Genomic DNA, 72,089 nt, shown 5'->3' with positions numbered 1-72,089 from the left:
CCGCCCTCCTTTCTACTCTAGGCATCACGGTTGCCTAGGGCACCAACTTCACTCCCCCAAGTTCCCTCATGGGCTGCTTGGTCGACATGGCTCAAAGAAAAGGCGGCGTTGACTTTTGTATTGACCTCGCCACTTTCCCTAGGCAAATCAAAATCTTCAAATGTGGGGAATTCGAAGGTCGGGCTAAATGTTAAATCAAGATGTTGAGAAGGAAGATCAAAATCAAAGGTAGTTGCCAGGTCAGAAAGGGCTTGGCCCATCAAGTCCTCGACAACATCTAGACCTGGCTAAGGCACGAGCATTAGCAAGCGATTGGGGTTAGAAGGCAGGGTACCTTGAGGTTGGTTAGCCACGAGGGCAGAGCCAACGCCTGTGCCCAAATCCCTTTTCTTTTCTCTAGGAGAAGGCATATCTGTATTACTAGGCAAAAGTGGAGTAGATTCAGAGGAAGGCTTCAGTGGGGATAGGGCGCCACAACCTTAGTTAGGAAGAGATGACCCTTGACCTTCAAACGGTTAGGCATTACCAAGAAGCGGTCAATATTGGTAGGAGTCAAAAGGGCCTCGGTCCAAAGGGCGTCCTCATAATCAGTCGCCCAAGCATAAACCAGGTTGATAAAGGCATTGCTCCCGTTTGGACAGAGGTTCCAAGGCTGCCGCCTAGGCCTTTGTCGTCAGAAACCTTACTCGAGGAGGCTCTAATTGGGAATTCCTAGCACATAGCCTTTGAATTGGGAAATTTCCAACCTACGCCATACACCAAGAAAAACTTCCTCGACCATTGCTTGGTGTTTGAATGGTGACCCTCAAAGCGGGCCAACCACTGATTCTTAATCTAAAAGCTAAGAATGTTGCCTAGAGATCTCCTCAAAGAGAAAATGCCAAGAACTCTCGGGTGGTTGAGTTTGGGTATTCTTCCTTAGCAGACTCCAAGACCATACAGAACACGATGCAAGAATAAAGAAGAACCCACCACGCATGAGAATGAAAATGCGTAGGGGCTAGCCAAGAAGATCAAGAATGTCACGTACTAGGCCAAAAAAAGGAAATCGTAAACTGTGGGTTAGGGCACAGATAGGAAAGGCAACTTTTTCAGCGAACCCTTGTTCATCAATGCAACCATGATGAGGGAGTTTTAGAAATATTGATTCTGGGATCCAGTAGGTGTTGCACAGATTTGCAAAGTCCCTGGCAGTGAGGGTGGAATGCCACCCATAACCTTTGAAGGTTGGGATGTCTTTAGTAGAGGAAGACTTTGGGGAGGCAAAGGTTTGAGATGTGTTTCACTGGGCCACGATAGAGTGAAAAAGTAGAGGGAAAGAAAGAGAAAGGGGAGATTAGGGTTGTAGATAAAGAAGTCGAGATAGTGGGGTTTCAAGAATGTAAAAAAGATAGCAAGAAATCGGAAAGGAGATGAAAAATGAGTGAAATGCAACAAGAAATCAGGACGAAGATGGAAAAATGGGGGAAATGAAGAGTAAATGTGCTCAACATTACTTGACTAAATGACGCGTCTGCAAGAGAACATGGCGACGGTTACTGGGTAACGTATGCATGTTTCTCAAAGTTTGAAATTCCCACCTCTTGGTAAGTGAAAACGACAAAGCAAAGCAATAAATGAGCTAGTGGGCTAGGCCATAGGTCTAAAACTCCTAGCGGGGTGTTCTAGAGTTTCAAATGTCCTTGGTAAAGTAAATCAAGATATTTACGGATTCTGCTGTGGTGAATTCCCCACGCTTGCATGCGAGAGGAATTAGTGAAGTTAATATTGGTCTGGCCTAGATCAGAGCTCAAGGCCCGTCATCCTTAAAGGATAACTACTTAAATGAGTCGTGTAGTCTAACACAGACCCTAGTTGCCGTGATTATTAGGGGGGGTAAACCCTCAGCTTATGAATATGAATGAAGTGGTGATTAGATAATCCCGATATGTCAGGGGTAAGCCTTCTAATGGCTAAGCATTGTACGGAATTGATATGTTTATTGCACTCATTCAATGTTCTCTACGCCTATGTATAATGACGACATATAACTCTCAAATCATCTGATTATGCATTCTTGAATTATTATTCCTCACTTATTAATGACTTAGGCATCAGAGTTGTCACAAGCACACAGTGCTATCTGTGTAATGACTTGCAGGTTAACGATCATGATCTGTGGTGGGACACGTCCTTTACACACCATATATATTAGTTAACATTTTGACTACTCTACTGTTATTTAAAGTAAATAATGGTATTTAAAGTAAAGTAAAGTAAAGACATTTAAAATATAATTTTTACAATGCATTAGCAAGTCATTTGAAGTGTCAAATATGGACAACAACTATAGCTAGAAGTCATATGGCTAATGTTAAGCTAATCCAATATAGAAGCTTAGATTATTGTTGTTAATTAGTACTCCAAATTTCTTGTCTCTCTTCAGATGTTTTTGTGAGATCTATATACACATATTTTTGGTTAAGAGACAATATTTAATATTTAATAATTATTTTTTTATTTTCAGAAATAATTATCATATCGTCCTAACTTTGGATATATATAATATCTACGATATTCAAACTAACTTGCTTAAAACTTCTCTTAGTAGTAATATTTTCAAGATCTCCCCTATTAAAGTTTCAAACAAAGAAATTAACAAAAAAAAAAAAAAAAGCCTAAATCTAAAACAACACCACCCATCCTTTCATATAAATTCTTGACTTTTTCTATCACAAGCATTAATGGATAGGGCTATATATGGGCCTCCGAGGATTGATTTCATTCGTGGGCTGACCAAAACTTGACGACTACGTACATATCTACTTGATTTAAAAGTAAAAGCTTGGATATTGAATAATTATTTGTAATAGTGTTTTAATATATCTTTTACTTATTTCATTTAGAATAAGATTTATTCAATTTTCCATTTTCTTCTTTTATTTGTTTGGTAGTGAAAGAGAGCAAGATGTTATTGATTATGATTATATTACCATATTTATAAGAATTATCAACAAGCTGCTAGTTGATGTGCTGCTTAACCTTATACAAGTGATGTACTCATTTGATTCTTCATTGGACATGGATGTTATAATTGTGATGGTTTTCATTCCAATATTATTCCTTTACATGGCTGTAGGGAAGGTGATAACCCATATTCCAAACACGAGCTACCGTCATGTCATTGGACCCATTATTTACATTTCCGGGGTCCTAACTTGTGCCTTATTACTATTGATCCTCTTTCCAACCTTGTGGTTGATCATTTTTCTTCCATGTTGTGCATTCCTATTCATAATATTCAAGTGGGTATTATAGCACTCATGTCAACAGATTTTTGAGTTCCTTCATGATGGAATATACATCTGATTACATAACACATTTCAACGGATCTTCAATCTATTTCATAGCGGAGAAGCAAACCCTTGAGCATTTAATGGAAACACAAGGAGCATTGCTCCTGCATTAGCAATATGAAACGTCTGATCAACACAAAGCATTTCCATAAATTGTTGTATGTGAAAGTGATGAATCACCTCTCCTTGACTAGCATCTTGAGTTTGTACCCATCCATTTCCATTGCCTAAGTGAAAAAGAAATCGCCTTTGCTTGGACGTAGAAATGTTGTATTTCTCTTTTTAAATTGCTCAAATGAATATAGTCTTTCTTATTGCTTGCTTGTCATGCTGCAGCATACATGCACTAAATAAACTGGACTTGAAAAAACAAAAACAAGTATTTCTTATTACAACAAAGGTATTGAAGAAAAGGAAGTTGAGCATTATAATAAGGGAAATATTTTGTACAATAAGTCTCACGTGCTCCTTTAAAAAGGTGGCAAATTTGGAATTCACGTAAAAAATTTATTTTTAAATAGTGAATTCCATTTTTTAAAAATAATGCGAAAAACTTACATATTCTAAAATTACAGCTAACATTAATCTTATGATAAAAAACAACTTCATTAGATGCACTCATTGGCGGTATATTATTGAAAATTAAGTATAAGGAAGGAACAAGATCACGTCGATAGTGGATGACAATCTTTACCTTAATTTGGCCCCATAGATACATCAGAAAAAATGCCTAATAAAAGATGTAATCATGACCACTAAAAAAATATGGCCGTTTATAACGGTTGAGAAAGTATTTCACTATCAGAAAAAACGTGATAAAAAAACAATTATTGTAAAAAAATAACCAAATAGTAGGAAACAATACTAAGAAATTAAGATGACCATGCAGATATATAAATAAAGAGTCAATTTGAAATCTGAATATAATAATAGCCAATAATTAAAATAAAGAATGCAACTGTATAATATTTAATCAAAATTAATTTAGTTAAAAAAAAAAAGAGTATCTATAACGAGTATCATAGTCAATAGTCATTATGTCAAACATCGTGTCAAAGTCATCCAACCATGAAAGACTCGGATCATGTATCACACAATCCTGATAAAAAACAGATGAAGTATTCTTCATGATCTAGCTCCGTCACATCTTTAAAAGCATCGTGGTCTTCACCAAAGGTCCCACCATATTCCTACACAATCCTTGCGGTGATCATGGCTTGAGTGGTGAATAACTTTGGCAATTCCTTGCGGTATTGGTATAGTTCCTTCGTGAAGGCTTCATTTTCATCTGAATCAACCATGTTTTTGAACATATAGTTTATACCATCTATCATTTCAACATTTTCTTCAAAATTTTTAGTACACATATAAGCTAGATAAGAAAAGGCTGTACCTGCATGTCTTGGATGAATAATCTCCCTTCTCGAAGGCTTCCTTTTCATATGAAATGTTTTGCTGCCTCTTGCTCCATCAAGCAACTTCACTCAATCACTTGACAATATTATACTAGAAAATGGAACGACTTGTAGTTTATCTAAAACTGATTTGAGCATAAAAAATGAATTCATAATCTTTTTTCGATCTTTTCGTCCCTCTTCTAGATAACACATTGTAATGATGATAAGTAAAAAATATAAATTTCACAAGTTTGATTACAGAACCCTATTCCTCTTCCATTTAAGAAAAGAAGTTATCAATCTTTTCAGCAGCACAATGACTTACGCAAATCTGAGGATGGTAATTCTTAATTCTCAAGAATTCGCAGTCCATATCAATAAAAAAAAAGCCACAATAATTACCTTGGGGCCAAGTAACTCAATTGTAGAAGATATGAATTCTTGAATACCGTTTGATCTTGGCTCATATTTAAATGATTCAAGCATGCCGCACCTCTTTGCGAATAAGCAAAGATATCCACGCGTTGGAAAATATCTCTTTCGAAAACACTTGCATTGAATTAGACAAATTTAAATAAATTTGATGTTGAGCTACAGTGATTTGGCTTCTTTGGTCATATTAGTTACTATAGCTTGGCCATATATATTTTTTATATTCTTTTGTTAGACACTACAACGGTGAGAAATCTCTTCCCTATAGTTTTTCTCCTTCCCCCTTCCCTTCCCAATGAGACTTTATCTTTTCTCTCTGTTTCTCTCTTACATAGTTTCCTAGTTTTGCCCCTCGGTTCCCGTCTTTTGGAGATTTGACGCCAATTAATGGGTACACGTATTGGCTCGATTTGAGGTTTATTTTAATTTTGATTTTTGCTTTTTTTGCATTGACTGGATTTGTCGGTTTGACCTTGTGTTTGTGTGAGGAAAATTTGTGGTTTTTTTTTTCCTGCAAGTGTCTCTATTTGTTAGGAGGCGGGACTTTCAGTTTATTTTATGTTTTTGTATAGAATCCTTATATGGTTTTTGTTATAAATCTGGAAAATGGCATTCGGATCTCTCTATTTTTTCATGAGTTTTCTCGTATCTATTTCTTCCTATCTTCCACCCTTTTTTTGGCTTCACAAGTTTTTGGTAGAAGATATATTGATTTGGGAAGAGGTGATGCTAAGTTTTATATAATGTAGTATATGTTGGCTAGGGTATTTTTTGGTATTGGAAGCTTTTTTAGGGCTATAATATTATTAATTAACATATAATTGGTAGAATGGTAAAATATAATAAAATTAAATAAATTAAAAATTAAAAATTAAATTAAATTAATATTATATTATTATTATATAAATAATAAATAGATAATCCAATGTTGGAATTGGATGTGAATGGAATAGGCAAATACAAATTCATATCATATTAGTTAAAACTTGAGTTTAGCTTTGACTACTCCAATGAGAGTGCCCTCGTTTATTATTATATAGAGTTTTGATGGATAATAATATGTGATTAGATTTCGACAAGGATAGACAAAAGGGCAGAAGTGTGATTTAGGCAAATTTTAACTAATGGAATAGCCAAGCTGATCGCAGTGCTCTAAGAAGCCGGAAATCCATGGAGGAGAAATGGCTCGATAAAGCCCATGATGCGTCTCAATTTGGAGTTGTAGTGGGTATACTACCATCTATAATAAGTTGATGCTTATGGCTTTGGAAATGTAAAGATCGAATGGAGGATAAATTGGAGATTGGAGTGTATATTTACGAGTTAAAAGCTTACTTGCAGATCAAATGTTGAAGTTGTTCTTATTTAAAAGAATAAGGAGCGTGGATACACACATATTTACAACAACTTGGCATGGCTCCTATTCCCATTAAACCCCCAAATGTTATGGTTTTACAATGGCTAAGGCCAGCTTTGGGATGTGTCAAATTAGGTGATATTCAAATTTTGCTTGGGCAACCTAGGTGAGTATGATGGTGGAGGTGTGATTAGGAATGGAGCAGAAGATTTGGATAGTGAGATGAGATGAGATGAGATGATTTGTGAATAGTAGTGAAATTGTTTGAGTTGAGATATTTTTTGAGATTTTGGAAAATGAGAGACAAAAGGTTGAATAAAAATAATATAAAATTTAATATTTTTAGAATATAAATTTTTAATATTATTTTTGTTTTAGGATTTCAAAAAGTTGAATTTTTTTTTTTGTTTAAAAATTTGAAAAAGTTGTAATGATTAGATGAAAAAGTTGAAAATTTAAAATTGAAAAGTGTTTATATTTGCGGTGTTTGTATATTGAGCTAAGATGGGATAAGATGAAATCATATGAGAGGCTTTTGCTATCTAAACCGGGCCTAAGATTTTGGACAAGATTGTGAAAGTTGAAGCTGATTCCAAAATAGTGGCAACTGGAGGAATGAACATGGGGAGGTTCACTAGAAAGTGAAGGATGGCTAATGGAATGGTGGTTTATGTGTGCCTGGGCTAGGCCTGCCTTGCCTAGAAAAACACAGGGAGAAGGGCCCGGGCTGCCAGGAAGTGCAGGTGGGGCTTGTCCCTGTCTCCTATCCCGATGCATTAATAGGACCAGGATCCTGTCCCCCAGAGGATCAAACACATTAAATTCGTTTGAGAGTGGCCTGCACTGAGGTTGGATCTCAGTACCTGACATAGGTAGCCACATGAAATGTTTTATTCTGTCGGCTTGTCAAGGAGATTGACGACCATGATTGGTGTGCTTCATGTGGAATAAGGCACAAATAAAAGAAACGGGTAAAACTCATTCTCTCCGTCTTCAAAAATTAAACTCCCACGATAACTAATTTGGGCATTGGAGGCTACATGACCCCAACCACTCTTTCCTTCCTTCTACAGACGTTAAACAGTGATCCCAAACGATGGTTACAAAACACGCCTCAGTAGTTGGCACCGTCTGTGAGATCCATGTTTATTTGGTCTAAAGATGATACCTTGCTTTTTGTATATCAACCATTACATGCTCACACGCAAATGCTCGAACAACAATCCTTGTCAGCAAGCATGGAAGGGAGAATGGCAAAATGGAGGAACTGGTTAAAAAGTTAACGTCTAACGCCAAAGCCCTCAGGTAGGAGAACAAAGCTTTGGGGGATAAAGAATGTGGAGTTCGAAGAAGGCACAAACTTGAGCAATGCCAAACAGACCGAAGGGGAGTTGTAGACAGCTAGCGAAACTCTCCTTGAAGATGAGGAGCTAAGGTGAATGGGTAACAAGCTGCGAGACCTCATGGACAAATATGAGGAGATGACGAAGAAGATGAGGGGGTCCTCGTCTGTGGACCAGATGCTAAGCAGCACAGGCCTGCCTTATAACGTGGAAGTAATGATGATTCCACTCTTGCACAAAATCAAGGCCCCCCAGATGGAGATGTATGATGGGTCAAAGGACCCGGTTAAGCATTCAGAGACTTTCAAGACCCACATGACGCTGCACGACTTCTCTTGGGAGATAACGTGTCGGGCATTCCCCCTCACTTTGAAGGGATCCACTCGAGCATGGTTTGGACCCTTCGATCTTGCAAGATCCACAACTTCGAGAGTTGGGTAGGCAGCTCCTAACCTAGTTCATGGCCAACTGGAAAATGAGGCAGCTGACAGCTTACCTCCATACCGTGAAGCAAAAGGAAGAAGAGAGTCTGAAGGCGTACATGTATCGCTTTAACAAGGAGCGACTGGCCACCAAAAATCAGGACGAGAAAATCACGCTTGCAGCGCTCCTAGGAGGTATTTGGCCCCTTAGCCCGTTCATGTTTGAGATCGTGACGAGGACCCTAGTGACTTTGCAGCAATTCTTGGACCAGGCAGACGACTTTTTTAACACCTAAGACAACCTTTAGGCCTTGACTATGCCTTGTACGGCAACCCTGATTGAGTAGCTGGAGCCCCCCAAAAGGCCACTGGGGCAAAGGCCCCTGACAAGGAGACCTAGGCAAGACGGGAATAGGAAGACCAGAAAGGTGACTACAGAAGCTCCACGAGGAGAGCGTAGACAAACATGAACGTGCAAGCGAGGAAGGATGAGTGGTCAAGGGAAGGGGTCGACCGTAACATGGGGACTCGCCCGTATTGTGCCTACCATGATGAGGAAGACCATTGAATGAAGGATTGCCAATTGTTGAGGCGGAAGGTCATGGACGAAATCCGCGATGATGTCTGGTGAGAGGTCCAGGGAGAAGCCCAAAGATGCCCAAACATCCATTGCCTATCGCCCCAAGGCAGGTGAGACCTAGGCAAGACTGGAATAGGAAGACCAGAAAGGTGACTACAGAAGCTCCACGAGGAGAGCGCAGACAAACATGAACGTGCAAGTGAGGAAGGATGAGCGGTCAAGGGAAGGGGTCAACGGTAACATGGGGACTCGCCCATATTGTGCCTACCATGATGAGGAAGACCATTGAATGAAGGATTGCCAATTGTTGAGGCGGAAGGTCATGCATGAAATCCGCGATGATGTCTGGCAAGAGGTCCAGGTAGATGCCCAAACATCCATTGCCTATCACCCCAAGGCAGGCGAGCCAAGATAGACGAGAGCCAATGAGGAAGGAAGCGAGAGCCTAAGAAGGAAGCCCATGAGGAGAATGGAAGCGAGGCCGTTGGAGCCGAACAACAAAAATGAAACCTTGGGGGAAATCCACACAATTTCTTGGGGACATATAGGTGGAGGAAGTTTTTAGTGTTGGAAGAATCCCAGACCAAGAAGACCCCCTCTATAACCTTCAATGACGCAAACCACGAAGAGGTCATCTATCCCCAAGATAATGTCTTAGTGGTGACTATATTGGTGGCCAACTACACAACTCGGAGGATATTGGTTGACAAAGACAACTTGACCGACATCCTCATGGGAGGCCTTCACCTTGACGGGAATCAGCCAAGACAGGTTGTGCTCCTTCCACACCACGCTGAGGGGGTTCTCCGATGAGGTTATGCAGCTCGTGCCAGCCATAACACTCCTTGTCATTGTGGGGGAGAGCAGACTCCCGTCGACGACGATGAAGGACTTCTTCGTAGTCAAGGCCCACTCCCCATATAACATCATAATTAGACAGCCGACCATAAATAACCTGAAGTTGGTAACCTCAACCTACCACTTGAAGATGAAATTCCCGATAAAAGATGGTGTTGGGGTCGTGTGTGGTGAACAAGTCTTGGCAAGGGAATGCTACATGCAGATTTCTCAGGGGAAAGTGCGAGTCGAAGTTGGGACCAATTATCAAACCAGTGGGGGACCTCCCTAACACCGCCCAAACATTTTCTCCTGCTCCATCAATACCGTATGTTTACATTAATTTCCCCTTTATACGAAAATGAACCTGGTGTAAAGAATTACTAATACCAAAGGAGAAGTTTCTGAGCCCTTATGTGCCTCACGACTCGCACACAATTAATAACGCACATGTGCCTAGAGCGGTCGATCTAGATCCTGCCTGATCCTTAAGGTCGATGCTCGCGCTCCCTCCTTGAAGACCGAATAAGGGAACACCTCTCTCAAGTGTCACACTCCCCATCACCTTCCAGAGTAGTCGATCTTGATCCTGCCTGGTCTTTAAGGTTGATGCCCCGCGATCATGCCTTGGCGATTGAAGGGGGGACACCTTTCCCAAGTATCCCACTCCCCCCTCGCCCTTCAGAGAGGTCGATCCTGATCACTCCTAGTCCTTAAGGTCGATGCCCCGTGCTCATGGCTCAGTGATCGAAAGGAGGGAACACCTCTTCCAAGTGGCTCACTCCTCATCACCATCCAGAGCGATCAATCCTGATCCTTCTGGTCCTTCAAGCCGCTGCCTCATCGACCGAAGGAAGGAACACCTTTCCCAAGTGCCCCACTCTCCCTTTGCCCTCTAGAGCTGTCGATCCTGATCCCCTTAGCCCTTAAGGTTAATGCCTCGCATTGGCACCTCAGCGACTGAAGGGGGGAAGACCTCTCCCATGTGTTCCAGTCCCCTATTTCCCTCCATAGCGATTGATCCATATCCTGCCATGTTCTTAAGGCTGATGCCTCATGCTCGCACCTCGGTGACAGAAGGGGGGAACACCTTCCCAAGTGTCCCATTCCCCCCTCGTCTTCCAAAGCGGTCAATCCAGATACTGCCTAGTCCTCCAGGCCGATGCATCGCGCTCGTGCATTAACGACCAAAGGAGGGAACATCTCTCTTAAGTGCCCCATTGTGACAACCCCTCTCTAGAGATGGAATGAGCTGCTACAATTTGTCCTCTTTTTTTTTTTTTTTTTTTTTTTTTTTTTTTTTTTATACGTAAATAATATATTAACAATTTACAAAATGGACTTCTCATTTTTCTTTTATAACTTCAAAACTCAAAATAACATGTTTATCAAAATATAAGACTGTCCTATTAATTACATATTAAAAACCATAACTACTTTCATTGTAGGAACATCTACCCCATTTACAAAATGGTTTCTTTCTCAAAATACAGTCCAAACAATTTCACAAAATCAACAAAAAACTAAACTTCATTCAGAGACCCAATCCAAGGCTACTACTAAGCATCTGCCTCTCATTCCTAAGTATTGTCTTGCTCTGCAGCTTCATCTTGTTGGCTGGGACCCCATGTTAGTCTCTCTTGTGGGGGAGGTGTTGTGGCCCGATGAATCCCTTGACGAAGACGAAGAAACTCCCTTGTTGAGCATGATGGGGTTGCTATGAGAAAGACCTTTGGGGTACCTGACATTCACGGGAGGGGAGAGCAGGCCTCCCCTCAAGGCCCGATAGTACTATTGGGATCTTCGAGCCAAATCGCCTGCTAGCCCTTGAGAGGTCGGGCACCTCTGGACACTTAGCATGGGTAACTTCGGTGGCTTCAAGGAAGGCACCCTACAGTGCCTTGTTGTTAGAGTTCCAAGAAGAGGCCCCAAGGCAACTGGATGGAGTGGAAGAGGCGTTCCGATTAGAGGAAGATGCGGAGGGTGACCTTGAGGAGGACAAGCCAGAAAGACTCGGCCCACTACCCGTCCCCGCCAGGTTCACGAATGAGGAGGCTTCCTCTATGTGGGTTCTCTTCACCGTTGTTGAGAAGGTGCCCTCCAAAGGGTGCTTGCGAGGTAAGGAGCGCTCTCAGGAATTCTCGACCCCTCAGGTGTGATTGATTGGGCATTACCAAGTACCAGGCTATGTTTTCCAAAGACAGAAGGATGTCAGTCCAAACCTTCTTCTCATGTTCCCAAACCCATGTGTACACCAGCTGAATGCGAGCCCTCTCCTAGTCGTACAAGTCATACTCGATCCTTTTCTCATTGGGAAAAATACCCCAATCGGAGTTGTCCACTAAGTCGACAGCAGCGCGGCCAGTCTTAGGAAGTTCTAGAACCACTGACTCTGAGATCGAGTACGTTTCCTGCAGGGCACCAAGAGCTGTGGCACTGAGGGTCAAAGCCCAAGAAGACCCATCGAAGGAGAGAGGCCTATCCTGAGAGACATTTCTTAGAGCCATGGGAGGTACTTAGGAAGAAGGAAGCAAATAGTGGGTAGCGAAGTAAGAGGAAAAAGAAGTTACCAAAGGGAGTACGCAAATTTCAAGCAGTTGTTGCAATGAGAACTAGAGAGAGGAGTATATAGGATAAGGGCGACGATTGGAAACCCAAGTTGGAAGGGTGATGGGACACGATGAGGTGACAATTGTGCACATTCCCAAGGTAGGAAGACGTAAAGATGTGTGGGTAAATTATGGACGGGAAAGATTTAAATTTCCTCTTTGCCGCCGTGTATGGAATATGCAGGATAACTGGAATGGTAATTTATGTGTGCCTGGGTTAGGCCTGCCTTGCCTAGTAAATCCCACGGGCTACAAGGGGAATGAGCTGAAAGGACCCAGGGAAAAGGGCCTGTAGCCAGAAATTTGGGTAGCGGCTTGCCCCTGTCTCGGTTCATTAATGGGACCAGTATCATGTCCCCCAGAGGATCAGATGCATTAAATGCATTTGAGAGTGACCTCTCTCAAGGTCGGACCCTAGTACCTGGCACGAGTGGCCTCATTAAATGACATGTCCGCCGGCTCGGCAAGGAGATTGATGGCCATGATGGGCGAGTTTCACAAGGAATGGGGCACATATAAAAGGTAGGTCCATGACACGAACAAGTAAGACTGTCTTCAGAAATTAAGCTCCCACGATAACTAATTTGGGCATCAAAGGCCACATGACGCCAACCACCCTTTCCTTCCTCCTTTTGCCTGTGTTAAACAGTGATCTTGGCAACGGCTACAAAACACACCTCAATTGATGGAATAGGATTCAGTTGCTACCAAGGGACCTAGTATCCTCATTGCGTCATGTTTATAGGGAGGTTAACCAAGTGGCTAATGCACTCACAAAAAAGGGTGCCACAGGTGACCATGAAGAATTTGTTACAACACCAAAGGAATGTAGGGGTACTTTCCGTATTGATAAACTAGGATTCACAGTTTTACTTTGTAAATGATATGGTTTGTGATTGATTTTTATTTTTGGTTTGTAAGTAGGTCGATTGTTTTTACTCCTTGGTTTTGGATTTCTATAATGTAACTCCAAGGTGTTGGAATGTAGCTATAATCTCCCTCTACTGAAGCATTTCCTTAATAAAATTGGAGTACCGCCCTCTAGAAAAGAGAGAGACTACCTACGTGAGAGGGCAAACCGATCGAAAGGGACTATAGATCATAAAGGGAAGAAAGTCCTAAAGGATGAGGGAATCACTTTATGTAGCCTTAGATTTCTTTTTCTTTATTACTTATTAGTCACATAGTTTGGTAGCAGTGGGTTGGGAGGATTAAAGATTTCACTTTGGCATTCTTTCAAAACATCCAAACATGATAGATTCCTTGTATCATACTCTCCATTTCATTAATTTCATTTACAGTCTTTTATATTACATCTCGGTCTATTATGTTAAAAGAATCCTAATTTTGTCATGCTTCAATAATTATTTGACTCCAAATTTTATTTCTAAACATTGACCTAACCCAACCAAAGGCAATACTATACCAAATTATAATGTAAAAAGTGGCACATGAAAAGTAAACAATGCTACAATATCCTCATAGGGTTGGTGAAGTGCGGCTTCTACTAGAGCTTTTTGCAAAATGACTCTCTCTCTCTCTAAAGTGCTTAAAAGTAGGAAGAGTACGTGGTAATCAAACCACATTTGAAATGGAAACAATGTATATCTCTCGCATGAAGGCTCTCAAATTCTGTTGCCTTCTTGCCCTGCACCTCCTTCATCTCATCGACGGTGTAGCTTCACTGGTGAGCGGCTATGCTTATACACCATGCAATAGTTCGATTGCAGAGTACAACAAAGAAGAAGATCATGAGCTATTGATGGAGTTAGAGACAAGTCCAAGGTTTCTTGCAGAACAGAAAATGATATCATATGGGGTTCTAAACCCTAACCAGCCGGCCTGCAATGGCGGAGGTAGAGGTCAAGCGTATAGTAAAAATGTAGGCTGTCTACCTCCCCCATCTGATCCTCCTAGTAGAGGTTGCTCTAAATATTATCATTGTAGGCTTGGCTCCTGATTGAAACCTCATTGATTGTTGGCTCTATGACACTATCATCGTACGTTAATAATTGTTGGAACCAATTTTTAAATCTCTGTGATTTGTAAATAAATTATTTATTGTGAAACCCTTTACTATTTAGGTAAAAAGTTACAACACAAATATTTTTATTTTTATTTTTATTTTTTATCCTAGCCAATATTGTTAGTAGTGTTTTTCAGGTGTCAATGAGCGAAATTATAAATATATTTTTTCTTTAATTTAAGACTGTGTAGTTGGCAACCCCTCCTTCTGGCTTTGTTAAACTAAATGTTGATGGAACTTCGTTTTCAAATCAACAAAAGGCAGGGGTGGGAGCAATTCTAAGAGACCAAAAGTGTGAGGTTCTGCTTGCTGTTAGTAAAAAAGAATAAGATGTTGCAGATCCTAAGGCAATGAAGCTTCTTGCAATGCTCAGAGGACTACAATTTTGCTTGCAACGTGGTATTACTCAACTTATTTTGGAGAGTGACTATTTGATGATGATCAAGGCTATTCAAGATGAAACATGAGCATCTTTTTCAATTTTATTTCATCTACTGCAGGACATTAAGAGTTTAATGAGAAGGTTTAATTCATGCATTGTCCAACATGTCCATAGATTAGGTAATGAGGCTGCTCATGGGTTGGTTCGTTATGCTTGGCATGTAGATGATATAGTCATGTGGGAGGATGTTACTCCTATGCCTATCTCCCAAGTTGTTTGGGTGGATAAAAATTCATTGTAATTCTCAGTTTGATAATGAATTTTTTCTACCAAAAAAAAAAAAAAAAAAAAAAGACAGACCATGAAGTGATTTTTTCCACTTCTTGGTTTCAAACACCAAACTATATAAACTATTGCTAGAAGTTACTCTTCTTTTATTTTTTAGGTTAGATCTTAGTAGGGGATACATTGCAACTTCTATTCCAAAAACATAGGACTACATAACTTTAATAACTTGTTGGTTATATGGCAAAAGAAGGGATAGTTTGAGAGAATAAATTTATGTTTTCACCTTAAATTTGCAAATCCATGAGTGAAGTGATGTATTCTAATGGTGACATAATGTTAACAGACGTAACCATGGATTGGCATGTATTTCAAAAAGAATAATAGTATTAAATTATTGGAGACTACATGTTATATCTACCTTGAGAGCCAATCATTTGATGCCACATCATAGAATACTAAGAGGAAGATGGTGAAATGGATGATAAATAGAATTTTTCTTTCAAAAACCTTGCCTTGAACGTCAATTTAAACAAAAAAAAAAAAAAAAAATTGCAGACTAGCAAATAGACGTTCTCATTTATGCAATTGGGGCATATCACATCATATCAATAATATAATATATAATAGAGAAATTGTAATGCACACCAAGATTTAAAACATAATAATAGAGAAACACCAGCTTACTAGACTGACATTAATGATAACAGTAATAACAATTTAATAAAAACAAAAACCCAACTATAAAAAATTAGAAAAGCCTATGCGTTCATATATGCAGGCTCGGGAAAGAAATATACGAAACTTGTCAAATGCTAGTTGGACAATGATTGCTTCCAGCCACAACTCAAAATCCAGATCTACATAAACGAAAGCTTCCATACCTCTCGAACATTGGACGAACCATCTGCGACTTCGGCAACCAGGCTAGCTGCCATAATACCTGAAGAGAGGAAAAAGGGGATCATTTAACAGGTATTCTGTACCATGTGAGTACATTTCACCAAAATTCAACCATGAAAGGAACCACACGTCAAGCATGGATGCATAACTCCTGAACTATATCTTCTTGAAATTAGATATAGTGTGTATATGGGAATATTAACTATGGATCTATGAGTTCAAAGCTGCAAGGTACATGACCAACATAAAGACTACATAATAAACAAATTGTCCGAGTCTTCATGCTCTTGGGCTGTATAGGTTTTTTGTCCAAGAAATCAATTTTTAATAAAGTAATTGAAAGTGTACAAGACTTATCACTAAGGCAAAGGCTGGTCATGCATTACAGTGGCATGCTGTAAATGTTTTTGCTTCCCTTACCATCGACACGTAGGAGCCCAAGGTAAGGGAGGGAAACAAATGTGAAAATTTTATGTCATTTTTCCTTCGGAATTTTCTGTGAAAAAACTTTAAGCAGATCTGACTCACCATCTTTCTCCACCAGAGACAGGAACCGCCGTGTTCCCCCACCCACTCCAAAATAATACTTCTTTGCCGCCATATAAACAACTCCATGGGGACAGCTTGTGCACTGTGAATTACAAGTTTTAGAGCTCAAGCAACTACTAAATTTCAAAATGCCAAAAATAGGTAGTCTATGACTCCATAAAACGATACCTTCTTTATAAGTTCATAAAGGCTTCGGAGAGTGGAGTTTGAGTAAACTGTCTCTGCCATTAAGATAATATCATAACCAGCAATTTGACCATGCCCTGAGCTATGGTTTAGATCCTTCTCGTTGTCTTGTACATGGGGAAGAAGTTTATGGATTTCACTCCAGTCACCAGCAAAGAAACGAAGCTCACCACCAGAATTGCTCACGTTTGCTTCTGAGGGTTGATTCTTTTCCAAAAGATTTGCATTTACATTGGGAATGGTTAGAAAACGTATGACCTCAGCATTGAAGTCCTGAAAATGTACAGCAGCTGCACCCTGATACGGAAAGCAGAGAAGCTTAAGAGACCTGTGTGTGGGTATTTTATAATATCTTATATCACAACTGATGAAGCAAAAAATCACCTCAAGGCATGCAAAGACCCCTGGAAGTCCATGACCACATCCAAGCTGAAAATGTTAGAGGAAGCTCAGTGAAAGTGTAGCAAGGAAGGAGAGGGAAGAGATAACAGACATCCGTCTCAATATTCACCATATTCTCAAAACAGGTTAACAGTACAGATTTATTGACATGATTTTAGCGATGTATATAAACTATTGCAAATAAACTATCCCTAAGGGTTAAACAAAGTTTACAAAAATTCAAATATTGAATCATGGCACGCCTAAATCTGACATTCAAATTTAAGCTTCATCAAACTATTAAATCCACTATATTGTGAGATGATCAAAAGCAAGTTATTATCATTGGAAAATTTAGAACAACTTAAGAATAATCTACATAAAGGATATCATGTAAACAATATGAGCAGATATATAAAGTACTGAGGGGGTGTATTGTGGGAGATTTGAAAAGCTAGTAAGAACCATGCTTAGCTATGTCAAAAGTGCAAAGCAATAGAGGAAAAGCACTTACCCTGAAGCAAAGCCATACTAATAGAACATAACTAAAGCACGATGAGTGCACTTTTGGAAAAGCGCCAGGTGCTAAAAAGCATGCTTTTTGATGGTATATTAAAATTATATGTAGTTGCACCTCTCTCAAAAGTATTCTAGAGATAAACCTCTGTCATGATCTTTAAATCTCCCCCATTGGAGAGTGTTAATGGGCTTAAGAGAGCGAATATTGCTCTCTTTCATGGTTCTAATCTGAGAAGCTTCCTCAGGATAGAGGCACATCAATTGATTTTCCTCTCCCTCATACTTTTCTCCTTCCTCAACTGTGAGTGGAGGAAAAGGTGGGACTCTTCAAACCAAGGTCGAGTACAATAGATAGCTCTCCTATGGAGTCTCTCTGTAGAAAGGAGCACTGTTTTGTACAAAATAGATCCAGTTCAACAATTTCAGCGGCGGAATCTCTCTTTCCTTTCTCATTGGATCCATGGATTTCATTGTTTTGAAAAGCATATCCCTTCTGTGCGGATTCATGTGTCATTTGTTAGACCTTATGCGTGATTCTGATTACCGTACTAAGGAGTTTGGAGGAAAGGGAGGTGAGCGCTCCTCTTTCGATGGACTCTTGCAGGAAATTAGCCATCACTTTGGACCTGGAGAAGATGCTTCTTATGAAGGAAATTTTGTGGAGGCAAAAGTCACGAGCCCTTTGGCTAGAGGAAGGGGACAAATGTACTATCGAGCTGCTTCAGGTTGAGGGACAGGTTTACTTGGATTATGATGCTGTTAAGAACCACATTGTCAATATTTACAAAGACCTTGCTGAAAAATCTCCTTGGAGACCCAAACTCAATGGTATGCCTTTCGAGACTATTGATCAGTTAAGCTCTACGTGGTTGGATAGACCTTTTGAAGCGGAGGAGGTTCTTTGGGTGATTCGTGGGATGGCCAAGGATAAAGCCCCAGGTTCAGATGGTTTTCGACGGCTTTTTATGACAATTGCTGGGATGTAGTAGGGGAGCGATATTTTTTATTTTTTTTATAATTAATAAGAGTTTTATTATAATAAATAGGCATAGCCCAAGTACACAAGAAGTATACAAGAGGAGATACCTACATAAAGCCACTAAAAAGATAGAAAAACTCCAACACATCATCACCATTCATTACATTAGCCTTAGCCCAAAGACATAGAGTTTTAAAGAAAAATTCCCTAATTTTATCCAACAATCGTTCTGTCTTCAAAACATCTCCTGTTCCTTTCTAGCTATAGACACCACATCAAGCACGGAGGAATCATTTTCCAAATGGCTGCAAAAGGTAGACTCCGCCCAGCATACCTCCAACAAGCTAGTAAATTCACCAGATGCTTTGGCATCAACCAAGAAATACCCATCCTTCCAAAAATGGCACTACACAAATTTTTAGCCACCTCACAATGGAGAAACAAGTGATTAACTGATTCGCCATCTTTCTTGCACATAGAACACCAATCAACAACACAAAGACCATGCTTTCTTAGATTTGCAATGGTCAGAATTTTATCATGAGCCACCAGCCAACAGAAGAAAGCTACCTTATTCTGCACTTTAACTTTCCAAATACTTTTCCAGGGGTAATTACATACACCTTGGCGGGTTAAAGCATTATAAAAGGAGTGAACTGAGAAGCTGAAATTTCTTTCATGAATCCACAACAATCAGTCTACACTTCCTTGGACAATTTTCAACTCATATAATCTGCTGAAAAATATGAAATTACATTAACTTCCCAATCATTTACATTTCTCACAAAGTCAACAGTCCATTGAATGCTATTATTCAAAACAGAGAATTAATCAAGCAGAGTTGCATCTTGCTGCCTTGCAAACTGAAAAAGTGAAGGAAATTCATCCTTGAGAGTTAACTGTCCACACCAATTATCATGCCAAAAGTGAATTCTTGATCCATCCCCCACCTTAAATTTGACATGTTTAACAAACTCCCCCCACCCCATTCAAATTGACTTCCATAATCCCATCCCATAAGCTCCTTTCACTTCATTTGAACACCAACTACCCCACATAGCCCCATATTTAACATCTATCACATTTTTCCATAATGCATCTCTTTCTAAATGATATCTCCATAACCATTTCCCACAAAGAGCTTTATTGAAAAGCCTCAAGTTATGCACACCCAAACCACCATTAGAAATCGGTTGACACACCTTATCCCAACTCATAAAATGAAATTTATTTTCCTCCCCTTTACCTCCCCACAAGAAAGTCCTATAGATCTTTTCAATTTTCATAGAAACCCCAACCGGTAGAGAAAAGAGAAAGGAAATATGTTGGAAGATTGGACAGCATACTCTTGATTAAAGTGATTCTATCCCCTTCAGACAAATATAATTTTTTCCAGCTGGCTAACTTCCTCTCAATCTTCTCAATCACTCCTTCCCAAATCGAAACAGATTTATGTGAGGCACCCAAGGGAAGACCAAGATACGTCATAGGAAGCGACGATATTTTACACCCCAAAATATTAGCCAGATCTGAAATATTTGACACTGAGCCCACCAGAACTATTTCAGACTTGGTTAAGTTAATTCTCAATCCCGACACAGCTTCAAAACATAGCAGAAGAGCTCTCAAGGACCGAAGTTGTTCTTGATTGGCTTCATTGAAAATTAATGTGTCATCGGCGAAAAGTAGATGAGAAACAATCACACTACTCCGAGAATCACAGCCCACTTCAAAACCTAACAAAAATCTACCTCCCACTGCCGCTTCAATCATTCTACTCAATGCATCCATGACAAGAATAAAGAGGAAATGAGATATCGGATCTCCTTATCTCAAACCACGTAAACTACTGAAGAAACCAACCGGGTTACCATTCACCAAAATGGAGAATCTTGGAGTAGAAATACAATGCTTAATCCACGTACACCACCTCTCACCAAAACCATATTGACCAAGCAAATGCAAAAGAAACTCCCAGCAAACATGATCAAACGCCTTTTCCATATCCAATTTAACCAAAGCTCTAGATTCACCCAAGTTATTTCTGTGGTCCAAACATTCATTAGACGTTAAAACTGAATATAATATTTGTCTTCCTCTCACAAAAGCATTTTGTGACTTTAATATAATTCTTCCCATTACTGCACTCATCCGGTTGGCCAGTACCTTATAAATTATCTTATAAACCCGGTTAACCAAACTAATTGGCCTGAAATCCTGCATAGTTGCTGCCCCCACCTTTTTAGGAATCAAAGCTATAAGAGTAGCATTGATACTTTTCTTGAATTTCATCAAAGCATGAAATTCCAGAAATACCTTCATAATGTCTTCCTTCACAATGTCCCAACATGCTTGAAAAAAAGCCATAAAAAACCCGTCCGAACCTGGAGCTTTGTCTTTAGCCATTTCTTTGACAACATCAAGCACTTCTTCTTATTCAAAAACTTTCTCCATCCATGCTGCACTGTGTTGATCATTTGCATCAAAAGACAAACCATCTAGCTTTGGTCTCCACGAATATTCTTCCTTGAACAGCTTTTCATAAAAATTGACAGCATGTTCCTTGATGGCCTCTTGATCGGAAAGGATGTTTTCGCCATCTTGAATAACTTCTATAGCATTGTTCCTCCTGTCAGAGTTTGCCATTTGATGAAAACAATTTGTGCACTTATCACCTTCTTTCAACCATTGAACCCTAGATTTTTGCCTCCATTAATGTGATCTTTTCCAATTCAGCAACTACCTGTTGTTCTTTTTTTTTTTTTTTTGATAAGTAATAATATTTAGAGCGGTGCAACTCAGCCGCCTGAGTAGCACCTCTCGTTTATACAGTCAGTTAGTTTCTGTTTTTGTTTTTTTTTTTTCATTTTTCTTTTCACATTTTTTAATATATTTAAATATTTTGTAAAAATAAAAAATACACCAATACACTTAAAATCACTTCCTTAATCACTAAGTTAAAAAAAAAAAAAAAAAAAAAAAAAAAAAAAATTTGCCCAGCGGTACATTGTAGCAGTCAACTAGAGGGGACATACAAGCTTTTCTCTAATCTTTTATTGAATAGAAAGAAACTAGGCAATGCCCAAGTACGCATGAAGTATACAAAGTGAGACACCTAATTACATTCTAGTGAGCTGAAAAGAAGATAAAAAAACTCATGAACATTCCCACCCTTCAATACAATAGCAGAAAACCATTGGAAAAGAAGAATACAAAAAAATTCCAGATATCCCCCACTACCCGCTCCTTGTTAAAACACCTATCATTCCTTTCCGACCATAGGCACCACATTAAGCACAACAGTATCATCCGCCACACTGCTGCCAGTTGAGCGCAATTGTGAGACCTATTCCAGCATGCAAGTAGATCCACCACACACTTAGGCATTACCCAACTCAGCCCGGCTCTACTGAGGATACCAGCCCATAACTGCCCAGCCACCTCACATTGTAAAAGCAAATGATCTATCGATTGCCCACTCTTTTTACACATGTAGCACCACCCCATGACAATCATACCTCGCTTTCTAAGATTATCAACCGTTAAAATCTTCCCATGTGCAGCTGTCCAGGTAAAGAAAGCGACTTTAGACGGTACTAACACCTTCCATATACTCTTCCACGGAAACGAAATAGGCTGTTGGATTGTCAAAACCATGTAAGAAGATTTAACAGTGAACTTTTTGCTCCCCGAGTGAGTCCACAACATACGGTCACCCCCATTTACACCTAGCTTTGCTGAAATTTAAAAATTGGGTATAAGATCCACCATAGGTGGAGAGCCTTAACCGCATGTGTGGTAATAGGTAAGCCCGAAGGCTGTTCCCATCCATGTCAGGGGAGATAACAACCATCTCTCCTTTCTATGAACACAAGACATGTTAGTTTTTTCCCATCCAAATCCTCACCTGTTGCATCGCCCGACATCTCCCTTACCTCCAAACATTGCACAGTTGTTGAAGCAGAAACTTTCTTTTCTTTTCAACATTCCCAAACTCCTCAGCGTTCCATTTTTTCAGATCTTGTTTAAGTGCTTTAAATTTGCTAGCCAATACAAAACTTGGGATACCAAAGAATGAATATGAAGACCACCATTGCCTCACCCTTTCCACAAAACTCTCATCCTCTAGCTACGTGTTTTCAAATTTAAAGTATCCACGGCCTCCATTAGTGGGGGTGCAATATTACGCAGGTTTTTCAGGAGCTATACACCTTTGGTAAATTCGAAAAAAAGCATTAATGCATCTTTTATTGCTCTTATCCCTAAGAAAGTTGGGGCTACGGAAGTGAAAGACTTTCGGCCTATTAGCCTCATAAATGGGGTATATAAGATAATCTCAAAGGTGCTTGCCAATCGCATGAGTATAGTTATGAGTAGTATTATTTCAAAATCTCAAAATGTGTTTGTGAAGGGGAGACAAATTTCGGATTCGATATTGATAGCCAATGAATGCTTAGATTGTAGAATCAAGGAAGGCATACCTGGGCTCACAAGCTAGGCATGGAAAAGACTTGTGATCATGTTAATTGGGTGTTTTAGTGCTATTTAATTGGGAGGTGTCATTTTGGGGATCGATGGATTTCATGGATTAGGCATTGAGCACCGGAAAGATTCTTTAACAGTTCTACGGGACTAAGACAATGGGACCCTCTCTCCCCTTCGCTATGTCATTGTTATGGAAGCATTGAGTATTATGTTGAGAGCGGAGATGAATGGAGGCTTTCTTGCTGGATTTTCAGTGGGAGGTGTTACTATATCTCACCTTCTCTTTGCTGATGACACACTACTGTTTTGTGAGCTGCATGACGATTATAGGCAGTACTTGAGGGCTGTATTACTTTACTTTGAAGCGGTTTTAGGCCTGATGGTAAATCTCTCAAAGTCTGAAATGGTTCCCATGGGTGGTGTGCACAATATTCAGGACTTGGCGAATATCTTGGGCTGTAAGGTTGCTTTGCTGCCTTTGAAATACCTCAGTCATCCGTTGGGGGCTGCTTTCAAGACAAAATCTATTTGCGATGGTGTGTTAGAAACGAATATACTGTTAGAAACAGATATACTTGTCCAAGGGTGGTCGATTAACTCTTACCAAGAGCACTCTATCTAACCTCCCTACCTATTTTTTTATCCCTTTTTTCCATTACCTATAAGTGTGGCTTCTCGTATTGAGAAAACTTTTTGCAACTTTCTTTGGGGAGGCATTGGGAGCAAACTAAGTTCCATCTTGCTGGTTGGGATAAAGTTTGCTCACCAATTCCATGTGGTGGGCTGGGGGCGCGTAATGTGAGGGTTTTCAATAAAGCACTTTTGGGGAAATGGTTGTGGAGATACCATAGGGAAGGGGAGGGTTTATGGAGAGAAGTCACAGATGCTACGTATGGGAATATGCTGGGGGCTTGGTGTTCTAAGGAAGTTAGAGAGACACATGGCGTGGGAATGTGGAAAAACATTAGAGCTGGATGGGGAAGATTCTCCAAGTTTTTCAGATTTGCAATTGGAAGAGGTAATAGAGTTTATTTTTTGCATGATGTTTGGTGTGGTGAAAGGCTCTAAAGCAGGTGTTTCCCATGCTCTACCAAATTTCTTATGACAAAGAGGCTGTCGTGGCTGACTTAGTGGTACATCTAATGGTGCTGTGTAAGTTTCTCGAAAGCGGTTCAAGATTGGGAGTTGGATATGCTTGCTGATTTCTTTGACTCGTTATATGCAAATATCGATCAGCAATGAGATGGAGGAGAGGATGATTTGGTATTTGAGTGGAAATAACAAACTCTTGGTGTGCTCCTTCTAAAAGGTCCTCTTGGGTGTATCTAATGATCATAGTTTTCCTTGGAAGGCTATATGGCAATGCAAAGTACCTTCTAAGATTTCTTTCTTTGTAACTTATAAAAAAAAAAAATAGATTCTTTCTTTGTATGGACTGCATCTCTTGGGCGGATTCTCATGTCGGATAATCTAAGAAAGTGTGATCTCATCATAATAGATTGGTGTTTTATGTGCAAGAGAAACGGGAATCAGAGGATCATCTTTTGTTACATTGTGAGGTGGCTAGGTGTTTATGGAATGAGATCCTTAATCGAACAGGGGAGGCTTGGGTCATGCCTAGAAGAGCTAGGGATATGCTGAGGTGCTGGACAGGAATTAGGGGGAATGCCCAGATAGCTGCTGTGTGGAGAATGATCCCTCACTGCAGTATGTGGCGCTTGTGGCTAGAGAGAAACAAGAGGTGCTTTGAGGACATGAAGCATTCTTTGAATGAGCTGAAGCAATTTTTCTACAATACTTTACTTTCTTGGGCTTCGGCCATTATTTGTAACATAGACAATCTTCAAGACTTGCTTGTATCTCTCACTAGTACCTAGATGTAATTAGCCATGCTCGTTGTATACCACCGGTGTACTTAGGCAATGCCTTTTATATCAATAAAATTTTACTTTTACCTATAAAAAAAAAGTTATGGCCAAAATTTTGCCAAATGCATGATGATTCCCCAATTCAAGGAAGCTTCTACGCTTCTTGCCATGTTTACTCTAATCTTCCTTTTCAAGGTATTCTAACAACATTCATGTTAGATCTGGCATCATGTATCATCAGAAACGCCTGCATCAGCCTCCATAACTATAACAAAAGGAAGACAAGATAAAGGATATTCCCTTGACATAGACCTCACAGACTAGTACAAAAGCCTCTAGTGGTGCTGTTAAGAAAAGGGTAAAACTCACCGTGGAAATTCAGTGAATGATCCAACACCACCACTTCTCCCCTAAACCATATCTCATCATTTTATACATAGAATACCTACCGACTAAAAAAATGCTTACATGGAACACCTGTAACAACTCAGACAAAACAATAGCTATTTCTATGCAGCAACCCCAAAAAGACTAGTTCATTTGAAACTTTTGCTATAACACTCATAAAACCCAGTTTGAGAGCCAGTGAGGGACTTAGCACCCATGAATGCTTTTATAACCTACCCACCCTATGTCAGATTTCCAATGTGGGATTGGTGTGTTACAAATCCCCGTCTTAAATTCATGACAACCTTGTCAGGCCATGTCATGAAATGCTCTAGTTTCTAATGGCTCGTCTTACAATCTAAGCTGAATACCGTATATAATGATCCAAAGATACCACTAGGTACAGCTGGGCAATAACCCCAAAAGGACAAGTTAGTTTGAATCTTCCATAAAATCACTTATAACGCCCAAATTCACCTAGTAAGTAGCCAATATGGGACTTAGCTCCTATAACTACCTATATAACCTATCCATTCAATGTGATTTAATCATGTTCCCAATGTGGGACTGAGGTGTTACATCACTTGCCCACTTGAAAGCTTTCTTGAATCAAGACCCTAATTGCAAATGAGGAGTAAATCCAATTTTTTTTGTTCCCTAGTGAAAGTACTTTGGGGGCCTGAATATTATCTTGTCCAACAGCATTTGTAAGTCTATACTAGCAAGCATTTTACAATAAAATTGTAGAGCCCGCCTACCAGACTAATAAGACTAAAATCACATATCCATAGCCCCTAGTTTTTCTTCTTGTTTGAATAAAAGTGAGAAAGGTTGACTTGAGGATTCTAATCTATTTACCATTAGCTTGGAAAACTTGAAATAGCTTCATAATATCTTCTTTTACAACTTCCCAACAAGTTTGGAAAAAAAAAAAACTAAATAGAATCCATCAGGCCATGGGGCCTTATCACAATTTAGGGCTTGCACCACAACCTAAGTCCCCTCAAATTATCTTTCCAACCAACTTATCTTGACATCTAGAGCATCAAAAGAGAGGTTTATAACTTAGGCCTACCGCCTACATCTAAACTATTCACTACACAAGCTCATAAAAGTTCAAAATATGACCACTGCGTTGAGTATTATTAGAGGAGAGTATATCATATAGAAACAATAGATTTATTCCTTCAAAAACAACCATCCATTAGGGGTGGGCAGTGGGGCCCCGCCCCCGCTGGCCCGCTGAATGTCTGCCCCACCCCCCGTGTGGCGGGGCGGATTACCCTGTTCGCATAGGTGGGGGGCAGGTGGCACCTTCCCCGCTGGTGCCCCCACAGCAGGGAAGGGGGCGGGGGCGGGATTGGGTGGACCCCTGCCCTACCCCCGCTACCCTATATATATAATATATTTTTATATATAATATATATGTTAAAAAAAAACCAGGCATAAAACAGCGTCGTTTTTGGCCTGGGTAATATTTTGAATCTCAACCCCTGGCCCTCGATCTCAGCCCCTCAGCCCTCTCTCTCTCTCTCTCTCTCTCATACACCCACCTGGGATTGTCCTCTGCAAGTGTAGACATCAAACTTGTACATGGATTCAGATCAAGTAAGTCGCACTTTGATTTTTTTTTTTTTTCATTTTCTTGACTTTCAATGTCTTGCTTTTACGTTTGGGTACCACTGAGGAGTGAGGGGGATGAGATTGAGGGCCAGGGGAGGAGGGGGGGTGGCGGGCGGCAGACGAAGGGTGGTCCACCCCCGCACCCCATTAGGCGGACTGCGGGGAAAAATTCCCCACCCCCGCCCATGGCGGGAACGGCTGGCCACGCCCCGTCAGGTGCAGGTAGCACCCCTAACATGAGCACGGGCATTTAGAAGGGTAAATGTAAGTTGTAAATGATGGCAATCAATGATGCAATTGAACTGCTGCATCAAAAAGCAGTCATAACGGCCAATGGGATTGCAGTTCCATTTTCAGTTCAAGATGAAAAGCAATGAGATCTATCATCCCAAGTATCAGCATGTGTAAGAATTTTTGAACAGTACAGAACCACCAGTTTAGAAGCCCACCTCTAAAACTCGCTTTCCGCAGAATGACAAATTGCCATTTTTGACCTCCGAGCTGAGGGCTTTAACTAGATCCAGTGAACCTTCCCATAACTTCAGTCCACCTGTACCCCAAAAGTGAGCACATGTATCCAGAATTATGGCAATATGTGCATCACAATGACGTCAAAATAGTTCAGTTATGAATAGGAAAACTACATTTAAATAACAGTTACTACAAAAAATACTAGTTAAAAAGAAGCAAAGAAGGAAGAGTTCTTACAAATCTTCATATATATCCCTGGGACTAAATCAGAGTTGGATAGACAAAAAACCTCTTGCGTATTTACACGGCCCTGAAAGAGAAGCAATACATGTGATGGAATTGAACTTTGAGGGTATTTTACTTGAACAAATCGCTTGTTTTATAAATTGTTGGGAATGATTAGGCTTAATATTATGACTCAAATCCATCCATGAATTATGAATAGAAAAATTGGCACCTTTCATTCTATACCCAATCCATATTGATTGCAAACCCTGGAAACTCTCAAGTTTTAAGAAAGTTCATTATATTCAGCTTTCCATAGTATGTGAAGAATTATAAATGAAGTTAAAATTTTAAATTTTTTTAGAAGCTTCCATTATCCAAGACAGGACAGCTAACTCCTCTCTTCCATTATCCAGGCCGTGTTCTGATTAATTTCAGAAATTAAATCTTCAAAAAAGATAAGATTAAAATTGTCCTTCCTCTTACATTGTTGTCCATTCTATTTTCTTAAATTTTAATTTCCTCAATTTTCTTGGCAATCAATAGGCGGAAAACAAGACTTCCCATTACCTGGGGGCTGGGACATCAAGCGCAACCTATTAAAGCAATTCAACTTTGCTAGGTGCTGCTTTTATTGATTTTGGAAAGTGAAACTACAATGTAGATAAAATTGAAAGTTTTTACAATCCAAACTTACAGAAACATAAACTATTCACCTTCCCATGAGCAAAAGACAAAAAAAAAAAAAAAACTATCATTCTTTTCCTTTGATTTTTCTTGATTTTTTGGGAAACAAAAACAGAGGGAAAGAGAAAAGTTACCTTGAGCAAAGTTCGTTCCCCCAAGTTCAACGGATCGACGGTATATTTCAGAGATGGAGATATCTATTTCACAGGAAAAAATCTCAATCAGACCCCTAAATTGTTGAGCTCGGTTAGCTAAAAGCAGCAGCAGAAACAACAGCAGCAGCAATACCTCGGAGGAAAGTACTTCGAGACAAGGAGGTGGAGGTGGGAGAGGTGTTTCTGGAGAATCAAGAAAGCCCAGACCCGCGTTGTCCGAAGATGAGAGAATAAACGAAACGTTTAGAAACCTGGTTTCTGCGCAACGTTTATGAGGGGCGTTAGTAACGCATAAAACGGATACAAGTAACAGAACGAGGAAGCCCAAATCAATTATCTCAGAGCGTTTATTGTCCTAAGATATGAGACTGTGGCTTAAAGCTCACCTGAGAGTTTGCCGCCATTGTTACGGCAGCTTCTGCTTCCCACAACGGCACTTCGAAAATGAGCTGCGTTACTTTTCGCCCTTGTTCAGTTTATGTTTATTTTTTCCACCTTTTTCACGAATACTACATTTTCAATTTAGCAAAGGCTGCATTGAAATTGGCTTGATTCCCGTTTGCTTATCTGAAGAACAATTTTTTACTTAGATAAGTTGACTCTAAGCCCAGAAACAGCTTCGAAGCATAATTAAAGACCTCCCAACCATCGAAGATGGTCATGATTGGGGTCGCTGAAAATAAGAGTATGATCAACGAACAGAAGATATGAGACCTTGATACTACTAGGAAATATCAAGGGAGGCAGGATCACCGGTTCCCTCCACATGACCATCCAGACAGCCACCCTCATCGAGACCCTCACCGCCCTCGACGCCGAGGTCCGCTGGTGCTCCTGCAACATCTTCTCCACCCAAGGCGAGACCCTCCAGTACTGGTGGTGCACCGAGCGCGCCCTCGACTGGGCCCCGGCAGCGGCCCCGACCTTATCGTTCATGACGGTGGTGACGCCACCCTCTAGATCCATGAGGGTGTCAAGGCCGAGGAGATCTACGAGAAGACCGGGACACTCCCTGATCCTGCCTCAACCGACAATGCCGAGTTCCAGATTGTACTCACCATTATTAGAGATGGACTCAAGACCGATGAGGTACCACAAGATGAAGGACAGACTAGTAGGAGTGTCGGAGGAGGCCACAACCGTGGTTAAGAGGCTCTACCGGATGCAGGCAAATGATACTTTGTTGTTCCCAGCTATTAACGTTAACCAGGTGATTGCACAGCTGGAGTTGTGGAAGAAGAAGACAAGTGGAAAGTACAAGAAGAAGGTATATGTGTTGCCTAAGCACCTTGATGAGAAGGTTGCTGCGCTTCACCTTGGCAAGCTTGGGGCTAAGCTCACCAAGCTCAGCAAGGATCATGCAGATTACATTAGCGTGCCCATCGAGGGTCCTTACAAGCCTGCTCGCTACAAGTACTGAGAGATTCAAGAAAGTGAGAGAAATTGAGAGACAAATATATAATATTTGGATATTTGGACGACTTTAATTGCTTGTGGTAGGATGCTAGGGTTGATTTTTGTAGAGTTTATGATTGGCGGTGGGATGCAATGGGATTATTGGAGGGAAGAAATTGATGGGCCTTCCTTTGAGTTTAGCTGCATTTCTTATCATTTCATTATTGTAAAAAGGGAGAAAAGAGCTACCACTATTTTTCCTAGGATTATTGTCTTGCTTTGTGTCTCTCTTGTATCATATTTTCTCAATATTTTTCTATTTCGGTAAGAGAAATTTTGGAATATAAAATAAATAGTTATTTTGTTTCAATTCTCTTACCAAAATGGCATTACTTTTTCCAGATTGCATGTCGTTTTCCTATACTTTCTTGACTAAGCAGGAGACAAGCTCCCAATTCTATCTCCATATCTAAATATGGAAGAACAAACACTTATGGCTTCTCGTGTCCTCCTGTCTATATTGCATCACATTACAATCATTTGTGTCAATTGTGAGTACATTATGATAATTAAACTGATAAAACAATTAAACGTTAGAACATTGTCATTGGGTGTCTGACTTTGCTTCCGTAACTAGTTACTTAGATCTCATTCAAAATCTGTTGATTATACTTTGTCAATCTAGAGGATTCCATATCCAATTTAAACATTCCAATGCAGGCAAGAGAGTTCTACTAGGATAATTTTCCATCCTAACACTTGGAATCATGATAAAGTAAAGACTTATGCATGACTTAGACGTAACTCAAGACATACTCGTGTAATAGATGACATGTCATTCGTAGCATATAACAGATAAAATACGTAATAGATGACATATCACTTATGACATTTGATAGTGATATGGCATTTAGGTATTAGATAAATGTGTAACAAATTATTATGTAATAGTAATATGTGACATGGGATTGTATAACCGATAAATGTGTAATAGATAATTGATAACATGACATAGTATATTATAACAGCTACAATAAGCCTGAATGACATAAATATAAACATTCTGAAATTCGTCCTTCTAAAACCCCTCCCATCTGAAATTCTAAAATTGTTTTCTTCTAAAATTCGTTCTCTCATCTTTTGAAGCCCCTTTCTAAATCTTAGACCAGAAGCAAATTCCGTCCAAGCAAATCTTAGCTGCCACAACTCTCTAAATTCAAAACCCCTTCTAAATCCAACCGTCACCAACTAAAGCAAAAAGAGTCTAGTTGCAGAGCAGAGAGTATGGTTTAATAACTCCATCATAAAGTTTCAAGTAATATGGTAACAATCATGTTGATATACATTGGAAATGAACAAGCTACCAGGAGCCCAATAAACCTAGAAAAATAGACCCACAATCTTGCAGAGAAGCTTTGCTAGAAAAATAGACCCTTCTTCGTCCTCTACATTCTCAACCGAAAGCTCCCATGGAGATGGAGATGGAATTACAACTAAGACAAGGAAAAAGAGATGTTGTGCTTTGGAGAAATTATTCTCATCAATCCCATGGTCGCCTATGCTTTTCTCTCTCGTTGTCCTTAAGATTTTGCACAACTATTGGAAGAAGAAGAAGATGATCAAATGAGAAAAAAAAAATGGAATGGACCACACCTAGTTTTGCTAGGTCGGGGACAGAGAGGAGGAGGCAGGCGATTTCAATCGCAAGAGAAACTCGGTTTGGTTGGCAGGTGATTTTGAAGGAGAGAGAAAACTCGGTTTGGCCGTTCACTTTGTTTTTTGTTTTAATTTTAAATCACTATAAACTAGTGTGACAACTAGGTCTACTGTCTATGTCGAGCAATAAGAAAGAGGGGTCACAATAATGTGGCCCTGTAGAAAGAGGGTTCATACAGAAAAGGAAAATGCTTGGTGTCCGGATGATATTTCTCGATAATGGGTTTCGAAACTTTTTTTTTTTACATTAAGAAAGTATTATTTAATAATGTTGTGAATTTAAAAAAAAAAATCTAAGGATATCAAAATATGTTTGACAAAAAAAATTAGAAAAAAAAAAGACCAAATTGCCTTGTCAGGACAAATTCTCAGAATTTGTCGGTGACTGTAATGCCATCCTAAAAAATAATAATTTTATTCATCATTTCTAATTCCACACATCATATATAATTTTTTATCTTTTTATTTTTTCTACTTAGTAAGTATGTGGCGTATGAATTATGAGTAGAAGAAATCAATTAGTTTAGCAGAGATAAACAAAAAATAAAAAAAATAAAACGTGTGTGGTATGGTGTAAGATGATGTGTAGCTAGCAGTGTCTAAAAATACAATGGCCATCGAAAAAGGTGAACCCTGCATTGTACTAAGAATGTAAAATTGTACTTTTATTTTTTTAATATTTTCTAAATCTATTTAAATATTTAAAAAAATCACAAATAGATTAAATAATACTTTCTTAACCATTAAATAGAAGAAAAAAAAAAGAAAAAGAAAGGAGGATTAGTAGATTTGCTTCTCTCGGTGGGAGAAACATTTTCTTGAAAAGAACTTTAAAAAAGAAAAAAATTTACACAGTGAATATAAATCCTCAATGAATTTCCTCGATGATGATAGCAACTTTTATACATATTACGTGCATTGGGTAACAGAACAATCGATTAGTAAATTATAGAAGGCCACTCCTTCTTTGGAAGCACCTATGGAAGATGAAGGTCCCTAATAAAATAAAAATTTTTGCTTGGCGTGCATGCCAAAATGGCCTTCCTGTGGGTACCCTCTTACAGCAGAAGCGGATCTTAGCAGATCCCACCTACAAGTTCTGTTTGTCTGCACCAGAAACTGTCAGTCATGCCTTGGTTTTTTGTCCTTCAATTCATGTTTTTTTCTCAACTTATTTGCCTGGTTTCTGCTTTCATCATACATGTTCTGTTGTGGATTTGGCTATGGATATCATTGTAGCTCATAAACCCAAGGATCTCTCTGTTTTCTTCTCATTGGCCCAGAGTTTTTGGTTTCGGAGGAATAAATTTGTGCATGAGCAGATTGTAATTCCTCCTCGACGGTCAGCCGACAATGCACTGGTCATGGTGCGCAGATTCAGCCAGATCCACACACCTCTGAGGGATCTCCGGTTGCATTATAAATGGAAAGCTCCTAGCCCAGGTTGGTTGAAACTCAACGTAGATGGGGCTGTTTTCTCTGATCTGGGCAAATCTGGTTTAGGCGCTGTTTTGAGGGACCATACGGGTAAGGTGCTGATGGCTATGAGTCAAACTGATCTGGAAATGGGGGGTTCCGAACCCCTGGAATTGATGGCTATTTTCAAAGGTCTTCAGATGTGCGCTACAATGGGCATCCCCAAGCTTCTGGTGGAGAGTGATAGCCTTTTATGCATTGAAGGCCTCCAGTATAATAACATGCATCAGTCCCTTCTTGGGGGCTTATATTCGGAGATTCAAAGCCTTGTTGCCAGATTTGTCTGCTGTGATTTTTCCCATGTTCATCGAGAAGGAAACCAAGTAGCACACCGACTAGCTCGTACTGCTTCTAGTATTGTTTCTATTGCTGTTTGGTGGGATTATATTCCAGACTGTATTTCACAAGCTGTATGGCTTGATGGATGTCTGTAATCGTTACTTCCTTAATTAATGAAAAGTTCTCTGTTTTCATAAAAAAAAAAAGAAGGCAAATAAAACAGTGAGAGCCGAATAGTTGGTGGTGTTACAAAAAGTGCATGCTTTTATAGCTTTTCTTTCCTTTTTTCTGGGGGGTCTCTAATTTGAGAGCTGCTGTGTCCACGTTTGTCTATATGATGCCTATGTGATGTCAACATGGAAGATAAGAAAATGTTAATATTCTAAGAGATTTGACAAATTGGTAAGAGAAATGCTAGATCCCCACTGGAGCCAGTGATTTTTTTTTTTTCCTTAATGATTAAGAAAAATTTGTTTAATATTATTATGAATTTTTTATTTTTTAAATGTTTAAAAGTATTAAAAAATGATGTGAAAAAAAAAACAAAAAAAAAAATTCTAAGCCTAGCAGGAGCCCTAGCGGTGGCTCTAGAAGGGTCCAATAACTGTCTGTTTATGATCTCACTCAGTCATGATTCCTTCTCACAAATGAATAAATGGGAGTGGCCGTTTGATACGCCCATCTTAATGGAATTTCTAACCCCTTTGCAAATAACATGAGAAAATGGGTAATTGCTTCCTCTTCTTTGGTATGATTTGTCTTCTTTTTTTTCCCTTACCACTAGTGGAAAAGCCAAATTGTATTTTTCACTGAAAAGTTAATAAATAAACTGTATTTCTTCATAAGAAGATTAGGGGACACTACCAAATTTAACTGAGGAGAAAACATCATAATTGTTACCATTTGTTTGTGTGATATAAAAGACAATTGATTGGTGTTGTCTAGGTTTAGCTAAAAAGACAAAAGGTGCAAAGCAACTGTAACACCCCTTTTCCTAAGGTTATATGATTGTCACGTGTTTTTCATAAGATAAACCCAACAAGGGATATGATATTTAATAAAATAAACATGTATTTCATAAAAGAAATATTTATTAAATACTTGTCTCCAAATAACATTAAATGAAACACTTGAATAAAATTTAATGTCATAAAATAGTTTATTCTAAGAAGTCTGGAATTCAATCAACTTACTTATCTAAGCTTGACCTGTCTGCTCATATTCACCATCATCTTGACTTGGGTGGTATAAAAAAAACATGAAATAAACTAAAATGAGTTTAAAACTCAGTAAGAAATCCATCATAACATAAAAGTAATAAATATAAGGCTTTTTCATAAAATTTTAACGTTGAGAGCTTAAATCATGATTGTTCATGCTATGCTTATGCTATGCATGACTGATTTATCTGACTGATCTGACTCGCCAACACACTTAACCTTGTGTGCAAGGTTGTGCACCGGTCTCATGTCCCACTGCAACAAGGTGAGTCGCTAATAGTATTCTGGTATACTATGGTGGACCACGCTTGAGTCTGTGGCTTGCACATCCACCCTGAAACTGCATTGGTACCATGCAATTGAATAGCCATCTGAATTAAATTGTTTTGATCTTATCTTGCACTTGAACTTAAGATAGCTTAAGTGTCTTATGCGATGTGAGATGCATGACATAATACATACATAATTCTAGTTTCCGAATCTGAACATGATGCAAAATGACATGATCGTATATTCGTATGCTATGTTGGATGACATATTTATATAATTATAAGATGCGAGATACATAAACATGGGCTTTCAAGAATTGTCTTTAAAAATACTTTATCTAAGCTGAAATGTGATGATCTTAATTCGTAATCAAATTACTTACCTTGTATCACTAATTCCTAGGTCTCGCATCGAAGATCGTTATTTATACAAAGTATCATATGTCACTAACTTTCTAGAAAGACATGTAATAATTTTTTATTTAATTAAATACCTAACAAGGGAGATAACTTTAATAATTAATCAGTTTTATCTAAACTTAATAAATATTAATATTATTTAAATTCTAGCAACATATCTACGCTTTCAAATTATAGCTTAGTAGGAAATCAAATTAAAATTATTAAGGTAAACAGAGGAAAATTTTATATAATAGGCTTAAACAATTTAAAGTGTTCAATAAAATTAATCTCTTATGACTTATTAATGTAATTCTTATTGGAAAACTTTATATAGTTTTATTTCCATAATTACTATCTCTATAATTTAAGTTTGTGAGTTAAAATCGTCTACTTAAAACCAGCTTAATAGAAGTACTGAATTCATAAAAGTAAGTCTTAGGACTGTTCGTCTGGGCCGGATAAACGGTCTGAAATCAGGAAAAACCGGATTCCGATTTCGGTTTCCGGCCCGGATTTAATCCGGGCCGAAACCCAGATTGCAAAACCCAGACTTATGCGGTCCAGGTACGGATTTAAAATTTGGGTACCAGATTAAAAACCCGATACCCGGTTTCATTAGTATTTCTTTTTCCCCCACTCGATATCCTCTCTCTCTCTCTCTCTCTCTCTCTCTCTCTCTCATTCATATCAGATTCAAACCCTAGCTGCCGCCGCTCTCTTTATCTTCGCCTCATTCTCTGCCTGCTAATGCGAAAACGCCGAAAACCATCTCCTCATTTTCATCTGCTTACTCTCGTTTTGATTTTCTTTTCTCACTCTCTCTCCCCCGCTCTCTTATCTCTACGCTGAAAGCCCTCTCTCAGTCACTTTGAAACCCTAGGCATCGTCCCTCTTTCAATCTCAGCCTCTCCAAAGCCCTATCTTTAATTCTTCCCTCTCAAGAGCCCAAGGCTTGTTCTTTGCTTACCCTCTACTTTATCGTTAAATCTTCTATTACTTGGGTCTTCACTGAATGATGCTTGTTGTAATCTTATGCGAGATGAAGTGGCTACGGTCTTTTGGTTTTATATTGAAGTGGGTTGTCTATTCTGTGTTCTCTATTTTCTAGTCTTTTGGTTTTATATTGAAGTGGGTTGTCTGTTCTCTATTTTCCATTGTCTATTTGATCTGTTGAATAACTTCAGAGTTGAAGATTTTGTAAAACTTGTAAGAGCTGAAGATCTATTTGATCTGCGTGCATTACTTTTAACCATAATTTCTCCATGAATTAACTAATTTTTATGTTAAAAGGTTTGAGCAGTGGAGTTTTGATGAGTATGTTTGTTCTCTCTATAATGGCGTGAAAATTTTGATGGTAAAGCAATCATTTTGAAACTTTTTTTCATTTTTCCCCCACGAAAGAAAAAAGAACCTTATAAGCTAGCTCTTTTGTTGATAGGTAGCCTTTCATGGCAAGGTTTCAACTTGTATCTGTACAGGGGATCATATCATTTCAAATGGAGGCTGCATCTCGGTTTCCCTAGTTCTTGAATTATATTGGTATGTTTTTCTCTCCCTTTTTTCCTTCTTTTCATTTTTTTTTTTTTTTGCAGCTGAAAGGACAAAAATGAGGGAATCTTCCAACTTATAATCATACTGGCATGGGAAAGAAAAAAAAAAATCTTTCTACCTGGCTCGATCACTACCAAGTTCATTATACAATCATTAACTTCATTAACAATTATTTGTTTCCTAATATTAAAACATAGCAGAAAGGGTCAACTTCCCAGTCCACTATAAAAGGACAACCTCAACATGATTATGCCCTAAGCTTCAATTATTTAGGTTAAATTATTAATTTTCCCATTCTACATGATTAGTGGTTGACAAGAGAAACATGTTTATTTTTTTAATAAGGGCTTTGCAGTGATCAGATGTGAATGGGGTGCATTTAGTAACTGTATTATAGCCGTTGATCTTTGGAATATCAACCAACTACTTCATGTTTGAGCTACCTGGTGATCTCCATTTCTGTTCTTAAGATAAGCTTGAAGATTTCTTTGATTAAAAGAACTTATCTGCTTGTATTAAGACAGCCCAAAGCTGTGTAACTCATGAGGTTAGAAAATGGATTGTCCTTCTTACAAATATAGGCAGAGACCCAACTCATAAAGTGGAAAACAAAGTTTAATATGTGTAAATATGCATGTTTGATAGAATCCTCAACAGTAGTAGCGATGGTCCTGAAAATCACATATGATCAATGATAATGATGGCTTTTGGGCATATGCATTCTCTTAAGAAAATGAGATCATTTATGGAAAGAGCTGCAATTTTGTGCCACTCAGGGTCCATGTGAACAGATGGAGTGCTTATTCATGAGTCAACATCTGCTTATTTCACAGTACTTTTTTTTTTTTTTTTTTTTGCATGCACTAACCGGCTAAAGGTGTAGTGTCTGATCAGAATCATCAATGCCTCTTATGGCATGGTATCAGAAATTGGATTCCTGAAAACTGTTGTCATGAGTGTAATAAAGGTATTCAATTTACAGATTTCATGTTGCAAGTCTCAATCATAAATCCTAAGATGCCTGCAGCCCACATAGGTATTCTATTCAAACGTGTCTAGACACAAAAAATACAGAATAAATCTATACGCTTAACCATGTTTCTATGAAATTCTGGGTTAGATCTATAATGTTTTGATGAAAATGTTGATTGCTTTTTCATTCTATTTTGGTTTTTGCAGGATCACTTTCAGGCCAATCACTTTGAAGTTGCTATTTGATGTGGAAATTAAATCACTGATTTTGTAATTCATATATTGTAATTTAGTATTTTGTAATGTAATGTATAAATAAAAAATAATATAATATGCAGTGGATTGTATTGTAATGCATGCATACTTGCATAGATGAATATTAGATTTTTTTTTTTGTTTTACATGCATTTTTATTGTGAGGTATCAATGGCTGATTTTCAGGATGATGAGGATCATGCATACAGAAAGATCAGATTGAGAGCTGAGGATGTTCAAGGGAGGAATGTCCTGACAATTTCTGGGTATGCTTATGTAATATAGTTTCATCTGCGTCCAACATTGTTAATGTTATCTTATAATGAAAAAACAAACTTACGTTTTCTTTTAAATTAGAATGAAAAAAAAAAAAAAAAACAAATCTCAACTTGAACTATTCTTCTTCAATGCTAGATTCAATGTCCAGTTTTTTGTTTGTCTTTCATTAAAAAAAAAAAAAAAGAACCTTTATATTTCATGTTATTATAAAATAACTCACCTGCTTTAGTAATGGTTGTTTCATTTTCACTCTTACATTAGGCATCGGACAATTCGGCAGTTTGATCAGCGGGGCGATATGGCCATTCAAGCTTAGGCTGAGCAGCAACAACATTATTTTTCTATCTTCATGTTCGCCACCTTTCTTGATCAAAAGTGATATGTAGAACTGTGGGTGCCAGTGTGAATGAAAAGTCTCACAAAAATAGAGATGTAGAACTTGGTAGCTGTTTATTTTAGTGATAGTAGAGTCTTCAAAATTATTATAATGGTGATGTTTATCTATTATATAATTAGTAGATCAGCTTGTACTTGATATGATTAGTATAATGTACCACTTAGTGTAAAAATATATATGAGTTTGGTTGAATTGACGCTTGAATAAATTATTGAATTAGATAGAATGGTCTCAGATATATTTTTTGATGTATGGATAATTAGTTGATCATGTCAATTAGGTACATTTGGATGAATGGAGGAAAAATAGTAACCCAGAATTCTTACTGGGTCTCACAGTAAGAATGAGACCCAATAAGAATACTGGGTTATTAAAATTCGTTTTTCAGGTTTTTCCAACAATTTTTCAATCTCCATTAATAAGTTTAAAAGACCAAAAAATTCAAACCCTTTTGTGGTTTGAATTGCCACAATTAAAAGTGATTTCTTAATTGCCAAAGGGTTTTGTGGTTTTGAAATTCCTTTGCCAGCTATTAGGAAATCGCTAATCGCTGGCATAGGAATTTCTTAATCGAAAATCATTTGCCAATTCAATGTCGGCCAAAGGGTTTTGTGGTTTTGAAATTCAATGCCGGCGATGAAGAAATCGCTACAAAATCCTTTAGTTTTTAGCGGCGATTTTTTATGTCCACCGCAGTATATCAAAAATGGCTTAATAGTACTAATGACCCTACATCCAGTTTATAATTGTCGACATATGTATTTGGCGGGAATTTTTACACTGAATGTAAAAACTGTAGGGAAAAGTGAAGTTTGTGAACAGTTTTTAATCGCGGGAAAAAATGCCTTCTATTGTAGTGATTAAAACTGAATGTATTTGTGGGCAGTTTGGTTTCATTTAATAGAAAAAAAAAATCAAATAGAATATTATTAAATTTATAATATTTTATTATTATTTTGACTAATAGATGGATAATCTAATGTGAAAATATATTTTGAATGGAATAGTTAGATGTAAAATCATTTCATATTATACGAATTTTATATTTACATTTGCATACTGCAACGTGGATGCTCTTAACTTTTTATGTTTTTTTTATTTTTATGTTTTCATGTTAAAATGCCATTTCTTAACTGTACCGTAAATCTAATACTAGAAGTAGACTTTTTAAGTACCATTATTACGTTATTGCCCTTACTTTTGTATCTGTGACATTGTAATCAATCTGATATATTTATCTTACTATGGACTTAGTGCAGAGGCAATCTGTGAAACAGACAATAGAGGCATAAGTAGGTACACAGATAAAATATATTGGCAATTGGCAAATTCTAAACAAGTTAAAAACTTAATGGTTGTGGAAGATAAAAAGAATGCTCATCATCAACAAACACAGTAAAGATAACAAAAGAATCACATAAAAGTCACATTAGGGAGGAAAAGCACATAAAGGCAAGGATACCACAACCAGAATCAAAGACATAAACTGAAAACTTTTTTGTTCTACAACATAAAAGAACAACAATATACAAGGTGATAAAAAAAGAAAGTTGAAAGGAAAACAATTTTCTTAAAAAAATAAAATACAAGAGATACATGCTCAAGCATTCTTTCCGTGTAATATCAATACTTCCATAATTTTACAAATATCATAATTTCTTACTTAATAAACAAAAAAAGAGGTATTATAATTTCTAAAAGGACAGAGGAAGGTGCATAAAAACTTGAAACCTTAATTCAGATTTAAATAGCAAAAGAAAAAATCTAGGTGTTACCCTACTTAAAATATAACTCAGTACAAGGACTAGCACGAGAAATGCACGTCCAAAACTACTTAATATAAGAACTACGAGGACCCTAGGTTGTAAAAAAAAACAGCTAAAGTTGTCTTATGAAGTTAATATAAAAGTCTCATTCTAGAAGCAAAGAAATCAAACACCTCCGTTGAGAAAATATACAAATTTGGCAACGGGACAGCAAGTAGAATTAGAAACCTGGTTTACTCCATAACCAAACAATATGTTCCAGAGACTTTGATAACGAAACGAATAACTGACTTAAATAGACTATACCACCATTAAATCACATCAGGCCATATATCAATGAAAAAGGGTTGCTTAACCCATCAACCCAATTCGCCAACTAGTTAAGCTAAAAAATGCATATAAATAGATTGGACAAGCCACAGCCAAAAAAATTAAAAGAAATATTGCATCTTTACAGCAGATGTAGCCTACGATATAAAGTGGAGAACTCAGAAATCCAGGCATTTTAACTCAACTTCTTATCCAATATTTTCTTGCCAACCAAACAGCACAAAACGAATGGAGAAATTAAATGGCCAAAAAAGATACCTTGGTACCCTGAGTGCGAGTAACAAGGGTTTTGCCCACATTTTTTACTGAGAACACTGAAGGTGCCTTGATATCGTACCAATCCTTCTTCGCAAACAGATTGGCCCTAATCATATATACAACTATATTTCACAACAATGCTTGAGAAAGAAAAGAAAAGCGAAAAAATAAAAATAAAAAAGAGTTAACATCAAATAGGAAGATGACACTCACGCCTTCTTCTTGCCTCCCTTCTTCCCCTTGGAAATCCTCTTATTCTTTCTGTTCCATACAAACACCAAAACTATTAGTGTCTAACAAATCCAAGGATCTTATTTCACAAGGATCTTAGGAAGAGGTGAAAATTTATTTGTGCAATTTTCTTTTTTGGAAGCTGTGAAATTTCTTTTAGTGCCTAAACATTTTTAGATGGAAAATGATAGTTTCTGAAAAAATCAAAATTTTCCACACCCAAACCATGCATTATTACAAATAATGCATGATATAATTTCTTTATAAAATAATTCCATTTTTTGGAAGCTGTGAAATTTCTTTTAGTGCCTAAACATGATATATGGAAAATGTCCCGGGTTATAGTTGGGAAAGTAGTCAATATTCGGAGAAGAGGAGAACAAAAATAACGTGATAACTTATTCAAAATAGTCAAAACATAAAAGGTCAAGAAGTAGCTTAAAAAAAGTAAACTGGAGGCTAATGATCAAATGCTAGCTCAACTGGCCTATGTGCGACCATTTGCCTGCCTAATTCATATAAGCATATATACATAAAACCCAACCCCCCCAGTAAATAAAGCTCATTCTCACGCTAGCCATATATGAACATAAAACCTTATGGAATAGAAATGTTGCATACCTCAACCAATGCCCTTGTAATGCCTATCTAGATTGGAAGTCATGTGGAGACCCCAACAAAAATTAGAGAACGACACTGTAGTTTTCTCGATCCCTCTGTAATGTCAGGTCTCCTGCTAGATATTATTTTGAGTTAACTCAAAATCTCTAGGCATTAGCATGTGTGTGAATCACATTTTTTCAATGTGGGACCTCAATTATAAAAACACAAGGGCAAGATAACCCCATGTAAGACAGTCATCTATAAAGCAGTAAACAATCAATGCACACATAATGGAGTCGCACATTTTCTAGAGGATAGCAAATCCTCACACAGGAGTTTATATTTCAACAACTGGACGAGTATGGAAAAATTTAAAATCCACAGGAGTTTAAATTTCAAATTTGCTTTTCAGGAGAGTTGAGTACCTTTTCCAGTTGCAGAGATCACAAGTATTCCAGCAAATCATTCTTCTCCTACCCAACAAACTTTTGCATTTTGCAGGGCAGCGCTTTTCCCCTTGATTTCACAAAGTTCCTTTAATAAAATATTGGATATTGAGCAAATATTTCAGCCGCAATGACTAGCAAAGGTGCTTCAGAAAAAAGTAAAGAAATGGAATAAAAGGCCAATGTAGCATCCAGGATTAGAAGAGGATTTTTATTTTTTTAAATTTTTATGTAAACAGAGACAGAACTTAAAACATTACAGCTTAACATTTCATTTTATCAATCAACATGATATGAAACTCCAATCAACAAATTATAGTTCTTCAACCAAAAGACACTCTGATTAATATTCTAAGTAATCGATTTTTTAAGAGTTTATATTATATGAAACTCCAATCAACAAATTTTTTCCCCAGGCCAGAACATGGTATTGCAGAAAAGAAGCCAATAGTCAAGGCATTAAATTTCATAGTCGGTCCTTAATATGCATGTTATTGGCACGCCTGTTTGGGAAGATTTCTCGCCATATTCGCTACTCATTCAAAATATGATAATATGGCAATTTAACTGATATATCAGTAGGGTTAATATTGTGAAAATTCCAATTCCACTAGCCTAAAATCTCTCTCAATGACTATTTTCCAAAAAGTCTTCCTTAACTCTTCTTTGTACTGAACATGGCTTTGCCTATTCTTTAATTAATATACTTTGTTTACTTATAACCTAAGAAAGTCTTCCATAACTCTTTCAAGCACCTCACAGCTCATAAAACCCATGACAATATAGATAATCTGGGACCAAAACAAATGAGAATGGAGTGCAACAAAATAGCACTAGCCTAATGAGTGATATTTCACCATAAAATTCTCCTACAAAACTATAAATTGCCACATCCCGACAACTTGAGTGGTAGCCAAAAACCATTTGCTCCGATGAGTTCATAGCTACTGCCTTCTGCAAGGCATTAGTAGTTCATCTACTGCCAATCACACTATTTCCAAAATCGACTGCAATGGAGCAGGAAATAAAAAGCTCTACTGTGATATTGTGATAAGTATAAACAATGCCCAAATTCCAATCATAGCTACTGCCTTTTTCAGGAAACAAGATTTGTTTTCAGGTCTGCTGAGGAAAGAAAGTAATGTAAATAGAGTGTCTCTTGACGGCATTACTATGCAAACCCATGCCATGCTATGTACAGGTAAAAAAATTAGAACACTTTTACATTTCCAGCAAGTAGATCATGGTTCACTAAGGTCAAAATAGAGCCATTCACTCTGACCACAAGCTCCCTGATCCAAAATCAACAGGCTTAGATTTAGATATTGATAGCTAACCTCTAGATAGTTCAAGCTCAAGCAAGTTATACTGAGTGAACAAAGAACATAGTATGAAGCCTGTTTACATTTAGCACTCAGTTCCCACAAATACCAGAGACCTTTTGTCAGTTGGCCACGGGGAGTCCGAAGTTAATATGTCCTGTGTTTAGATGATACTTAATATCACATTACATTAGCAACAATGGCTGGGTCAAAGTTGGCAGTAAAAAAATGTATGACATAAAGAAATGAACATACAGTATAGGCAATAAAGTAGCAACTACATACAATGCAATGAAGCTAGATTCAGCTTAGGAAAATAAATGCGGGAAACAACCAATAAATCCAGTCATAATTAGCTCAAAAATCCTCAGTGATATGCGAAACTCATAAAGAAACTCAATTGCTACTAATCAATATGCTAACCTTCACATTCCAGTTCTTATCAACCAAAAGATTTGGTGCCTTCAAATCCCGGTGAACAATTGTAGGTCTGCTGGTATGCAAGCAATTCATGCCGCTTGCCTGCAAGATGACAAGAGCTTTAAAAATGTGGATGGATTCAATTTCGGTTTAAAGAGAACACGGTAAATGATGTTACCATATCAAGGGCCATTTTTATTCTGCGCTTCTCATCAATTTGAGAATGAGGACGATGAATAATGCGATATAAGCTTCCCCTGATATATAAAATTTAGGTAACACAATTTATGACGTGAGGGTCGGACATATAAAGAATACAAGCATTTACAAATTGATCAACACAAGTAAATTTGATGCGACTCACTATATGAATTAACTTACAAAAAATAAACTCACTATATGGCACAGAATTTATACCTTGGAAGAAACTCAGTAATTATAGAGAGGTTTGGAGGACGAGTTACAGCACCCATGAAAAGAACAACATTTGGATGCCGTAATGTACGCATTATCCGTACCAAATATCACATGAGAGATTAAAAAAAATCCAGGTCAATGGTTTTGGATTGGTTAGTTATTTTTCCGATAAAAAAATGATTTTGAATTGGTTAGAAAGTAAAACCCATAAATCCAAAGCACGGATGCTATCTTTTAACTTCTGTAAGCATGTCAAGAGGGATGATCACATACCATTTTTTGCAAGCCAAAAAAAGAGCTGAAAAATAATTATGTAAACAAAACGAGCGTAAATAGGAAGACCATCTAATTTTAGTATGCCATTCCATTCTATCACCAAAAAGTCCCCTCTTTAAAATTTTTGTTCTGTAGTCTTGCAAAATTTGTGATGTGGGGATGTTTTCTTTTTTTGTTTTCTTTTTATAAATAATGCAAAGTTTTATTGAAGGCACAAGAACACAACCCAAGTACTAAGGAAGTATACAAAAGGATACACACAATTCGATATTAAGAATTGAAAATAATTTGATCAATGAATACTGAATTGGTAGTGCTATCAAATCCTGCTCCTAGATGACACTGCTGTTACAACTACCTCAGACACCAGACATTAACAACTTAATACAACCTCCACTACCAATAATGTTTATTTTCCAGTGTTTTTATTTGTTTAATTTTTTTGGTTGGTGATTTGGATATTCTCTTTTTTCTGGATGTGATCTGCACAACATTATTTTACCATCTCAGGCAATTGACTATTTACACGCCCAGTAACATTTCTTCTCCCTATTTGGCAGGGTATGTTCCAGATATGAAGTGCCTAAATGCAAGGCTCTGATTTTACTTTCTTTTATACTTTTTCTCCTTCAATCAAAAGAGTAGTGACACATGGGTATTTAGAGAAATAGTTCTTGGCTTTACTTCACTCTTGAACTTAGCCAAAGCAGCACCTGAGAAGTCCTGATCTAAGAACTTCTTCACAGCAACCTCCTGTAGTTCAAAATATTCCAGACCAAAATTATATTATCAGTTCTCCATTGCAGTTTTCAAAAAGCTTCGATGCTAAAGGGTTAAACATTAAAGAACTAATAATAATTTAAGACATCGGGAGTAGAAGACAAAAGGAAAACAACATATAATTCTTCCAATTTAAACCAAAAGAGAAATAGGAACTGTTGCAATGCTTAGCAACAGCATGTTCAAAAGAAAGGATAAGCAGAACTCACTGTGCCATTCAAATCAGCACGATAAACCTCTCCAGATGAACCTGTACACACGATAAACATGTATAAAAAAAATACACAACAATCTACAAAACATAAGGCTATTGCTATGCAAGGATCCATATAAACAAGCCCCTACACCCAATAGTTACTTTATAAATTTTGTAATAATAGAATAGAGTTATTGTAGGAAGATGCACCTTTCAACTCATCACAGGGATTTGTTTTAAAGAAAATTATTAATCTACTACATAATTAATACACAATTATTACTTAATCAAAAAGTTAATACACAATTATTGCATTGCCAATGGTCTTTAGACCAAATGACATTTCCTACAGCAAAATAATGGATGGAGGGTGCGGTTTGGTTTATGAGTGTGTGTGTGTGTTGTATTTGTAAACCAAAAAATGGAGTTAAAATCAACCTATATGCACTACCAAAATCACCAAATATAATAAAGACATTGAACAAGCCATATGCATATTACCTAGTCCAATCCTTTCACCAATATCCAGGTCTTCCCAATGAATTTCATATTCCCCTACATCCACATCATAAAATATTTGATCAACCCTACTTGTGTAGGAATCAACAGATGAGCTAGGACTTTCTGGATCCTTCAATTTTAAATCAGTCCCCATAAATCTATCATGCGTACACTTTCTACGATCAAGGAAACCAATTTCTTTCTCTTCATGCTTTTTAACCTCATCCACCCTGTCACTACGAGATTCCTCCTCATTCTTGCGGTGTTCTTCCTTCAAATCAGCATTCAGGCCCTCAACCAAAGGCGACCTATTAAACTGACTCGTGGTAGCTTCCAACATTGAACCAGAGACATTGACAGAACCTGCTGTGACACCATTTATGCTGCACACAGAGAAAAGACGTAGATAAGATCAATCTGAAATTTTTGAAGTTATTTGATAATTATTTCTAAATGAGGGAACTACTTCTAACAACTCACTTTTATAGTAGTTTAGAAAAGAGCAGAGAGAGGAGGTTAAGATCGATGAAATTCAGTATCGAACTTGCCACTGATGATTAAGAAAGGAACATAACCTAGTGACCATAAAAAAGAGTGAGTAAAGAGATCAATTGCTGGATATTCATCCCAAGCAAATCTCTCTGTAGACAAAATTTTCAAAGTTCACGATTTGTTACTCAATTGGCTTTATGCTTAAGACAACAAATTATTAATGGATAGAGAAGTGATATCTGTAATGACCCTCACACACACACTGATCATATACTTCTTCAGTTTCAATAGGAATATCCACAACCACCTATGAATATAGATGGATAAATAAAGGCTGAATATATTTCTTGAGAGAGAGAGAGAGACCTTCTCCAAGCTGTGAATGTTTAGCTAGTTGCAAAGCTCCTTCAAGCGACTTCTCAAGGTTTTGCAGTTCTTGACAACGCTCAATGGTCCAATGTCTTCTCCAAGCCAATGCCTTTCAAAGCAAGTACATAACGTGTTATGTCAATGTTAGCAAGCATAAGGTATGGTGCTACTAATTAGTTGTACCGTTGTGTGAGAAAATATTTTCCAGCTATAAGGAACTTACACTAAGTTTGAACTGTGCTCCTTACTTTCGCGACAATCTTAATTGCCTCCTACTTGTGAATCCCCAGGACATGGACACTAGATAACGTTAAAAGTAGTTACTCGAGAATGGTTCAGGTATGGAGTCTAAAGATATGTTTAAAAACTTTTCAGAAAGAGGCTACCCAAAATAGATTCATCTCCCCGGTGTTGACATAGATCCCTTTATATAGATATAGTAATATCTATATATATATATATATTGCCTAGTTGTCATATTGACTAACAAAAAACCACCCAACAGGCCAAAAAACATAGGACCCCCCCTTATGGGTCAGGGGAATTGTTACACCGAGTCTGTCAATATGACTCAGTAAATGACGGATGATCCTTAAAGAAAGCCTGAAGCATCCTATCAGTTTGAATCTGATGCTCCCTAAGAGCCCGCGTCTCTGATCTCATTTCATCCAGCTGACTCTTATACTTTTCAGCATCTTCCTTATGTTGTTCAACATCTTTCTTGTGTCTTTCAATCTCAGACAGATAGCATTGCATTTTAAGTTGATCACGTTATCTACTTGACTCGGGGATGACCATCTCCCCGAGTCCTCGCGCATATCCAGGTCGATGGCCAAGGACCTCCTTAAAGACAGTCGTTGCTGCCTCATCATTACGTTACTCTGGTTCTAGGCCATCCAACCTACCTTGCATCTCCTTCTGCACATTGACAAAACAACTATTATTAACAATCTAGGCATGTGCTATGTATGCATTTATTATTATCAGAAAGAAACATAGATCACAGGGACTGTAAGTGTACTACTCACGTAAGTATCTTCTGTAGCATCTGTCACAAACTTATTCTTCTTCTTCTTCAACCAGCGAGTCTCCTTATAGAAGTCAACCAAATTTCCATTCTCAGCGTGCTACATGTGTGAGCAATAAGTATAAGAATATATATGCGGCGTAACTGCCTTACTTTTTCCTCTCGGAAGCACCTGCATCTGTGGAGGTCTTTTTCCTTGTCTTAGTACAAGTTAGTACGAGGCTGTCTCTATCAAGTTTACATCATGGGAGAAACTTTAGAAGAATTATGTCAGAGGTTGTCATTGTCAGAGCAAGAAAAAGAGGAGATCATACTGGATGAAGGGCTGCTCGAAGAATCTAAGCAAAGGGGTGAACATTGTTTATTAGTCTCATTATTAACAAAAAACCATAAAAACCGTGAGGCATTCAAGCAAACTCTGAAGAAGATTTGGCATCCTGTAAAAAAGATATGGGTGAAGGATTTGGGGTCCAAAATTCTTCTGGTGGAGTTTGAAGATCAGCAGGAAAAGGCTAGGGTGCAACGTGAGGGTCCTTGGTCCTTTGATAGAAATATGATTCTGATGCAGAATTACACAGGAGAAGTACAAGCAACAAGAGTTCAGATAACAACAGCTGCCTTTTGGATTAGATTATATGATGTTCCTTTGGGTGCTATGAATGAAAAGGTGGTTAGTAAGATTGGTAACAGCATTGGAGTGGTGGAGGAGATTGACGTTGAAAAGGATGAAGTTGCATGGGGTGAGTTTATCAGAATCAGAATACGCTTGGATGTTACAAAACCTTTGCTGCGAGGTAAATGTTTAAACTTGGGCAATCATGGTAGCTGTTGGGTTTGTTTTACATATGAGAGATTGCCTACTTTTTGTTATGCATGTGGCCGCTTAGGTCATAGTCATAAGGACTGCAGCATCTGGAAGAATGATCAAAGAGCATGCAAGGAAGACAACCTTCCTTTTGGTCAATGGATGCGAGTGTCTGCTTTCTCTGGAAATGCTTACAACCACCATGAGCACCGCGAGCAGCAGCCTGTACAGCAGCCGGTGCAGCAGCCTGTGCTTTTGGTCAATGGAAATGCTTACACCATCGTGAGCACCTTGAGCAGCAGCCTGAGCAGGGCAGAGGTCCTGCTATAACGGTTCCAGGGATGCAATCAAAGCAGGTAGCACCAATTCAGGAAGATGGTGGAGCAGTTTCAGAACCGACTGTTACATGCAATAATGGTGAAGGATTAAATCGAGGAGGGGAATTTCCAGTGAAGGAACCAAATAAGGAAACTGAAAAGGTGGTAAATGCTGAAGTAATGGCGCCTTGTGGGAGTAATGTCAAACAAGCTGACCATCCATCCAGAGAAATGGAGATCACTCAATGGGCCCTTTCAAGTGAGGATGGGGTTAACATAGTCAAACCTTTAAGAGAGGGTACAACAGATTTAAAGATGGATTCTGAAACCCAACAGAAAAGGGAAGGATTAGCCTATGAAAATGAATCTTTAGCTAAGGAAGAAGTTACCAAGGCAAAGGTAGCAGGGGGAAAGTGGCTGAGGCAAAGAAGAATAACTGAGACAGGAGCACATAATCAGTTAGTTAAAACTTCCATGAAGAGAAAGGGAAGTAGAATGGAGGACAATGGATCGGACTCCTTACCTGTAACAAAACTGATAAAGGTTATGGAGGCTAAGAAGATTTCAACTCGAAGATCGGTGGAGGTTGTGATTCAGCCCAGCCGGGAGCCATGAAAATTTTAAGTTGGAATGCACGGGACTTGGGAACCCACGTGGCATTAGAGCCCTTCATGATTTAGTCAAGAAGGAAGGTCCCGACATAATATTTTTACAAGAAACAAAAGTAAACAGTAGAATAATGGATAGAGTGAAGTATCAGGTGGGGTTTCAAAATTGTCTAACAGTAGATTGTGAGGGAAGAAGTGGAGGTCTTTGTTTGTTATGGAGATAGGAAATTGAGCTGACCATTAAAAGTTTCTCTAAGCATCATATTGATGCTGAAGTGAAGGATAGTGATAATGGGGGTTGCTGGCAATTAACAGGTTTGTATGGACATCCATAAACTAGTAGGAGGGAAGAAACTTGGGACTTAATGAGAACTTCAAGTAGAGGTGATCATGGGAGCTGGCTGGTGATGGGAGATTTTAATGAAATAACTAGTCGAGTTGAAAAAAATGGTGGGAAGGATAGATCTGAATTGCAAATGGAGAGATTCAGAAGAATGATAGGTGATTGTGCCTTACTAGATCTGGGTTATGAAGGAATCAAGTTTACATGGTGGAATAGCAAAGAAGGGGTTAATGCTATTCATGAAAGACTAGATAGAGCCCTAGCAAACAATGCATGGTGTAGAGCTTTTCCTTATGCAAAGGTGTTTCATACTTTTGCTGCTTATTCAGATCATAACCCTATTGTGCTACAAACTGAGGGTTGTGTGCAAAAGTTTAAGGGCCAAAAGCATTTCAGGTTTGAAGCAGTTTGGACAGAAAGTGAAGAATGTGGAAAGGTGATTGAGAAGGCTTGGCAAGTTCATTTTGGTAATGGACCTATTGGAGAGGTGGTGAACAAGATTTCGAGGTGCAGTGACAGTTTGCTAAGATGGAATAAAGCTAGTTTTGGAACAGTCTAAAAGAGATTAAAGATGGCTAGGGTGCAACTAGAGAAGATTCAAGCTGAGAATTTAAGAAATCCAAATAAAGCAGTAGTACAGCAAGCAAGAGAGGAAGTACAAATATGGCTTGAGAGGGAGGAAATACTTTGGAGGTAGAGATCAAAAGCACTATGGTTAAAAGGGGGAGATCAAAATACTAAGTATTTCCACAGTAAAGCAAGTCAAAGGAAAAAGAAGAATACCATCACAAGACTAAAGGATGAACATGGAGAATGGCAAGAAAATGAGCAAAGGGATGAGTTGATAATGAAGTATTTTGAAGAGATGTTTACATCAAGTGGTTTGTCAACCAGCAACAATTTCTTATCTTCTCTACAAGGCAGGGTAACAGCAGCAATGAATAAAGATCTCACAAAGGCCTTTTCTGAAGATGAAGTACAGACTGCACTACAACAAATGGATCCTACCAAAGCTCTTGGACCCGATGTTATGGCTCCCATTTTCTATCAAAAATACTAGCATATTGTAGGAAAGTCTGTGACAAAAGCTGTGTTGCATGCTCTTAATGAGGATCAATTTCCTGCTGAGTTAAATCATACCTTTATTGTTGTTATCCCTAAAACTAAAAAGCCTGAGTTAGTATCCCAGTATCGTCCCATAAGCCTATGTAATGTCATTTATAAATTGATCTCCAAGGTCATGTCTAATAGGCTGAAACTAGTCCTTCCTCATGTTATATCCAACTCTCAAAGTGCATTTGTACCTGGTTGAGTCATTTCTGATAATATTCTTATAGCATATGAAATGATTGATTATTTAAGAAGAAAAAGAGGTGGTAAAGAGGGATACATGTCCATCAAGTTAGATATAAGCAAGGCTTATGATAGGCTTGAATGGCATTATTTGGAGGCTGTAATGAAACCTATGGGATTTGCTCATAGATGGATCCATTTAGTCATGCTTTGTGTCAAAACAGTCTCTTTTTCCATTCTCATTAATGGTGAACCAGTTGGCCCTATTTATCCTTCTTGTGGGATTAGACAGGGAGATCCACTATCTCCCTATCTTTTCTTATTGGGAACTGAGGGTCCAATATCTCTTTTGACTGAAGCAAGCTCTAGAAACCAGATTTTAGGCATTCGAGTGTGCAGAGGGGCTCCTATGGTGAATCAGTTGCTATTTGCAGATGATAGCATTCTATTTTGCAAGGCCACACTTCAAGAGAACATGGAGTTACAAAGAATTCTCGAAATTTATGAGAATGCATCAGGTCAAAGAATCAATAGAGGAAAGACTGCAATGGTTTTTAGTAACAATGTCCACTTAGAAGTTCAGCAACAAGTCCTATCTTTGCGGGGAGTTCAAGCATACCAGAATTATGACAAATATCTAGGCCTACCATCAATGGTAGGAAAAGATAAGAGAAGGGCTTTTTCTGACATTAAGCACAAAGTTTGGTCTAAGTTACAGCAATGGAAGGAAAAGCTCTTATCTCAAGGGGGAAAAGAAGTTTTAATAAAGGCAGTGGCTCTAGCTATTCCAACATATGCTATGTCCTACTTTAAGTTGCCCAGCTCTCTGTCTTATGAAATATAACAAATGATGGCCAAGTTTTGGTTGGGACAAAGAGAAAGATACATTGGGTGAATTGGAAGAGGTTGTGTGAGACTAAAGGTGATGGGGGAATGGGATTTAGAGATTTAAGGATCTTCAATGAGGCTTTACTTGCAAAACAAGAATGGAGAATTATGCATAATGAGGAAAGCCTACTTCACAAAATTTTCAAGGCTAGATACTTCCCAAACTTGAATTTTCAAAATGCAAATCTTGGTCACAATCCATCCTTTGTGTGGAGGGGTATATGGTCAGTGAAAGAAAAACTTCTACAAGGTTGCAGGTGGAGGGTTGGGAATGGAAGAATGATAAGGCTATAGGATGACTATTGGGTGCCTGGATTCAAAAGTTTACAACAGACAATAGCTGGATTAACAGAAGATGACCAAAGAGTAGAGGTTTTAATTGATCAAAATTCAGGGTGGTGGGATGTAAGCAAAGTCAGAAGGTTGTTGGCTCCTGAACCTGCTGATGCAATTCTGAAAATTATTCCTAGTTCAGAAAACCATGAGGATAAGTTAATATGGGACATGGAGAGGAATGGTTGCTTTAGTGTTAAGAGTGCCTACAAATTTTTCAAAAGCTTGGCCACAGCACCAACAGAGGGAGAAAGCTCTAGGAGTAGAGCAGATAAAAAGCTATGAAAGGCTATTTGGAGGATGAAAGTGCCCCAGAAGGTTAAGATTTTTGCATGGAGAGCTTGCATTGAAGCCCTTCCAACCAGATGCAACTTGAAAAGGAGAAAGATTGTTGAAGATGTCACCTGTCAATTGTGTTCTGCAGGTAGTGAAAACACTGCACATACTCTTAAACAATGTCAGATGCTTACTGAAATCTGGGATCAACAGTTTCCTCAAGTCATGAATGCAGGACCACGTGAGGATTTTAGAGAGATGGTAGTTCGAGTACAAGGTAATCACAGTCAAGAAGAGCTGGAGCGATTATTTATGATAGCTTGGGCATGCTCGTATAGAAGATATCAGTGGGTGTTTGAGGAAAAACAATTGGAATCAGCAGAGGTAGTCAACCATGCTCTTTGCTTGCTTAAGGCTTATAAGGCAACTAAAGGCACTAATTATAATGGCCTTAAGAGAGTGACCAAGTGGCAATTGCCTCCACAAGGGACTACAAAGCTTAATGTGGATGGAGCAATGTTTCATGCTGATGGCAGTGCAGGGGTTGGTCTTATTCTCAGAGATTGGGAAGGAAAGGTGATACTGGCTGTAAGTAAAAAGGTGGCAGCAGTGATGGAGCCTTTAGAGATCAAACTAATAGCTATACTCAGAGGATTACAATTCTGTATCCCTCTTGGTTTGCAAGCTCTAACCATTGATATAGATTCGTTGATTTTAGCTCAAGAGCTATCAAAACCTGAGCTAGCCAATGCTATGTTTGGAAATGTAGTGACATATATAAAGCAGCTGCAGACTAGAATACCAATTTGCTCAATTGTGCATGTCAATAGGGAGGCAAATGAATCAGCACATAGATTAGCAAGGTTTGCACAATTTGTAACTGATACAAGTGTTTGGTGGGAGTCTGTTCCCCCTATTATTGAGCAAGTCCTATGGACTGATTTAGCATTGTAATATTGTTTTGATTATGAATGAAAGTGACTTTCCTATCAAAAATAATAATAATAAGGATATTTTTTCGGTCGGAAAAGTTTATTGTGGTTGACATGTGTATTTTAAGCTCAACATCATTGAAATTAACCACTACCCAACAATAAGGTAATAATATCACAAAAACATATGGAAAATAATTTCACGACATAGAGGACAGTATTTATTAGGGCTTATGAATGCAGAATTTGGATAAGTCTATTGAAATGAAAAGAAATTGGGAGGCATCCTCATACCTTTTGCTCAAGTATTCGGATGAATGATTTGCGTCCTGATGTGTGATTAATTGTCTGCTTCTTTCGGTTCTCCCAGTTTTGAGATGAAATTTTCTGCCATGCACGCCTAATCTTAGCTATAATAAACAACCGAATTTGCCACGACAATATTTAGACATATTAAATGGAAGGATTTATGGTTTCATTTGAGAAAGAGCATATATACCTTAAAGGCATCGCTGCCCCACCTGCCACACAACTTGACCCATACAAGGGGGTCCCCCAAGCTTGTCCCATTAGCTAACGCTTCTTCATGGCTTCCAAATGATTGATAAATCTTGTGCAAGTCATGATGGAAGGAGTTGAAGCACTTACGAAGTGCCTTTGTCACCGTCAATCGGTGGTTTTCGCGTTCCCAGTCAAACACGAAGTCAGACTACAATTATGTGCGAATTAGTATTTTGACAATGGTTATACTACATAAACCACTTCCAACTTGACGAAATTAACTAACCCAATAACTTACCCGAATATGGTCAATGAGCTCCTCTGTCATGACTTAACAATCCATGATACTCGTGTCGTGAACATAGAAGCGTGTTCACAATACGGGGCAGTCTCACCATCGTTTATCTTTAAAAGTACTTTCCCGTGCTTCCTCGCTTTCTCAAACTCGATGCATCGAGCGGGCCCACGAGTTCATTTTCTCTGTTGTTGCGTTACTACGGGCTCCGTGGGGGTGTCCGCAACTGTATTTCAAAATTCACTAGATTAGTATGTGTAATTATAAAGTATCTTTACACTTACAAACACACATAAATAGGTCAACGTATTCAATATGTATTGGAAAAACACACACCAGTTTGTGGTATACTAGAGTCTTCCAATCTTGTGTGTTCTATAATAAGTGATTGTTCCCGCACTGGTGAGGGTTCTCGAATAGGCGGCTGGTGTGGGAATTGGGTTGGTGGATAGTGGGGGACTTGGGGGCTATGTGGAGTCATCCGAGGAGGACTGATTACACTCCTCAGGGCTGTGATATAAGGAGATTTTCGCTCCCCATGGTCGGTTGTGGCGAGCCGAGTACGGTACATGGCGCCTTGCACGAATACCCTGGAGTCTCCCTCCGCCCCTAGAACTAGGTCCCGCTTGGTCACCTGCGTGTGTATGAGTTAATAGCATTCTAATAAACGTCAAGTCCATTCCACAAAATAATCTCAAAGTCACAGACAGGATTTGAAAAAAGATCAGTTATCTATCATTTTCAATTACTTCTGGGTAGACTAACCATTACATTATGAGCATAATATAGACAAAGGAATAACTTATCGATCTAAATTATATACCTTGATAATTAATAGTACTCTTCATGCCTCCAGCTTGAAGATGGGATTGCATGATAAATAGTTCGAGCTAGGAGAAAGCAAACCCTACCCAAACCTATCTGTGCAGCGAAGCCTTAATGCAATGCAGTATTGTTTTGCCTTTGTCACCTGAGCAAGAATAATATCATACACATCAGAAGTCAAAAAAGTTTAGAGGAAATAAATATTTGAAAACATAAATGTTATCTTGTGCATATTACTTCAGTCCATTTATCAAAAAATTATACTTAATGGTTTTAATAAATAAATCAAAAAAGGTATTTCATACAATCTCATATTGAATTGTCTATTAATAAATAAATCAAAAAAGGTATTTCATACAATCTCATATTGAACTGTCTATGTACTGGTACCAATTTCAAAGAGGTAATCTGCTGTACCAACCTTAATTAGACGAAGTTTCGGGCTTGTAATTATAAATCTAACACGAACTCTTCGTCTGTTGGTAGGTCCTCTTTATCCGAATATTCCCTCTCACTATACGCATATCCAGAGCTAGAAGTAATCATGTCATCATTAATAAAGCCGGATGAATCTATGCATTGACCATCCACATCCATGACTTCTCATGCATCAATATGGCTAGGTGGTATATCAAGCCTATCCAGTGGAGTTGACACTGGATCTGCATTATCACACTACACTGGTTCATAATAATATAATGACTTATTTTCTTGATTAGCCTCATTAGTACTTGATTTGCCATCATTAATATCTTCCAAAATCCTCGACACAGACGGAATGTTGTATACATTCCTATTTGTATAGTTCTGCACAACACCCCAATTCCATTTCACCCTTAAATCTCGTATGTAGAAACATTGATAAGCCTGACTCGCCAATACGAATGGTTCATCCTTATACCAAGTCCTGTTCATGTTGACACTAATCATATGGTCATCCACCTACACCTCTCATTTTCGATCACCAACGTCAAACCAATCACATTCAAATAGGTAGACCCGACGCCACTCCATGTAGCATAACTCTACGATATTATTAATAACACCGTAAAAGTCTCTGTTATTTGTGGCCTCATCCCCAGTTACCAACACCCCAGAATTTTGTGTACGTCGGCGAAGTACATGCTACTTCGTATGAAACCTTTTTCCATTCATTATGCAAGCATCATATAATGCAACCCAACGGTCAGGCCCGCAAGCTAACGCATACAGATCAGCGGACACATCAAGTAGATTCTTGGTACAATGTTCCTGGATCTATACCAAAATTGTTGAAAGTTCATAACGTATATTTTCATCATTCCAAAACATATCAAGAAAATCCATAATATGTCAATGTAGATAAGGATGGAGAAGAATTTACACAGTGCTTGAACCAAGTTGGAAAGTCAGTTTGATGCGTGCAATCAATATAATTTGGGTGTTGCACCTTACATTTCTTGTTGTGTTCCCTACATTTAGAGCACGAAATCGCCAAGCAAAATATTTGACGTTATGGGCATTGCATATATAAAAACTTGTTAAGTTTGAATGGAAGTAGATTTTTAAGTAAACTCATTGATGCTTACTGTATATAGGGTCCAATCTCCAGACAATTGTTGAGCACATACCAAATGGCTGCCTTAAAGAGTTTATCTTCTAATTGCACATTAGAAGCTGAACCTAAGGGACGAATTTTCTGGTTGAAAATTCTAAATCCATCTATAGTTTCCTCTTCGTTAGCATCAATGTTGTGGTCCGCTCAATTGAACTTCGTCTCAACATTTTGGAGGTATATGGAGGAAAATGTCAAGCATTCAGTGTGAATGTAGGCCTCGGCTATTGAAATTTTTGGTCGGGCTTTATTCTTAATATACCGCTTGAATTTGTCGATATATCTCTCAAATGGGTACATCCACCTATATTGTACTGGACCCCAAGTATGGCCTCACGAGGTAAATGGACAGCTAGGTGGACAACGACATCAAAAAAAGATGGAGGGAATATCATCTCCAGTTTGCATAGAATGGTGACAATATCAGTTTGGAGCTGGGATAGGCAATTCACATCCAATGTTCGAGCACATAACTCTTTGAAGAAAGTGCTAAGTTCAATCAAAGCCAAGGCAATGTCACTTCTTAAAAACCCCCTAGCAGCAATTGGGAGTAGTCTTTGAAGGAAAACATGACAGTCGTGGCTTTTTAACCTCAGTGATTTTGCAATCTTGTAGAGAAACACAGTTCGAGATATTGGAAGAGAACCCATCTGGAAATTTGATATCGAATAGCCACTCACAAAATTTATTCCTTTCATCTCTGTGTAATATGTACAGTGCATGTGGCATTGTTACATGATCACCTTCACGCCTCAAATGTAATTCTTTTATATAGTCCAATATCTCTAGGTCACGCCTTGAATTGATATTATCCTTATTTTTTCCTGGACTGTTCATTAAAGTGAGTAAGATATTTTCAGCAATATTCTTCTCAATATGCATAACATCTAAATTATGCCGAAGTTGAAGTGTTGACCAATAAGGTAATTGGAAGAATATGCTACACTGTATCTAGTTCAACTCTTCAGTCAGCAATAAGTTTTCTCTTCCTACGAGATTTGTCGAACTGAACATCCCCAATCATTTGTAATTGAGTTAGAATATCGTACCCTCCTATAACCCTTGGTGGCATGTGATGATCTTCTTTACCGTTGAACAACCCTCTCCTCCTCCATATGTGATCTGGCGGTAAGAAACGTCGGTGTCCCATATAACAATGTTTTCGGCCATATTTCAACCAATTGGAGTCTGTGTCGGCATTACAAGATAGACAAGCTAATTTTCCCTTTATTGACCAGCCAGAGATATTCCCGTAGGCAAGAAAGTCATTGATTGTCCACAACAATGCAACATGCAACATAAACGTCTCCTTAGTTGAGGCATCATATGTAGATACCCCATATTCCCACAATTCAAGCAGTTCATCGAGCAACGACTGCAAGTAAACATCGATCTCATTCCCTGGTGACTTTGGGCTAGGAATAATCAAAGAAGTCATAAAGAATTGGTCTTTCATGCATGATCACGGCGGCAAGTTATATTGGACAAGGATCACTGGCCAAATGCTATGAGGCTTAGCCAAGTTGTTGAAGGAAGTGAAGCCGTCACATGCCAAACAGAGCCTAACATTGCGTGGATCCACAGCAAACCAACTATGATGTTCATCAAATTTTTTCCAACACTCAGAGTCAGCCGGATGTCTCATACTGGTATCTTCTATGGCCCATTGCTCTTTATGCCATCTCATATCACCTACTATCTTTGTAGACATAAAGAGACGCTGCAATCTCAGTTTCAATGGAAAAGAGATGTGTGTATTTGGCATCCACCTTGAAGCCTTACATACAAGGCATTCATTAAAAGCGGCATTTTTCTTCCAGAATAAGATGCAGTCATTGGGGCACGCATGGATTTTGTGGTACTTGAAACCCAACCCGAGCTCAAAAGACTTTGACTCCTCATATGATTGTGGCAAGAGTGCATCAGGAAAGAAAAATTGCAACAGATCAAGGAGCATGTCAAATGGCATAATTGACCATCCACCAATTGATTTGATGTGTAATAACTTGACAATGAATTACAAGTTTGTAAATTTTGTACACCTGTCGAAAAGAGGACGTCGAGCATCCTCCAGTAGCTTGTCAAAAGTAGTTGCTGGTGAATCTTCAGGCATTGGTGGCCTATTTGGCACAGCAGTGTTGTCTTGGGGCACATCAACAAAGGTGCCTGCCCGGATGTCATCCAACATATGCTGCATGTCATCGATGTAATCATCTTCTGGCATAACCTCATCACCAATATCATCGTCACTGACGTACAATGTTGTCTCCTCTTCTCCATGAAATATCCACTGGGTGTAATTTGAATTGATCCATTTAATAAACAAATGGGTTTTAACCTCAAACATAGGCAGCCACAGATTGTTAAGGCATGTACGACATGGACACCGAATGCGATCCCGTCCACTTGCATGATTTCGCACTTGTGTGAGGAAATTTTTAACCTATTCGGCATATGCAGATGATAAAAGTCTATCGGGCTTGTTCATCCAACTTTTGTCCATCTAAAAAAATAATTATGGTGGGAAAGAGAGTTAGATAAACAACTATCGTCAACGTAGGTAGTTGATGAATTCACATTTGAAATTAGCATGGGTAAAATGTAGAATAATAATATATGGTCGATGGAATGAATGGTTGGGCAAAATGAAGGCTGAATATATTTCATTTCATGTGATTAAATTCATGGTCTCAACATGCCAGTTGTTGCTATAAAGTGTATAATTCATCCTTATAGGACTAGCAAGTGTATGCGTTTTGAGTTCAGGTCATACGAGAAAGGTGGGCATCTTACAAAATTATTTTAGGTTTGAGTCTACTATGAGTTAATGGACTAAGTGATGTTGCACAGTTGTACGTTAGACATCGAGTATAGGAGAAGCCTCAAACCGGATGGTACTCAAATCTTGATTGAGTGTATAAATGAATCAGTAACAATTGGACACGTAAACTAACCATATGCCATTAGTTGAGACCTGAGAATAAATGTTTAACTTGAAGAATACAAGCATTTTCGGGGCTAACTAACGATCTCAAGTTTCTAGTCATGTATGGTTCAAGGATAACTGGTTGTCTAAATATAAATGTAATAGATGAAGATCATCAGGCAATTGGACAGTTAAAAATCTAAATAGGTCTTGTTTATGACATTATGTGAATGTTTATGGTGGAAAAATGGTATCGGATAAGTTGTCATCTTCATTAAGGAGATAAAATCTCGGGAATGATGCTATCCATTTATTAAAAATGGATAAAAACCCCTATTTGCTGGTCTATACTAAGCAATGGCCAAGACTATCATGTCTACACATTGTAATTACTAATAGTTAATAAATTAAAGCATTAACAAATGACAAAGCCAGATTGGGCCATGAATTTTAATAATTCATCACATGTCAATACTGGAAAAATAATGTTAGAATGTGATAGTATTAACTATCTGAAGCAACTACATGTCCACCACACACACACACACCAATGTGTGTGTGTGTGTGTGTGTGTGTGTGTGTGTGTGTGTGTATTGTCATACATATAGTTGGAAACTTTTATAAACTATCAAAAGTAATGAGTAGTCATGTGAAACTATCAAAGTGAAAAAAAAGCTAGAACAATTAATTCATACGTTGAAATAAAGTCGTTGTAGCTAGAGAAAGCATACAAAAAAAGATCAGACAACGTAGATATCCAAAAAGAGGTCTAAACTTGAAGCAAGGTTCTATTTATTGGACAAAACCATAAAACATCCATCTAAGTTACAGATTTATTGAAACAAATTAAAAACAAGGATTTGCAGCATAGTATGCATTCGTTACCTTCAATACCCAATAGAGTAAGTTTCAGCTCACCCCTGGCTGAAATGGCTCACCAACAATTCTCCCAGGCTCAGTCAACGCCTTTTAAATCAAAAGCACTCGACGTCCATCCTACACTCTGCACTAGAAAATCCAAGTAATTTTCAGTTTAAACTCAAAACCAAAATATAACACAAACAAAATTGCCAGGAAAAAAATAATGGAAAAAATTATAGGAGTAATGGTTTTAATCACAATCCGAACTATATAAACCAACTAGGGGAAATCAACTACAAAGCACTTTCCTTACCTCATCTTCACTTAGGGAAAATCAAATACAAAACACAGCCTCAACCCATTTAACTTCTCTCCATACTTCAGCAGTAAGGCAAAACTTTAAAACTCCTCATTCCAAGCATGGTAACAGAATCCATGAACATGACTAATAGCATGTTTGCTATCTAGTAAAAGCCATTGAGTTTTATACATTCCAAATATATGAAGAATGTGGGTTAGGAATATACAAATGATTGGAATTTACTTAGAAATGGAAGGGAACAAGTTTTTGTCATTGTAATCTGGAATTTTCTACAAAAACCACAGTTTTATAGTTTTTTAGTAATTTGTTGGATAATAATTAAATGAGGAGCTAAAGATTAGAATATGGCTAGTTTTTGTCCCTTGATTTAATAGTTTTTCATACTGACAAATAACTTTGGTTGAGCAAAAAATGGATGAAATGGACTGTTGAAGCCCAAAAATAGAGTGCATACCAGAATTTGCTGCACCACCATGAATAGCTAACAGCTTTAGTACATTCATTCTCTTAAACATCCCTCATTTAACCACAATCTCAACTATATAAACCAATCACACTCAAGTTGAAGAAAACTTGAGAAGAAACATCATTTTTTGTGTGAAAACATAACTTCCTTTGCAATAGGAGATCTCAGCAAACTAGAAAATACAAGGGGGTCCATTACAAAAGACCAAGTCCACCAGCAAGTCAATAAAACAGGAAAACAACAACATGTACAACAGAAAATACATGACTGAAAAAAGGTGCCAGCTGCAAATTAATGAAGAACAAATGAAGGCATGCAAGGGACAAATGAAGAAAATGTCAATAATAAATTCTTCTTCTTTTTTCTATTAATATTTTTCAACTTCTTAATTTCGTTTCTATATAACTTTGAATCAGTTGTACTTTTTCCAATCACAAGAACACGAACTTGTGAAGAATACAAACATTATTTGACTCTTTCTACCAATTTTTCTTATTGATCTCCTGATCAACTAGTTGAACCATTTTGTTTATATCATTTATGTGAAGATTTATACTTACCATCACTTAATGATTTTATAAAAATAATTTGATGTGGCTATACCCACATGATATCAACACCTATACAATAAATGCAGATATAAAGGGTGCATTTTGTGCAAAAGACTTCATTTCTGACTCAAAAGGAGAAATTAGCCTAAACAAAAAAAGTACCGATTTATATAAAAAAACCATGCAGAGATAAAGGGGGAGTGATAGTGCAAATGATGCACAAAGCGATACCTGTGTCGTGCAAAAAACTGGAAATTCATTGAAGAAATTGAACTTGAACCAATATATACAAAACTTTCATAAAGTAGAACAATATATAATTAGGCCCAATAATTAATTAGATAGTCCTTCTACGTAGCAATAAACCCAATGGTGGAATATATATATATATATATATATATATAATGTGTTATGGCTTATAATCGGTAGATAATAAATTGAGGGATATATACATACATATATATATGTATGTATGTGATCTACATGATATACATGCAGTACGCAGAAATGGTTTGTGAGAGCATGGAGAGTCCGGAGTCGTTCCTAAAGATCAGAGAAATCACAAAGTCAAATTAAGGCATAATTTGTGGTATGGGAATCGATATAAAGTCTTCTTTATATTTCTTGGCAATGTGATAGGGCAAATGATGTGCGAACGTACACTTATGATCATCAGTAACTTAATTAATTAATTATTATAAAAAAAAAAGAATATATTGATATCTTTTTTAAGCCACAAATTTGAAATCAAGAATAAACGAGAAGGGATAATCAAGGCACCCCATGAATAAACTAGGGAGGGCAAGTAAAGAATAGACAAGTATTTGAATATTAAATAGTTAGAGCAGCTCATAGATAAACACATCATTCAAGTCGGTTCTATTTTATGTAAACTCAGTAATATATAGATTCTTGTCTGTAATTTAGTTACACAAAGGAATTTACAGCAGTTTGAACTCGTTCAAGAAATTTTGCAAGATAGGAGCTTTGTGGTCAAATTAACAGAAAAGATTACTGATTTTTAAGCAATAGAGAAGTGATCCTAAAAATGATTTGTGCAGTAAGATTTAAACCCAAAATCTACTTCCCAATCACCACACCAAAAACTATTACCAGTTAAGATGCCTGAAACCCTCCCATAAACACAGTATTAAAATAAAATTGTCTTGAGGACTCTGTCCTTTCAAAGTCTCTAAAGAAATCAAGAAATTCTCAAACAACATTTCTTCTAGACTTTTATCTCCAGAATTCTTTAGAGGCTAGAGACTTTGAAAAGTCACATCCAGATAAGCCCATCATGGTTATTAGATCATAATAAATCACGGATCAATTTAAAATTCATTAAAAAAATTCATTAAAAAACGAGAGATTTTACAACATTTTTTCATTCAATGAGTAGCTGCTGTTACACATTTAAAAATTGTATCAAACGTTATTTATATTTAAAAAAAAAAAGGTATGAAGAATATATGGCCTGATATAATTTTGATTTATCTCATTCTAATAAAAGGAAAAGGATAACTATAATTTAACTGATAGTTTAATTTCTTAGATTGTATCAGTGTAGATGGTTTCTTGGCAATATTGAAAATTGGCATATAGACGTTAGATTAGACATAGAGACATGATGTTTATTAAATGCGAGCTGGGAATGGACAAAGTTCAACCTCGACTTGGTACTACATACAATATTCTGGACCTCCCTAGCAGCCAATATGGCACCAGTTTTCATAAATGAATCAGATAAACATGTGGCTAATCTTACGATTAAAAAGGTTGTAAAAATGAGAACACAAGTACCATCCATGCAGAACATGTTTTATGTTTTTTGAGTTTATTTTAGTTTATATTTTAGAAAAATCTGTAGCAATAATGATATAAATATATATATATATATATATATATCATTATCTCATTCTATATGATAATGACATCACAGGTCATATTAATGGCCCTTATTTTTTAGTAAAAATTAATCTAACTAGGGGATAAAATGAGATAATGCTAAGATAGTGACTAAGTTCTAACTAACATTCTCCTCTAAACAAGGCTATAATTTTTGTGAAAACTACAATATTTAATACTCTGAATTATTGACAATATATCCAACCTACCCACCTTTGAAAAATAATAGTTGTTGGACAATTCCATGATTTGATTGGTAAAAATATTGACAATTTTTAAATGTGTAACAGCAACTACTCGTTCAAAAAAAAAAAGGTGAAATCTCTCATTGTTTAATGTATTTTTTATATGAATTTTAAATTGAATAATGATTAGATACAGTTTTTAAATGTGTAACAGCAGCTACTCATTTTTTGCTAATTGCATCCTATGTTCAACATCTTGGCTACTTTTAAGGTAAGCTATACTATATAGTGTGTACATACATATTATATAAATATATATATATATATATATATATATATGTCAAGATAGAACTTTAAACCCACCGTGTTCAAACCTTTGACATGTTTTTTATTTTATTTTTTTATGGAGTAATAATTGATGGGCTTCCCATGCATTAATTCTCCTAATTCAAGTACTTGTGCTGCATATCAAAGTATCATGACATAATATTGTTGTGAGGGAAAGCAACTCAAAGGAAAGAAATAATGGCGTTGATTGGCAAACTGATGCACCCCAGGAAACATTTCAAGTTCTTGATATTTTCCTGCGTGAATTACCTACTATTAGGTACCGTCCAGTGGATTGTTCATTTTATTCTCCTGATTTGGGAAGGAGCCAGTCACTAGGTGAGGGATTGGAGAGTTGTTGTGGTTTTCAGCAAAGCATTCTTCCAACTCAGATGGGGCTATCTCTGAATTTAGGCAGTTTTTATCAAGGCATGGTGTTTGATTTTGGGAAGGAGACAAACCTGAGAGGTAAGAATAATTCCGCTCATCTTTTGCTTGATATACTGCCACTTAAAATGGTGTTTAAGCCCTTTGAGAGAGGAGGGGAATGGAAAATTAGTAGAGGGTTGCAATTATCAGTAGATATGACGTTGTGAAATCACACGTGTTTGATGTTTTGCTCACTGCAAGCTATTTTTTGCACCTATGGGATACAGGAAGACCATGGGATGATGGAATTTTTTTTGGGATCAATAGAGAGATTTGTGAGTATTGTAATGATGGAGAAGAAGTTTATTGTGATAAAGGAATATCATTCACTTTTAATGATGTGGATGCGGATGGTATTTCACGTGTGCATTTGACTTTGTGTGGGATGACGTTTCTTGGTTTGATTCGTGATCATTTGAAGCGTAGGAAATTCAATGTTGGTGCTGTACAATTGCTTCTTTCACAGTTTATGTGGCAAGTATCTCTTTCGAATTTTGGTGACAAATTGGATGAGGGGGTGAATAGTGCCCCTCAACTGCTTGATATATTTCCACTTAAGGGTGTTTTTGCACCCTTTGATAGAGGACGAAAAAGAACTCTTGTGGATTGTATTTTTGGTGTGCTTTTCTTTGAAGAATCTGTGTGGCTTACCTCTGTGCTCTGACTGCTCAAGCAGTATGCACTTGCATTTATAGGGATGTGACCAAGTTAATTAGTGGGTACATGGCATCACTTTCGGCAATAACCCAACTTGAACTGTTCTATATTAGCTTCCAAATACTTCTTGCTTGTGAAATTTCACAAATGAGTGCAAACCTTTGTTCAAACTTGGTGATGTTGGTTTAGAGTGTTGAGAATTGTAAGGGAAAAGCTTTTCATGAAGAAGTTGGAAGTCCCTATTATGATGCACTTGAGAATTCGAAGTCACTTGAAGGGCTTGATGTTTCCTACAACATTATTTCCAATTTTTCAGAGATAGAGTTCCTTGTGTACCTTCCATTTCTATGAAGCTTATGGTTGGAAGGAAATCCATTATGTTGTGGCCGATGGTATAGAGCGCAAGTATTCAGCTATTTTATTCATCTAGATAAAGTGAAGTTAGATGACAAGCATATCAGCAACAAAGAGTACTTGAAACGGCAAACTATTATTGGTGGCAGGCAGTAGCGACCTGCCACCTTGGATTTTAGTCTCCTGCAAAAGATGTAGCTAAAGAAGGGGGGGGGGGGGGGGGGGGGGGGGGGGGGGGGGGGACATTAAGCCTAGAGGAGAAAGTGTCAAACTCAAGAAGGAAGACTCTCTTTCCAGCATGGAATCTGACTCAAGAAGCATCAATTTTGTCTTCATGCAAGGTGCTTTTAAGGCAACTATTTATGAAAAGCAAACTGGAAGGTCAATGGATTATCAACAATGTTTCACATTTGATCCTCCTTAGGGTGTGCTTTTTATTGGCAAGATTTTGAAACAATCAGAACGTTACAATAATGAAGAATTTCTTTGTTTTTAGTGGCATGTATATCTTGGGATGAAAAGAAAATCATTTGTTTTTTAGCCCAATGGATGAACATTTGATAGCATTTGGGTTGTAGAACTAGGGACTACATCAGATGGAGTAAGGAAAGGCATGGCAAATTTATTGAGTTTGCTGCTGTAGTGGAAAAATTCAATGAAAGTAGTCAATATTGAAGCTGCTAAAAAATTGCACCCTTACTCTAAACCTTAAGGACAAGGTTTTTTTTAAAAGGGGAGGAGATTATTATGGACTTGAAGTGAAGCGATGAAGTCAAGGATAAAGAAATAAACGTAGCATTTTCGGTCTTTAGTTACGCTATGCGTTTTGTTTAAGCTGTTCATTTTGTGGGACCTTTGCGTGTCATTTAGGTACTGTTATTTTTACAGTCATTTTTATCAGTCTTTATTTTTGTTATGGGTTATGATGTACTAGCTGGTGGGGGGTATATAGGAGAGTAGAGAGGAAAGTAGAGGGATATCTGAAATCTAGAAAATATTGTTGAAACAGTTTGTTATTTCATTTTTGGAGGAATTGGGGACCTCGAATACCCCAAGGCATAACCATTTTGATCATCTTTTTGTTCTTAATTCTTTTTATTGGCTATATTACTGCTCTTGTATCTGGGTCCATTACACAATGTTTAACTTATTGCCTACTTTGCTATTTTCAATTCAACTTAACTCCAAGTGTTTAGTTTAATTAATGAAAAAAAATTACATCTTCATCTGCCTATAATAACACTAATAGCAGACCTGATTTATTTGTATTTTGTCATGCTAAGTATCTACTATGACCAAATTGTATAGGCAAAACTAATAGTGGGTTTAGTTAAATATTAGCATATTTACTGAATAAATATAAGTATCCTTAAAAAGACTACCTTTTGAATAAATAAACATTAGCATGATGATCTTTGAAAAGAACACCTAGTTTCAAGCAACCAAGCATACGTTTTTTGAAATTAACAAGCATGATCATTTTTGCAAAGAACAAACATTTTCTTGGTTGCATATTTTTTATTTTTAAAGCCTGCATGGACAATGTTGGACGAGTAGGTCTCTTTTTCCCAAAAATATTCCCCTAAATCTAGCCCTAAAACTAAAAACAATTGCACAGATTCTATGAAAAAGCTTAAGCAGCATGTTTGCTTCGATCAGTGAAAGACCTAATATTTTTGAGGTTGAACATTCAACAATACCAACTACAAGATTCAAAATCAACCAATGAATCGACAATATGCACAGCATCAGCAGATCACAAAAAAAAAAAAAAAAAAAAAAAAAAAAAAAAAAAAAAACAAAACTGAGATTTGTGCATGTCATCTAACAATCCAAGTAACCCCTCAAATGGCGCTATGTTCATGCATGTTTGGAAAAAAATAATGAGTTCCAAACAGAGATTGTGAAAAATACCTCGCACACGCGGAGCAGTAGCCAATCAGTGGATTTTGGCCAACCGAGGGCTTAGAATGGACTGGCAAGCCATTTACACAGTAGGTTTGGGACTTCCGTGTTCTTTGTTTCTGACTTTCCCTTCAACAAGAAATTAGCCCGCTGTATATCACAACAGAGCGGTGATTTTGGCAGCAATCGCCGTGTGTACATATGAATTCAACAGAAGGGGGATTTAATTGCAGGTAGCCGAAGTATTGGTTTTGGAAGTGGAGAAGGGGGTACTGTGAATGCCTAATTGGTAAGGCGATCGATGAAGGCACAAATTTGGTTTTGGAAAGGAAACGACGACCAAGCTTCTATGGAGAAGGAAAATGTAGTGGAGGCCATAGATGGGGCTTTGGGACGTATTCGGAAATGGGGATTATCGCAGCATCTGCGTATGGATTCAACGAAAGGGATTTTAGTTGCAGGTTGCCAAAGGATTGCAGAAAAACACATGGAGAAGAGAAGGTATTGTGAATAAGTCGCGTGCTGGGAGGGAAAGAAAATGCAATTTTGGCGCTCGGATATTAATTTAGCTATAGTGGCAAAATTTTTCATCACTAAAAGCATCTCAATCACTGGGAAAAAGTAAGTGACCCTTCTCGCCACCTTTCAGGGTTAGTTTTGGCAACGATCCAAAATTCGCCATGACGACCTATATATTACGGCGATTTTTTTTTGCAACAGAACTAAAATCGCTAGGAAAAGACCAAATTCTTGTAGTGAATATTTCTACCCACCACAAATACTTACAGTTACAAACCTAAAAACACAATAGAACACAGTTGCAAGCTTACTGCCATACATATCTAGGGACGTATTACTGCTATACATCAAAAAGGAAAACTACATATTGACTTAATATTAGGAATCAAGATGCTAAAAAAATTTCAAAGTTAGTCTCAAAACATCAAAACTCAAAGAATCATCGAATAAATCTTAAAAAATGAATAGAAGAAGAAGGCTATGAATAGTGGCTTCAGGAATTACTTACGAAATTCGTTGTCTTCTTAGTAGTTTGGATCAAATTGATTGGATCAACTGCAAAAAGCTTTTGCTATTAGGATGAAACACAAGTTGCTGCAATGAAGGACTGGTGTTGCAACCCAGATCTTGGTAGAACTTAGACTTTCTCTCTCTTTTTCTTTTTCTTTTTCTTGCCTTTTTTTTCATGCAAAGAAAATCTTATCACTTGAGTGAGAAAGACAAGAGGACAAGAAAATGGAGAGGAAGAGAAGAGGAGTTTTGGGTAGAAGGAAAATGGAGAGGAAGAGAAGAGGAGTTTTGGGTAGAAGGAAAATGGAGAGGAAGAGAAGAGGAGTTTTGGGTAGAAGGAAAATGGAGAGGAAGAGAAGAGGATTTTCGGTAAAAATAAAATAGAGAAGAGTTTCAACAGAAAAAAATAGTTTGGGTAGAAAGAAAATGGAGAAGAAGAACACGGGAGAGAGGGTGTCCGGAACCAAAAAAAAAATAGTTTTTTATTCATTTGGTCCTACTACAATATCAACCAAATATGACCAGCAACCTTAAATTTACATTTACTGTAACAAACCATTTTTTTTTTAAGTTAAATAATCTAATGTGGTGTATTTTAAATTCTATTAGCTAAATTCTTCGTAAGTAATGCAAATCCAATGAGAATGCTCTTTCACGTGAAAGGAAAATAAGGGTGAATTTGTAATAAGGTTGAATCTTTGTATCTGAAGAGTTAAAAGCAAATCTCAACTTAACAAAGCATTACAGGAATGAAAAGAAAGGGCGAGTGACGGAAAAGAGTTTTAACTCACTAACCGCTCTAAAACAAGGGCATAAATGTAATATCATTTCAAAAGTTACTCTATTGTTAGGGCTGTTAAAAATATCCGAAGAATTGACCCGGCCCAATTTTTCGACCCGAACCGAATAAAATTGGCCAAACAGTTTGTTTGTTTCGGTTTTCAGAATTTCTTTAACCCATTTTCGAATTAAACGGTTAGGGTTGGCTAATTACCCGATACCCGCACATTAAGCAAAAAAATTTCATCTAATTTAACTCTCATCGTCCACTTCGCTAAGATATAAAAGTAAAAAAACCAAGTAAAAAAACCCTAACTGTGTCATTCTTTCTGCCTCTCTAGCTCTCTCACTTTTTCTTTCCTCTTCTGTTATCTCGAGTACAATAATATTGAGGGCATGATGCTTCAAGCCCACAAGTAGAAGGGCTAGATCGACCTCAAGCAAGAGGTGGGTTTCGGAGGTAGATATCCAGGCCTGCGAAGAGAGATACAACAAGAGCAAGCTTGTCCACTTGATTATGCTTCACGTCGCCGAGACTATGGGCATCGATTTGTAGCTTTTGACTGTCTGTTTCTAGGAGTACTAATTTCATTGGTTTATTAAATGTTATTTCTTTTATGGGTATTTTGATTACTTTTATGGGTATTTTGATTCCTGGGCTTTAAGCTTTTTTTACCCATTTGTTTGTGTTATTCATGCGTTTAGTTGGGTTGCTGATTTTGATTGTTAGGTGCAGGGCAAATGAAATTGGTACTCTTAGAATTCTAGTTCAGTTCCCTTTTTCTTTTGCTGGATCTGCTTTCTGCATCACCTGCTTATTTCTTTTTATATGTAATATAATCTGACATCAATATAATCGGAATACCCATTTCCGTCCGAACTGGTTTCGGATTCAGTTAATCGGGTAACGGTGAGAAATTGGTTATTTTCGTTCGGAATTTATTGCCTTCGGGTCGGGTCGGGTCGGAACAATGAATTTCGGGTCAGGACAGAGCGGGTGAACAGTCCTATCTATTGTAGGGTAACCAGCTTTACGGAACTTAAAAAGTTCCTTTCGACCTTGAGGACATGCAAATATTTATGCGAGTACAGAGGGGCTGCGGCAGACTACAAGACGTAACTTTATTAGGAAGGGTTTAACATTGTTTGGCCTCCAACACAAGTTTATGGTATTTAAAGCAAGGAAATAACAAGTAAAAACCATAACAGAGGCATTATGCATAGTGCTCAGCAACAAAGAAGATTAGAGATAGAGTGCTCACCAAAAGAGGGACAGTGCGATGGCACTTGACTTAGAGTATGAGCTAGGGGACGCCTGTGTTGAAAATAGTCACCTAAGTGTGAATGTAGAGATTAAATAGCTGCTGCAAATGCACCGTCCACCATCCAAATTGAAAATCAGCACCGTCCTATGGGTTAAAGATCAACTCTAGTTGCTAGCTCACCATTAATTACGACTGATGTTCGGGAAAGCTTCTCCTATAAAAGGAGAGCTTATATGTATAAACTGGTGTGGGCAAAAATCAGAGAAAGAGAGGACGTGAGAGAGAAATTTGTTGAGTGTTTGTAATCTCATACAAACTCAGTAAAAGAGGCTCCAGTGAACGTAGGCAATTTTTCGAACCACTTAAATATCATTTTGTGTGATTTTCGACAGGCCAGAGGTGCAACAATTGGTATTAGATCTTTGGTTTGCGCTATCCAGAAATCAAGTTTATCGAAATCAACTTTTGACAACTCCAGGGTGTTCCTCGCGTCAAGACGAATCCATTGCTGCAAACGAAATTGAAAACGGAGGTCAGATGAGCTCACACGCATCCCGAGAAGTAGGAGAGTGAGTCTACGTGCCTCACTCGTAGCTGGAGGTTGAAGACGACTGAAAAGCATGCTCCCACGTGCCCCCACACTCCAAGAGGTTGAAGACGCGTGAATCACACTCTCCCCATGCGCCCCCACGCGTCCTAGAGGCCTTAGCGCGTGTAAGTCACGCTCCTACGCTCCTCCCACCCGCCCTAGCTGTTGCAGCGAGTGTAAGCCACGCGCCCACCAGACGCCCTACTGTAGCACGTGCATCTCACGCGCCAGACGATCAAGACCATCTGTTTTTCCAGATCCTTGTTGGGCTTGATCTAAGCCATTTGGAGTCCGATTTCAACGATCAAATAGTGCTTTCCAACTATTTAGATCATTCCGTACTCATCCGTATGGTTAGAATTTTGAAATTTTTTGTCTAAATTTTCTAAATTCATATGGAAGGTTCTGTAAGAGATAAAAGCTCTGGAAATGCCAGTAGCTCTGGGCGTCTGTCCACAGT

The 72,089-nt window shown here is 37.8% G+C and overlaps 3 protein-coding genes, 1 long non-coding RNA gene, 1 other non-coding gene and 1 pseudogene across 5 annotated transcripts; 3 read left to right on the top strand and 3 right to left on the bottom strand.

Annotated features, from left to right (window-relative positions):
- The first annotated feature begins 13,912 nt into the window (after positions 1-13,912).
- LOC122301765 (protein RALF-like 32) lies at positions 13,913-14,272 on the top strand. The gene has a single exon (XM_043113148.1). The coding sequence runs from the start codon at positions 13,913-13,915 to the stop codon at positions 14,270-14,272; it is 360 nt and encodes a 119-aa protein (XP_042969082.1).
- Positions 14,273-15,658: 1,386 nt separating this feature from the next.
- Positions 15,659-28,827, bottom strand: LOC122301764 (histidine protein methyltransferase 1 homolog). The gene is made up of 9 exons (XM_043113147.1): positions 28,810-28,827; positions 28,557-28,778; positions 28,403-28,465; positions 27,594-27,666; positions 27,335-27,435; positions 17,028-17,072; positions 16,626-16,940; positions 16,437-16,539; positions 15,659-15,948 (listed from the first exon to the last, which is right to left on the bottom strand). Exons 1-9 carry the CDS (start codon positions 28,825-28,827, stop codon positions 15,866-15,868), a joined length of 1,023 nt encoding a protein of 340 aa, XP_042969081.1. The 3' UTR covers positions 15,659-15,865.
- On the bottom strand, positions 22,267-22,394 carry LOC122302089. Its single transcript, XR_006240336.1, has one exon. It is a non-coding gene; the product is annotated as a U6atac minor spliceosomal RNA (small nuclear RNA).
- Positions 28,828-29,114: 287 nt separating the features above from the next.
- LOC122301763 lies at positions 29,115-30,216 on the top strand (annotated as a pseudogene).
- A 7,901-nt stretch (positions 30,217-38,117) lies between these two features.
- Positions 38,118-38,826, top strand: LOC122300252. Its single transcript, XR_006239964.1, has 2 exons — positions 38,118-38,224; positions 38,499-38,826. It is a non-coding gene; the product is annotated as an uncharacterized LOC122300252 (long non-coding RNA).
- A 3,014-nt stretch (positions 38,827-41,840) lies between these two features.
- LOC122300251 (serine/threonine-protein kinase EDR1-like) lies at positions 41,841-69,469 on the bottom strand. The gene is made up of 15 exons (XM_043110761.1): positions 68,994-69,469; positions 60,890-61,012; positions 55,483-55,629; positions 54,996-55,293; positions 54,663-54,885; positions 54,363-54,572; positions 54,158-54,273; positions 46,181-46,563; positions 45,693-45,733; positions 45,389-45,456; positions 44,428-44,529; positions 44,189-44,267; positions 44,014-44,112; positions 42,248-42,356; positions 41,841-41,952 (listed from the first exon to the last, which is right to left on the bottom strand). The coding sequence occupies exons 5-14, from the start codon at positions 54,690-54,692 to the stop codon at positions 42,285-42,287; spliced, it is 1,200 nt and encodes a 399-aa protein (XP_042966695.1). The 5' UTR covers positions 54,693-54,885; positions 54,996-55,293; positions 55,483-55,629; positions 60,890-61,012; positions 68,994-69,469; the 3' UTR covers positions 41,841-41,952; positions 42,248-42,284.
- Positions 69,470-72,089: the final 2,620 nt, after the last annotated feature.

The sequence above is a fragment of the Carya illinoinensis genome, chromosome 2 (assembly GCF_018687715.1).
Source record: "Carya illinoinensis cultivar Pawnee chromosome 2, C.illinoinensisPawnee_v1, whole genome shotgun sequence".
NCBI lineage: Eukaryota > Viridiplantae > Streptophyta > Magnoliopsida > Fagales > Juglandaceae > Carya > Carya illinoinensis.
The sequence above is the reverse complement of the archived record's forward strand: the minus strand, read 5'-3'. Positions and strand labels throughout refer to the sequence as shown.

Excerpts from the sequence above, each read along its gene's own strand:
- LOC122301765 (XM_043113148.1), top strand. The coding sequence starts at position 13,913 with ATGTATATCTCTCGCATGAAGGCTCTCAAATTCTGTTGCCTTCTTGCC.
- LOC122301764 (XM_043113147.1), bottom strand. Across the intron at positions 16,941-17,027 it reads GGGTCTTTGCATGCCTTGAG|GGTGCAGCTGCTGTACATTT; the intron begins GTGATTTTTTGC and ends TTTCCGTATCAG. Across the intron at positions 16,540-16,625 it reads TTTATGAACTTATAAAGAAG|TGCACAAGCTGTCCCCATGG; the intron begins GTATCGTTTTAT and ends TGTAATTCACAG.
- LOC122300251 (XM_043110761.1), bottom strand. The coding sequence starts at position 54,692 with ATGACAGAGGAGCTCATTGACCATATTCGG. Across the intron at positions 45,457-45,692 it reads GTGCTGATTTGAATGGCACA|GAGGTTGCTGTGAAGAAGTT; the intron begins GTGAGTTCTGCT and ends TTTGAACTACAG. Across the intron at positions 42,357-44,013 it reads ATAAGAACTGGAATGTGAAG|GAACTTTGTGAAATCAAGGG; the intron begins GTTAGCATATTG and ends ATTTTATTAAAG.